Source organism: Condylostylus longicornis, unplaced genomic scaffold, assembly GCF_029603195.1.
Source record: "Condylostylus longicornis isolate FDR11 unplaced genomic scaffold, ASM2960319v2 ptg000055l, whole genome shotgun sequence".
Classification (NCBI taxonomy): Eukaryota; Metazoa; Arthropoda; class Insecta; order Diptera; family Dolichopodidae; genus Condylostylus; species Condylostylus longicornis.
The window spans coordinates 14368491-14429438 of NW_026578024.1; the positions used below are offsets into that span (position 1 = coordinate 14368491).

Below are 60948 nucleotides of genomic sequence, written 5' to 3' on the forward strand. Positions count from 1 at the left end.
ACAAGAGTGCGCATTCTACGATATGAATAAAACTTTTGCAAATATTCGATATTGCATACCTACACAGCACTACAAGATATTTCGAGAATTATTTTGACACACTGTATATTATAGAATATTGTATTATCTATCAATTCACATGAATGAATATTACAGTTGTTAAACGTAGATCATTACTTTTCAAAAACTTCATAATGATGATGATGATAATAATGATGATGATACTCGTAACAATTATGGTAATGACATTAAAAAAAGCAAATTACATACTTGTATGTGGCGCATATATACATGTATTACATGTATATATACAAATATGTTACCACATTATTAGCGTACACACATACGTGTTGGAACTTTACAAATGTTCGTTAAGTTTTGGTAGGCAGCTGACTAAAAATGTACGTACAAGTAAAATCTTATGTTGTTACTTAAATTAATAAACGTTTTTACGTATATAACTGAGCGTTTATACAAAAATATGCGTAAATATCCTTGTTATATTACATGTATTCATATGTCATATATAAATTGTACATGTACAATCTATATGTATATTTATTATAAACATGTTATGTGTATCTGCTCATAAACAACAAAACTTTGTACAACTTTATTCGAAAAGAAAAATATTTTATACTAGTACCTATAGCTACTTGCTTTAAATTTAAAAATCATCCCATAACGACCCTACCATACATTCTGCAAAAAATATATATATCAATATATTATTTGAAAATAAAAGAGGGTAAAAAATGTATTGTTTACCTTTAAGACGTCTTATTTTGTTACCTTGATTTATATACTAATTGACTGTACATAGGAAAGTTTTCTATTTGTTTTGAACAAATTTTTATTAATATAAAAAAAATTTCAAGTGGATGATATGTAAGATATTTTATTTATCATATATTAAATTACAAAATTTTTGTACTATAAATAAGTAAAAAACCTGAAGAATAATCATTGTATGTAACCAAGTTACATAAAAACGTGTCGTTCATTTTTACATATATTTATAAACACACATTCTGAAGCTAAACAAATTGAAGATTAGATCACGGAACGGACATTTAAAAACATTGAAATAGAAAGTAAGTTTTTATTACATTAGGAAACAATGGTATTTTTAGCGATTTTCTAACTTTTTCAACTTTAAGACAGAAAATATCGATTTTCATTCATAACTCTTTATTGTTGAATTATTAAAAAGAAAAATATAATTAAAATTCTACAAGAACTACATTTATATCATTTAACATTGATTTGCATACTTCACGGAGCAAACATTGAATGTATAAATGAAATATTAAAAAGTTTTCTTATGTAGGAAAACTAATTTTTACTGTAATACATTATTATCGCTGTTATTAATTAATTAATAAAAAAAATGCAGAGTCGCATTTATTCAATAAAGAGTCGTTTTTGTTTAACTCCGACTAAGAAATAAATCCAAATGAATGAAAAATGTGTCAAAGAAACGCAGTTGCTTCAAAATGTTCTAAAGCAATGCAATAATTTGTAAAAATACTTGTAATTAATTGCAATATTGAAAAAAAATTATATAAATGAATAAAAAAAAAAAACAAATTTCTTCTTTTTTTCAGTTACATGGTATCGCAATAATGAATTGGTAAATTACTTTCGGCGAAATGAATTCCAAATATATCAGAATGGCTCTTTAAGACTTCCACCAAATGAAAAATCTAATGGAATATATCGTTGTTTAGTTAATGGCACTAAATTAGATTTGGGAGCAATATTCTCAAATTTAACGACAGTTGAATATCCAGGTTAGTAATTTTTTATCATCTTAGAATTTTTTAAATGATATTTAAAATATTTTTTCTATTTTATAGTATTAAAACGAAGAAATGATGCACCAACAAATTTTACAGTCGCTATTGGAGAAACTTTTAAATTTGATTGTCCGATTATAAGTATTCCTAGTGCAAGCATATCATGGTTTTTTAGTAATACATCTACATCATCTTTTCTTCCTATAAATGATGAGAACAGGCGAGTAAAGATCTTAAAATGAAAAATCGAGAAAAGTCATATCAATTTAATATTATTTTAATTTAAAAAATTTTTTTTTTTAATTTTATCATTACAATATCAACAAATAATTTAAATTTTTTTAGGAATTAATTGCAACTTTAAGAGAATAGCTTAAGAGAACAACAATATTCCCTTGCTTAAATTTTTTGACTTAAAATTTGACATCACATTTGCAATATAAGACTTACTCATAGACGCGACCCAACAATATACAATAAACATTTCATATTGCGCATAATAATTGCACCCCTGTTTTCCGGCGCTCATTGCATGCGCTCACTTTGCATATATGGTAGATCCGGCGATACTCATAGATCATATTCCAAAATATGAAACTCTAATTTATTATAAACCTGCTTCATATCCTATATTAAATAAAATTGTTTCGTTAAAAGTTTCTAACATGTATTTAGTATAAATTTATTATGATTAACTTCTGTTGTGAAGTCAATAAATTAAAAAACAATATACTTGATTCAGAATAATTGATTTTAAAATTCAAATATATTTTTATAGTGAAATTAACACATTTTCTAAATTTAAACAAACAAGCCATCAATCAAAGTTAATTTAGTTACAAGGCAGTTACAAAAAAAAATATTATAATAAATGAATAGTTATTTTTCTAAAGTTCCTAAAATAAATTGATCACGATTAACTTATTCGGAATTTATACTCGTATAAATAGTTAAATAATAACCATTAAACATAACTATTAATATGGAATAAATTAAATATTAAATAATTTTTTTCTATAAATCGTGACATAATTTTTCCTCTGAGAAAATGGATATTAGATGAAAAAAAAAACTGACGAAGAATTGAAATAACTCAATTATTAAAGATTTGAAAATAAAAAAAAATTACAAACAAAAAATATTAAAAATTCAATTTAAACATTTTTGAAAAATTTTCTAAAGAATTTTTTATAAAAAAATTCCAGGTGTGTTGAATTCATTTTTACATTTTTCAGCACGCAATTTAACCATGTTAGAAAATGCATACCTATACTATAATTAAAAAAATAATTAAATAAAATTAATTCAAATATGAGTAAAAATTCTATACTATTTCTAAAATATTCTTAATGCATTCAATTTAAATCAGATTAAATTTGTTAGAATGACATTATGTATGTATGTACCTACAATATATTAAGACAAGTTTATGTAGAGTTGCCGCCAAGCTCTAAAATATCGAAATTTATAATCGAATGATTACCCTATCAGTTCAGGAACATCAAATAATTGTCAATTATCATAAAATTAGAATTAATTTTCAAATTAATTTATTTATTATTACATCTTATTAAATTAAGAATATTTTTAAAAATTTCAGCTATATTATATTAAAAAATGGAAGCTTAATAATAAAGTCAGTTGAAGAATCGAATAAAGGTCGATATAAGTAAGTAATATAGGTTAATTACATACAATATGCAAAAAAATTATTAAAATTAATTATTTTTAACTAAATTTTAAATTTTTATATTCCAATTATAAAAGTAATAATTTTTAATACGTCATATTTTTAATATATTTTTATATAGATGTACTGCTCGGAATAAATATGCATTAAAAACCCATCGCCAAAGTATTCTTAATTTAACAATAATAACAACAAAATTCTCAAGTAAATCAACGACGACGACGACGAAAACGACGACAACAAATTTAGAAAAAAATTCCAATAAAAATTCTGAAAAATTAATAAGAATTTTACAAGAAAACACTTATTATGTTCGATCTGGTGATAACTTAATATTATACTGTGATACATATAAACAAGACATTAAAATTGCGTGGACATTTTTACCAACATGGAGTAATAAAACTTATGAAATAGCAAATCATACAAAAACAATAGAAATTGTAAATGCATCTGTTGATAATTATGAAGGAATTTATAATTGTTCAACAAGATCAGATTTCCAAGTAAGTATATTTATAGTAACTAGAATTAAGTAGTTAGTAACTAGAAGATGTTCAAATAATAGCGTCTAATTACTTATATATTAACCCATTCGAAAATGATATAGATATATCTACATTGGTAATGAACGTCTTCATTCAAACCTTCATAGTCCATTGCTTTATTTGCTCGCTCTATATTATTACATACATATTATATCTCGGTAATTTTTATTCTTAAATCTATACGAAAACTACATTATTTATAAAGCAAAAATAGCAATACAAAACAAATTTGTTTTTTCTTCAATAAATTACAATTCACTTACATGTGTTAATTGATTAAAATTACAAGAATTTGCATGAGATCCACAGCAGTTTTTTTCGTTTTTTTTATCATTATTCACTTGCAACTAAAAAAATATACATGAACAAAAATTAGATATTCAATTTTAGAATAATGTTAAAATTTTTTGCGATACTTACATAGTTTCATCTAATTTTAATTAAAATATAATTAACAAGTCTATCAGCATTCAGCATTCTGTTTTAATTTTAATTTATGTATACATGTATACTACACCAATTCCACGGTCTTTATGAACAAATTTGCAGAAATTACTGTGTGAAAGAAAAAAAATTGCTACATATTTTATTCATTTATTTATTCTATATTTATTTATTTATGGACTTCTATTACAGTTCCTTCTATTCGTAACAGCTTTAAAAATGTATTAATATTTTCGATTTATATTTTGTACATCCATTACAGCAAATTTAAAATATGTTCTACTACATATTGTACTACCATACACGTAGATTTGACATTTTGGATTTACCCGATTGAATAGACAAACAAATTCAAAAATTTACGTTAGACTTCCAAAATTGTTTAATTTAAGCATTTTAAAAATTAAAATTCATCAACTAAATTTATTAACATTAATCCGACATTAAGCGAAATTTCGTTACTATTAGCTGCAACATTCGTAATTACAACTTATCGCGATATAATACGAGTATTATATTTTTTTTGCTTATAAAAATTTTGTTTCTTGAAATATGAAACTAAAAATTTTCTTCTCTAGTTTTAAATGAACCTATATCTGTATTTTGCAAACAGACTGCATATTAATTGTATACGTCATTAATAAATTAAGAAAACAAAAAAGGCAATTTTCATACATACTTTACATATATATTACGTTAATAAAATATATATGTATGTATGTAACTATGTAAGGCATATAACATATAAAAATATATGTATATTGCCAACATAATTGTAGAAAAAAAATTATTTGCATACCCAGTTGCAAATTTTTCTTGCATACATGTTCTGTCATAGTATAATAAATTTCCAATTCCATTTAACATTTATCACATATAGCACTTAATTAAAATATATAAAATAAAAGCATTTTCACATATTTTACTTAACAGATTCCAATTTGAATGGCAATAGTCATCTCACAATTTTACAAAATATAGAATAAACAATCTAATATAATAAATGAATTGCACAAACTAACCTTAATTGAATTCGATTTATTTATAAATCCGATATATATCAAGCATGCATTTTTCCTATGCATGCTTGATATATATCGGATGAACTTTACCGTGAATAAGCACATGTAAAACTAGAACAATAAAGGTTTTAAATAAAAATATTTCCAAGTCACTATTAAATATCAGTTGCTCTTGTCGAATAATGTCATAAATAAACTTCGAATTTCTCATTCGACTGGTAAGACTATTTATTATTAAATTTCATTATTAATGCGAATATCCTACAATAAGCTTTCTAGCCTATTTGCAATTTATTTGGTTTTTCTTAAATTAATGTTATGTTCAATTTTATTACATTTGACTAGAATTTCCATTTTAGTTTAAATTCAAACGATTTTAGCATATAACAAAAATTTTTTAATTTTCAATACAAATTTTTAATAAGTTGTTTAATTTGATCAATAATCACAAAAATTTACATTTTAAATTCTTGTAATATTTCGAAATCATAGAGTAGTATAATACGCATATCTTTAGTAGTTTAATTAATTGTTTATAAAATATAAGAAAATACAGCAGATCCACAGTTATATAAACGTGCGCACAGATATTGACCAATGGATCTGACCAATCAATGTTGCAGTGATTATGGCACCTGACTCAAGCTTAAATCCTGGTCATGTCATTATAATAATTGTACTTAATATTATGTAAAATATACAATATTATAAAATAAAATGTTGATGTAGAAGTAATTACCCATATATCTATAACGTTCGATATTTTATACTGAATACAAACTAAAGTAAATAATAAATGTCAATTACCTTCAATATTTAATAATAAGAAGAGAACTAGAGCGGGTTGGTCTTCTTAACTTAATGACCTGTAAAACTGTTGCTTGACTCTATATAATCCAATTGAAGGTCCTAATGCGCCCAAGTGTAAAAATAAAGGAAATAAAACAAAAATACGTATCGACATTTATTTCTGTAAAAATAAAATTATGTTGTACTGACTGCTCTTGTTATATGAGTATATTAACAAACATTTTTTGTGTTAGGCCAATATGTGTGATTTTTGTAATGCCTTAATCAATCTAAATCAAAACCTCTCAATTATTAACACCCGTCTCGCTCATGTCAATATTAGGTTATCTGAACACCTTGTGACATTTGTTAGTCCTCGTAAGTGAGAATAAAATTATAGAGAAAATTAATTGAAATAAATTGTGAATTATTTTCAATTACCAAAAAATTCACATGAAATGAAAACTAAAATTGAACTATATAACTGTGAATATGAGTGCAGCATGCTTGATTATCAAACTATTATTGAATATAGAAAATATAACATACTACTCCAATTTCCTCTCTATTACTTTTATTTGTTTATAAATCTGCATTAACATTTTTAATTGATAGTTTAAACATAATATAAATAAAAAATTCAAATTCAGATACAAAAAATAATTTACTGAAAAGTAAAAATTTACTCGCTAAAACGACCTTTTGTAAAAACTATTTACGATTATAAAAAATATATTAAATAATAAAAAAAAAACAGAATGATTTTTATTCAAATTTCAATATAAAAATTTTCTTTGATCTTAAGCCATAAAAATTTAAAAACATTTTTATCACCAGTTTTAAATACAAACAATATTAATTTATTAATTAAATTAAATGTTTGTAATAAAATATAAAATCTCAGATTTATGTAGGTGCACGCATTATTAATAATTAATAAATAAAACATAATGTTAATAATTTTATGATTCTAAAAATTTAATTGAAAAAATTCAGATTTTATAGAAAAAAAATTTAGAATTAATTTTTATTAAAAAATTAGTCATTAGAATATTTAAGCTTGCTTACATTTTACACTTTTGTCGCGCATACCATGTTGATCAACAATTCACATAACATTTAAAATTCAATGAACAGCTAAAATATTTAAAAAAAAATTGTTACAAGTACGAGTAATATTTCGTTCTATCGTAATGAACTAAAAATATTTTCGTAAACGTGAATTTACTTTTGTGCACACAAATTATATAAGCACTTTAAAAATGGAAGACCCAGATTGAAGTTGGTAATTGATATTTTTCATGTATCGAAACAATAATTTATTCAATAAACAAACCGAATTTTTGTTCTCCATTTAATTTAATTTTAAAACATAATTAAGTAATTTCCATTCAAAAAAGGCCCCAAAATGCGTACGCATTATGCATTTAAGCTCTAGAGTATACAAAAATTTTTGTTATAATCTAAAGCTTTGCAATAAAAAAATTGCATTCAAATGCATACACCTACATACCTTAAGTAAATAATTTAAAAATTATATGACGTATTTGTAAATATTAGTATATTTGACAGTTTATGTTTATGACAGGAAATTGATTTTTAATGACTTTGAAAATTTTTCAATAAACATAAATTATATTTTAATGTCTTAACGTTTTACATAATAAAAAAGTGTGAATAGAGACAAAAGTATGGAAACATAATTGCTAATACGTATTCAAATGAAACTTTTAATAGACTCTTGATATTGTGTAAATTAATCAATAGCTTATGTTCGTGATGTGAGCTGTTCCATTCTTTTGTATAAATTTTTTTTTTTTAAAGTGAATTCTTCTTAAACGTCACTATAATGAGATGACGATGAATTTTCTATTTGAATATTTTTAAAAAAAAAAAAACTTTAAATATTACTATTACATATTTATATTAATTTCTTTTTTTTAGATATTTAATGTTATAGTTACAATTCCTCCAGTGATTGATAACCCTTTAGTTTCGTATGAAAAACAAATAGCTAATAAAGTATCTTTAAACTGTACGGCAACCGGAAAGCCAGAACCTGAAATAATTTGGTGAATTTCTTAAAAAATCACTTAAGAATAATTTTTAATATTGTAATTCTATATTTTAATTTAAAGGTATCGTAATGGTATCAAATTAGAAAATAATTATACTATTCATATAAATTCATCCAATCTGAAAATAAATTCTTTCGATGATAAAGATGTCGGAGTTTATCAATGTTTTGCGCGTAATATAGCTGGAGAAACAAGTTCAACATCATATTTAGAATTAAAACAAAAAGATATTGAAATGTTACCAGATCGTCCTCGTAATGTTAAATGTTATCCAATTAATTATCGTTTAATGAATGTAACATTCGAAAGTAATCATCATATTGAAACTATTAATATTAATATGGCTAGAAAAAATCCACCAGAATGGTTTGCTCAATTTCCTCTCGATACAACACAAAAACAATTTTTACTTATTCAAGATAGAATTATATTTGAACCCTTTATGCTATATTTAAGGACAATTGTATTAACAGGTTATAAAAAATTTAATAGTGGAAAAGAAGAAAAACATGTTGAACCATCATTAATGTCTGAGGGTGTATCGTGTGCAACACAAGGGTGTAAGTAAAATTTAAATAGTATTCTTTAAATTTATTATAAAATTTAAATTTAAATTTCAATTTTATGTTTTTTTTTAGTGGAAATTCATCCAGTATTTTTTCCTAATGGAATATACATTTGGTGGTACTATGAAAATTCGAAAAATAAACAAAATATTATAATTGAATATTTTGTAATACAATTTCTCAATGATGGAAAGAATTCAAAAGAGGAATCAACAAAATTTGGTAAAGAAATCATTGGAACAACACGACCATTAAAATCAATTGAGCGAAAAAATATTGAACAGATGTTAGAAAAAATTCCTGTTTTAACAAAATTACCAAATTCTGAGAATTTTTATCTGAACGAAGCTGATGACACCGAAATAACAAATTTAATTGTAGCAGGGAATATAACTGGAATACTTATTCCTAATACAACAAAATTAATTGTCCGCATTATTGCAATTACGGAGGCTAATAAAAATTTTAAACAAGATTTTCGATATATGGAATGGAAAAATGTAATTTTAAACAAATACACATAAAAATTTACTCATAAATTTTATATAAAAATATTATACATTATTTCTTTTTTGTAATTTTAAGATTAAACGACAAGAAAAACAATTTGCTGTACCAATGATACAAGCAATCAATTCACGAAGTATTAATTTTCAATGGGATGAACAGTTAATAGCGAATATTTCATGCGTTCGTGTGTGTTATCAAAGTACTAACCTTAATGAGAGGTGGATAAATGGTAAAGGAGCCTGTCAAAACATGTGAGTCGGTATTTAAAGTGAAAATGTACCACATATACGGAGATGACAAAGCACTAATAAACTAAAATTTTTCGTTAATTGAAAAAATAATAATTCAAATAAAATTCTTTTTTTTTTTAGACAAACCAAAAATCCTATATTCACAATTGAAAAATTGAAACCTAAATGGTCACTAGAGTTTACATTCAGTGATTGTGAAACGAGACATACATATGGCAGTATTAGTGAAATTGTTACCTTAGCAGATCGTAAGCCGAACTTCATTAAATGAAAAGAGTTTTTTGTTTTATAAATATTTTCTTCTTTTATTTAAGCTCCTGGTCCAATATCAAATTTTAGAATATTTAAAAATGATGGTTATAAATTAACATGGGATCAACCAACAAACCCCAACGGTAAAATTGTAGCTTATCTTATAGAATGGACTGTGAATAACTCCACAACGTATCAAGCTAATGTAACAGCTAACGAAAAATATTTTCAAGTAATTCACTAAAATTTATTTTGTTATTGCAACTATAAATAATTCTTTACTTATTTCTTTTTAGTTACCCAACATAACAGAAAATATTAATATATCCGTGCGAGCATACAGTGAAAATTCGCTTGGCTTACCAATTTATGTGGATTTAAGCAAAAACATTGAAAGTATTGAAACTGAAAAAAATGATTATTTTGATCCTGTTATTGGAATAGCAATCGGGCTATTTTTATCAATAATATGCGTAATATTCTTTATTTTTTTATATATTAATCAAAAGAAAAATTTTAAAACACGCTTGGCTTCGCCGTCGTCAACAACTATCGCACCGTTTCCACCTATTTCAACTGGAAATATATCTATAACAGGAATAAATGGTTCTGAAATTGGAACTCGACACAATCGTATTTCACCTACTAAATCCTTAAATATTAATCCAACTTTAATTAATCGAAATTTAAATGCTGGAATTGAAGCAAACAAATTATCTAGTGAACAGGATTGTAACGAATATCATGAAATGCAAACTTTAATACCCCACCAATCAAATTTAAATGTTATTAGCTCGAATGATAGAACCACTATACTAACACCATTAAGTGATATTTTTCCAGTTCCACATAATGGCGATGCAATTGCATATTATTATCGAAATGGTAATAGAAATGATGATGAACTTGAAAACGATGCCTGTCCTGTAGCGTTATGCAGTTCAACACCCTTACCACAACGTAGTAAATCATCGAATTTCAATACGAATAAATTTTTAGAACGAAATAAAACTCCTTCAATAATTCCAATATCTTTCAAAAATAAAAATAAACAGAAAATTAAACTTAAAAATCACAAAATTAATAAAACAAGTTCCTCACCAGATTTCAATACAAGTGAAACGTACTTCGAACGGAAATCATTAGACAAAAATTATGTAGATATGGACATCAATGTCACACAACCCATAAATAAACCAATAGCAATATCAAAACAAAATGGTTCCATTAAAAATACCTTACCTTCATCAATACCTAAAAATAAACATTCCAAAACATCATCTGATGTAGCGTTATGTAATTATAAGGATTCGAAACATCCTTGTAATAAAAATTCAGATGTAGAGGTAAAATAAATAATATGACGAATAACATTTTCTTATTTTAAAAATAAATTTTTTTTTATTTTTACTTTTAGAAAATACATTCTATAGTAGATTCCAATTACAATACAACTCCTATGGAGAACAATAGCCAATATAATAAATTAATAGAAGATAATAATAGTTCTTGTGATAAAAATTTTAGCCAAAATTCTACAAATAACGATAGTAGTAATATAAGTAATTGTACAGCAACAACAATATTAAATTCAGAAGATATTAGTAACGATGGTGGAGGTGGTGATAACAATGGTGTTAAAGAAACAAAAAAAGATATTTTAGGAATCGTTAATAGTGATACTTGTAGTAGTAAAGTTTCTATTTACTTAAAAGAAGATGGAAACGGTATAAGTAAAGCTGGATTTAACAAAACAAATTTAAGTGTAAAAGAAATAGAAAATAATTTAATAAGAGTTAATCGGAATTACAGACGGCCTATTATTGACCCAAACGGTTAGCTAACAATTTTTCATTTTGGAAAAAATTGGAAATTTTTATAAAAGGTTGTTATTAAACAAAAAAAAGAAAATTATTTTGATTTGATTTTTTTTTTTTTTTGATTTTTTAATCAATTAAAGAAAGATTCATTTTGTTTTTAAGAAAAGCATTAGAATTTATAATTTTTTAAAAACTAAATTTAACTATATATAAGTATATAGGAATATATAATAATATATAAACTCTTTTTTAATAAATTTAAGAAAAAAAAATGAGGCTCTCTCGAAAAAAAAGTCGTTTATGTAAAAATGACTTTATTTTAAAATTATGTTAATAACGAATATAACGTTTAACACGCACGAACTATTCTTTTGTAAAATACTACAAACTCTTGAATATTTAAAATCGAAAATTTTTTTGTGCTTAAATGTAATGCTATTAATTTCTTTTTTTTTTTTACAAATCTTAAATACAAATACTATAAGGATTGAAGTTATTTCAAAAAAAAAAATTTAATTATGTTTATTATTTAAGCCAAGGTGAAAATTTTTCAACAATGTAGCTATTCAAACTATAATTTAAAATGTGTAAAAAGTTATTAAACAAAACCATTCCAAATATTAAAAATTAAAAAAATTAAACAATGTAAGGGATGAACTTTAAAAAATACTTAAATTTTCTATTATCTAATTTTCAGTCTAAATTCTTACTGAATAATAATTACATTTACTTGTTACAAAATATTTAATATCATGTTATTAAAATATATTATTATAAAAAATAAGTTCAAATTTATGCATTGTATTGTTTTCACCTTATTTTTTTTGCGGCTTGGGAAGAAAACAAAGAATAAAATCTAAATTTAATTTTAAAATATGTGTAATTATATAAAAAAAAATATTATTTTTTTTTTGTAAAATTTAAATCTTCTTTATATTTTTTTCATTTTTTATAAAAAAAAAATTATTTAATTACACGCTTTTTTTTTTATTTTATTAAATTTCTAATATAAAGTATATTTTTTTAAAATAATTTATAATAAAATTTCAAAATTAAACAACCAATTAATTCTTAGAAGAATACACAGAAAATTAAAAATATTATAAGAAAAAAAAAATTCCTTGCATTTTATTAAGAAGTGAAGTAAAAAAAGTTGAGTTTTAAATTGTTACTGTACCTGACTATTAAATAATTTATTATAAAGTAATAAAACAATAAAATATTTTCAATTGATTTCTATACAAATAATTTCATTAGAAGCACACAAATAATTTACACAAAATACAAAAAAAAAAAAAACATAAAATGTTAAAATAATCGAAACAACTTAAAAATCCAACATTAAAAATATTTCAGTTTAGCATTTTATAATTTGTACAAAATTTTATTAGAAATTTACTAAGAATTATAATGTACGAAAAATAAAAGAAAAAAACAAAGTTTTTTAAAAATTAAAAGTAAAATAAAAAAATTTGTAAAACCTTAATTGGTTACTTTAAATTTCAATTAAAAAAAAATCACAAATGAAAGTAATGACCGTAAATATAAAACATGAATTAAAAGAAGAAAATAATATGACCCTCAAAAATATTTAAAATAAACCTTTTCATAATTAATATAAAAATTTGATACTGTTTATATATATATTATATAAAAGAGTAAAGTTATAAATAGTGATTGCAAATTTAAAACATTATATTTATAAAAAAAAACATAAAAATGGTATAAAATCTTATTCAAAGTAGAAAATTTAATTTAATCATTAACTAATTGTTGTTTATTATTTTATAAAAAACTAATTCATTACTAATTGAAATTAATTATCGAAATAATTATTTTAGGCAATTACTTAAAATTTCCTATTTAATTTCATACCTCCTTACTAAAAGCAAATTTTAATACATAAAAAATAGACATTCAAAATTACAATTTGCAAGTAAAAATATAAAAAGATGTAAGAAATGTTTTTTTAATAATTTAACAAAAATTAAATTTTCAATTTTAACTAAATAAATTGAATTAACACAAAATGCTTATTACAACACAAGTATGTTTTCTGTTTTTTGAAAATCGAATAAAATAAATAAGAATTTTCATTTTAATATTAAAAAATTCAGACTTAAAACTAAAAACTTCTAATTTAAACACCTTTCAGTACAAAAGAAAAAAAACGCATTGCATAAATGTTATAATGTAAATATTTGATAACTTTCTGCAATGCAATTAATAATCCAGTAAAACGAAAGAAAAATAATGTAAAAAAAAAAAACCTGAGTATTAAAAAAAAAACCTGAATTACCTGAAATTACCTTGAGAAAATAAAATTTTTATAGAACGGTTTTTCCTGTTAAATTGTAAAATTGAAAAAAAAAAATATGAATGTTGTTTAAAGAATTAATTTTGTTTTCTCCAATTTAAATATTTTGATAGAAGTGAAAAAAAAGCAATATAACTATACAAAAATGTCCTTACATACAAAATACGAATTGAACAAAATTTAAATGAAATAAATCAGTATCAAAAAAAGGATAAAAAAAAATGTTAATTCTTGTTTATTTAATAATATTTCAATTAATTTCAAAATATTTAATTAATTTCAATAGATTCGTTTTAATTACATTCATTACGATTAAATTAATGGTTTTACTATTGAATAAGATTCAAATTTGTTAGAAAAAAAAAAAGCACAATTAATATACAAAAAAAAAAACTTTAAAAAAAAAATAATTCCGCTTTTTTTTTTAATTTTGATTTCTCTTTAAAAAATGTTGATGTAACAAGAATGAAAAAAAATAACAAAACGTTGAAAAATAAATTGTATATAATGTAATTTTAATTCAACAAGAAATTAAATAAAAAAAAAAAAATTGTTAAAATTCCAATTTTTTTCGCAATAATAAATAATATTGTTTTCCTAAAAAATACATTTCATTTACCTATTAATTTGTAAGCTGTATTAAGCTGTAATCTAACATGTTATATTAGATTGGATCAAATTTAATAGGCAACAGATTAATGTATCGTAAAACTAAATAAAAGGAAAATTATTAGATCATATTATTAGATCATATAATTTGAAAACAAAGCAATTTTACCCTTGTTTCTTGCTTTTGTTTAAAAATAGTTTCTTATTACAGAATAACTTATATTCAAATATTATTAAAATGTTATTAATTAAATAAATGTTAATAATACACTTAAACTTTTTAGTTAGAGAAAAAAAAATTATATTATATAAATTTATTTTATTAACGTTCTAATTTTTTTTTCGCCTTAACATCAACTTGTAAAATTTTTATGTGAAATACTAATAATATTATTATTATTGTAACAAAACAAAATACAAATGAAACTACATACTAAAATTATAAAATAAGTTATAAATTTGAAATGTTTTATAATTGAGTGCATAAAATATATGTGTATTTATATAAAGAAAGAAAAAAAAAACATGATTATGTAAAATGTAAAATTGATTTATAATCTAACTTTTTGTTTTTTTTTTTTTTATTATTTATTGAGAGAATGATAAAAAAATATGTGTTTAAGAGTAACTATAGAATAATGTTAAATAGGTTAAAAAAAAAAATTGAATTTTATTTTAATTTATTTCTTTTCAATTTCTTTGTAATGATTTAATTTCTTTGTTAATTTGTTTTTTTTTTTTTTTTTATGTTTCTATTCACTCAGATCATTTATATTTCAATAGCAAAATAATAGCCAAAGAAAATCAATAGACCATATTCTACAAATCCGAGAATTGATACATAGATTATATTAACAATATTTTCTCACAATTTCCGATAAATATAAAAAAACAAAAGTAAAGTAAATTAATGAGATTAAGTTTTTTGACAGCTCATATTTAATATAATTTCAAATTTTTCCAGTAAATTCAATAAGGTAATCAATAAATTTTTTCAAAATGAAAATCATTTTTAAATAGATATTCATAAAATTGTATTATTTCAAATGAAAAATAATATATTCAACAATATTCACTGAGACGCATCACTTGAAGTGAAAACTTAAAAGCGATAGTTGTTGCATCAACATAGATGTGATTAATTTTAATGATTTTTATTTCAATTTAATTTTTTGATACGGATCTTTAAATTATACAAATATCATGAATATATTATGCATTATATAAAATTTTCCTCTAAATTTCAATAGTAATTAATTTAAATATAAAATAAATTTTATAATTAAAATCAATTTGGAAAAAAAAAATATAAATCTCTTTAATTTGCTGAAAATAATTAAAATATTTTACGAAAAAAAAAAAAATAAATAAACTGCCAATAGTACCATAAAACATGTGCAACAAATAATAAGTGTTCAATAGATAAAAAATAAAATAGTAATTTAAATTCACCAAATCATTCTTATTTATGCTTTCTATATAATAAATATTTTTAACATTCCTAAAATTATTCATTACATTTCACTTTTTTTTTTATTTTTTAATATGTATAAACATTATTTTTTTTTTTTTTATTCAATATATTATATATAATATATGTTTACCGTTATGTATGTTTAAATATATGTTTCAAAACGTTGAAATTTATTATCTGTGAAACTAAAATAACAAAGAAAAAATTAAGTACATTTATACGAATAAGAAAAAGAAAAATTTTTCATTTTAGAAATTAAAAGAATAATAATAATAAAAAAAAAAAAAAAATTATATTGTAATATTATTTGAAAAATTTAAACGAATACAAAATTTTGAAATTGAATATTTTGCAACTTATAAATAAATAAAAAGTAGCATTTTTTTTCGAATCGAATTTATTTTTAAAATTAAAAAATATTATGTGTTTTCAAAAATATATTGAATTTCTTTATTATAATATTGTATTTTTGTCCTACCCTTTATACTGATATAGATGAACCATAAACTCTTCAAAAAAACTTCATTTACCATTAATTTTTTAACCAACATATTTTTTTCCTTTAATTTTTTTTTTTCATCAAATAAATATAATTATACAAATTTTAATTTAAATATTAATTAAATATTTATTAAATGAAGAACGTACTGAAATTAAAGAAAAAGCACATCATATCAGTATAAAGGTTAAACTGATTTTTGTTAGTTATAAAATATTTCAAAGTTATTGTTAAAATAGAATTATAATACGTATTTAAAAAAAAAATAAAAATTTCTTAGATTTATAATGCTACTTTAAATATTTTTAAAATCTCTTTTATTTATATATTTGTGTTTGGAACTATTTTATAATTATTTACAATATAAATTTTCTCAGATTAAAAAAAAAAAAAAACCATTTCCTACTTTGTTTTTCACGTTAAAATTAATTGTTATACACTTTTTGTAAGAACATATAATTTTTAATAAGAATTATTTTTTATATGAAAAGAAAAAACGAAAAAAATAAAGTAAAAATAAAACGTTTGTTTTTTATAAAATTTCAATTTCTTATTATTTATAAAACTTTTTTAACAGATTTAAAATTTTCTCAATTTTCCAAAAATTAATTAATAAATCATTTTCAGCTTATTGAACTTTGAGAAATCCTTGTACATATATATAGTCTTTATTAACTATATGTTATTCCCAAGTATTCTTTAATTTAATTAAGCAAAAGCTAGTATCCTTAAATTTACAACTTTAAATTCTTAGCTATGGTACTATGAAAGTATGTAAATGCACTCTTTGAATAAAATAAAATAAAGATTTTAGCTGGGAAAAGCAAATTATATTTGCATCTCATGTTTGCGTGGGGTACGAGTTTCAATTTCTAGAAACTTTAAAAAATAATAATTAAATACAACAAATTCATTATAAAGAAGAGATCAGACTTCATAATGTACAGTTCTTTAATGAAAAGAAATTATATTAAAGATTTAAAATATAACGCAGCCTTTAAAATGAATTTTTCTTTTTTATATTATTACCAGTTTAACTGAAAACATTTAGTAGTTTTGTAAAAATTGAACATGCATTTAAAATTCTAATGTAGTTACTTCTATACTTAACACCTCTACTTAAAAATTTTTAGTTACTTACCATTTATAGTATATGCTTCACATCTATTTACAATATAATATTGCTAATAAAAATGTATTTGTTAAATAATAATTGCAATGTTAAATTGTGTTCAAAAATTAACTACAAATTGTTATAGGTATATACGAACATTTCATTCTTACAAAATTGTTACAATGGATTTATGTAATTTTACAAGATTATGTAAATTTAAATAAGTTTATAATACTTTAGTTTTTACTCTACGCTTTCAGACATATTGCAAGATATATTTCACTCTTAAGTTAGGCTTTCATTAACAAATATGTTCAACTAATCAATTTACTGCCATTGACCATTTGCTAAACTTACTAAAGAAAAGCAAGGAGATAAGTACTCGTATTTAACCAAAGCACAAATTTATAGGCAATACGTCTAATTGTTCAAGAACTTAGAATAAAATTTTGTTTTGGTTTGGTTAGGTTGACGTTTTCTCTTATATATATTCAATTTAAAATTTTATAAGAAAATTACAAATCAATTAATATTTAAAATTTAATTTTAAATCATATAATTTGAAATTTCTTGAATTTTAACCTAATTTTGGAAAATTCATAATTTAAACGCATGTTTTTCTACGTTTACCCTACATCTATCATGAAAATTTTAAAAAGTTTTATTAAACATGCTTAACAAAATTTTGAAATTATATTATTTCAATAATATAATTTTAACTGATTAATTTTTTACTAATCATTAATATATTTATAGATATAAGTTTTTGAAAAAAAAAAAAATTTCAGAAAATTGTTAAAAACGTACAAGCTTGCTCCCTTTTAAGAAGACATTGAAATAATTTATTTGATTACGTAAAGTATCGATTTTTGTTACAATCCATCCACAAAATTTTTTAAGGAATATTTATGGTAGTGTTGAATCTGAATAGCAAGATGATTAGGCTTATCATGTATCTCGCTTTTTAATCTCACTTTTTATTTACATTCAAATCAGAATTCTCCGCTTTTCTTATGGATATTTCATATCCATTCATATTTTCCAATAACATTGCTTCAATTTTTTCAAATTGATTTTTTCATTCTTTCTCAAATTATCTACTGAACCTATCACTTTCAAAAAAAGTGAATAAATAATTATTAAATTTTGTATACATTTTAGAAAAAACGAGATACGCAATACGGTAAAATTCTTTTCACTTGAAAATTACATTATACAAAATGTATGATATTTCATTCACCTTCTAGTCACTTGGAGAGTAGAATAGCGAGATACACGATCACTCCCCGATATTTTTTTAAAATCAAAATGATTATTTGATAAAAGAACAATTTAAGATAAGAAAAAAAAAATTCGAAAGTTTTATTTATGGTGAAATTAGCAATTTTTTTCTAAATAAATAAATTAAATGTTGAATATAAAAAAAAAAATTGATGGAAAATATTTTTTTTATTTAATATATTTTTTTTTTTTATACAAAAAAGAATGTATTACAAATTTCCTTATATCTAAAAAAATTTATGATGTGTGGCTGATTTTGTTTTATTAAGAGATTTTGTTATTACTGCTTTGTCATGTCTTATATAATAAAAAAATTGCATCTTTCATGTTAAAATAAAAATTTATTTGTACTGTTTTCAAATATTATAAGTTTTTTATATAACATTCGAAATATATTGTATATTTTATTGTTTGTTATCTACACAAATTATTTAAGGTTAAAATTTTTTCTTTTTTTTTTTTTTTGAAAGAAATTGGTGTTTTATTGGTTTTATTAATATTTATATTTACTTTTGCTAAGTTGGGTAAAATATTTGTTAAAACTACAAATTTTAAAGTTTTTAAAAAGTTTCAATTATCAACTCTTTTATATTTTCCTCCCAGTTTTACATGAACATATGAAAAAATTAAAAAAAAAAATTATTGTTTTTACGTTTTGAGATTCTTTTTTTTTTTTTGTTTTTATTAATGTTTTTAAAATGGAAGAGAAAAATCACTCGTAACAGGAGATCGCACATACACACCGCAATAAGTAAAAAAATATATTATTATATTGTAGGCAAGATAATTTTTACTTTAATTTCCATTTATACTATACATACACATTAATTTTAAGGATAAAAACGTGCTTAAGAACGTTTCTTTTGTCTTAAAATAAACGAAAAAAATATATGTAATTATTTTCAATAGGATCGGTTAATATGATCCTTGATAGGATCCTTGATTTTTTTTTTACGGTTAAAGTGTATGTATTATATACAATAAAGAATGGGAGTGAATTTTGTTTACCTTAATAGGGTAACTTCATTCTAAAATGTTTTTCATTTTTTACTAGAATTTTATTATATATAAAGTGTTTCTCTTATTGAAATTTTATTATGTACATATAAATATAATATGACCGAAGAGTAAATGTATGTTTAGATTTAATTTTTTAAGCTTTCATTACATGATAATATTAAAATATAATATAAAATATTATATTTGGGTAATCAAAAATGGATTTGTTCTGTGTACATATATTTTGAAAAAAAAAATTTCTCAAAAACAAATGTGAAAATTTTATTTCAACCATGACCCATCATTTAATTATTTTTTGTTTTTATTTTAAAAAAAAAATATTACAAATTAAAATAAAAAATTAAAATAAAAATAAAATGAAATATTTTAGATTACCGTCCTTTGTTTTATAATAAAGCCATAGATTCGGAATTACATATATATATCCCGCTTTATTATTGCGTTATAAAAACTTTTTTATATACAAAATATTATACATATTAGTATTACAAAAAAATAATTTATATTCCACATCTTTTTATAGTTCTGTAATTTGCCAAAGTGGTTAATTTCCGAGAATATGATAGAAAAATTTAATACACATACTATTTGAAAATTAAAATATCAATTAAAATTACAAAATCTTCAATTCGATTACATTAGAAAGATGAACAAATAATAAAAATCTGAAAAAGTAAGCACCTGCTGATAGTAATGAGTAATAGAAATAGTTAGCACCTGTAGATCTGTAATGATGCAAAAAACTATTTTTAAAATGTTAGAAATTTTATTGCATATCCGAATTACCGAAAATACCTTCTCTAACTCTAAATATATAAATTAATTGGAAAAATTTAGTTGCCAACGTTTCGTTACATTTTTGAATAGTTAAAAATTAGTTTATCTTACAAAGTAACAAAAAAAATTAGTCTATCATATTCTTCAATAGATTTCTGCATAGTGTTATGTAAACACAAAACAATCATAAAATTTGCTTACAAAATTATTTAATTTACAAAAATTTTTGGATTTTTTTGTGTTACTAAGTCATAAAAATACTTAAGAAACTAAATTCTTAATATTTTTATTTAAATGCATTTATATATTTACAAATTAAATTGAACATAATTTAATTTATCGCAAAAATTTCATTTGAAATTTTTACGAAGTGAACCACTTGACAAAAAACAATATGGTATACATACAATTCTTCTGCATATTATATATTTTGTATTAATATATAAATGTACCAATTATTAAAATTAAGCGAATTTTTTTAATCTGAAAATTCGGTCAAATTTAATAGTTTGTACAAGCAACTAATTAACTGATTGAATTTGTTATTAGTATAGTATTATGGCTACAATTATCTTTAACTGACTAAATATATAGTAATGTTATTGTGACTTTTTTTTTTTAAACTTTTTAAAGCAATTCAAAAATTGCAAATACTGTTTTATTTGACTTGTTAATACTAAAATAAAATATTTTAGCTTCCAATTAGGCTTTATTAATGTCGAAATATTAATAAACAGAAAATTCATAAAAGTTATTTTAGTGTATAATCACGTAATTTAATTTTGTTTTATTTGCAAATTATACGTATTTTTAATTAAAAAAAATTATTAAAATTATTATAAAACCAGAAAAAATTTTAATTAAATGCTTAAGAAATCTAAATACAACCAAAAGCAATAAATGCAAAATGGCTCTAAATAGTTTCATAAAATTATTATTTCCATAATTTTAAATTGACAAAAAATGTTATTTGTACATATTTCATTTATATTATTTTAATAATTTATTTCAAGTAGGGTACGTATAAATGCAATATTGATTATTGTTAAAAGTTATACTTTGTAAAATGATTTTCTACTGGCCTATATCTAAAAATTAAAAGTTACACCTTTTTAAATTATATACAATAATTGCATTTTGTATTATAATTTTTATGGCTTTAACTTTTTATTTTAGAAGGAAAACTATATACAATTGAAACATTTTCATATAATATTTGCTTCAATATAATGATTTAATATAATTAACATATTGCAAACATTCAGCGAAAAACTCACATTTACGGATTTAAATATAATTTTATTAATAATTAATAATTTCTGTAAAGATGAACTATAAGAATAATTTTAAAAAAATTTAATTTATTATAGCCATAAATTGCATTTGATATCTCGGATATAATGTGATTATTTTGGAAACTTTTTAATTTGCGAATATTATATTCTACAGAACAGACCTCTACACGGGGTAAAATAAGTTTAAGATTAAACAATCTAAACAACAAACTTTTTCATTTACTGTTTAAAAAAATAAAGTGCAATGAACATTACTCTTAATAGAATATAAGTAGTCTTTTTAATACATAATTGAAATCAATTTTAAACCAGAAAAGATATTCGCAAATTGGATTTGAATATATGTACGTAAATACAAATTGTTTATTTGATCTGAAACGGAAAAAGTTACGGGAATCGTATTTGATTCATAGTCAAGGTTAGGCATTGTCCGTAAAGTGAGAAATCACTAATTTTTTTTTATAATTTTTTTTTTTATTTTTCTTAAATCGTAGAGCGAAACATTCGCTGATATGCGTACAACTAGAGTGACCATTTTAAAAAAAAAAAACTGATATTTTTTTAGTTTAAAACAATAATCGAAATAATCTTAATTGCATTTTTGCTTCTACCACATGGGCTGAAATCACTAACTTATAAAATTATTCTAGCAAATAAGAACTTTCGGCTGTAAATTCCTTTGATCTTAAATTTTCATGTCCACTATCAAACAAAAAAATTAATACAGAAACAATATAAAATTTAGAAATTTATACATACACACTTGTTCGAAACCTATAAATTATTGAAAAATATAACAAAAAAACGTCCCAGATACAACCAAGAACTATCTATATTTTTTAATAAAGTTTAGCAAAGCACTCACTGTATAGAATTAAATTCCAAGGTGAACCTTGGATGACCATACATTTCCATACTTCAACGAAAAATTTACCGAAAACCAGCTAATTAAAAAATACTTTTTTTACAGGAAAGCTCTAAGAATCAGTAAATTTTAATAATTTAAAAAAAACTATATTTTGCAACGATGGTCACCCTACTTATAGCACACCAAAAAAAAAATATGTACAAATTAAAAATTAATTTATTGACAAAATTACAACGAATTACATTTTTTGTACTTTATAAATCACTTGTTAAAATTAAGTGAATTTTTTTAGATTAAAATAAAACTAAACATAATCTAAAGTTTTTTTTTTATTTTTGGAATTTTATAAATACTTAAAATAAAAAGTATGAACTTGAATGAAAATTTTTAGCAGCCCTCGTATTTAACTTAAAAAACTGAATTTCAGTTTCAAAATAAGTTTTTTTGTCTAATTATATGAATTTTTCAAAAACAAAGTCTAAGAAAAATCGTATAACATTATGAACTTAAAATGCTGCTAAAAAAGAAGACTTTCCATATGCAATCGAATTTTTTTCGGCTATCTTAAATAATAATGAATTACTTATATCTATATTTATTGAATATTTTAAAGTACTACGTATGTATTTTTTTTATTAAAATTAAATATATTAAGTTAAAATCTATTATATATATTTTAAATATTTTTAAATATTTGCATGTTCAATTTTAATACTATGCTACTCTGTTTATGAGTTGAGTTTTTCGCCTATTATGCTGTACACTTAAATGCTGTTGAGTGGTAATTATTTGTTGATGATTTCGCGAGGATGGTGACGAAGATATAGTTTTAATTGAATCAATATTTTGCACAGTATAATTTACATCAACTTTGGTTCTCTTCGGTGATGGATATTCATTTGTGGTATACTCAAGCAAATCATTTTGCCGTAAGGTTAAGTGAAGCGATTCCTTATCATCTTCCAAATCTATAGCATCATAAATATCTTGCACCTACAATAAAGTATAATAAAATACATATTCATATTTAAGTATGAAAAACAACAAAAAAAAAACTGGATGCAAAAATGTACCTCAATATCAAAATCTCTATCATGTAACTGAATGTGTTGCTGGTTTTGTTCATCATCTTCCTCTTCCATGGATTCTGGTGTTTCTATCAAAACATCATCAATGTCATTTTCGGCTTCCATATCACTTCCTTCGTCGACATCTGATTGGCCGTCGTTTTCAACATCGCTATCTCCAGTGCTGCCGTGTTTCATTTCGCCTCGTTCTAGAGCTTCCAAATTTTCGGGATATACCATTGCTTTACGTATGGCCATTGGATCTTTACGCGACCATTTTTGCACTTCCTCGTCCATTTTTGTGATTTTTGAGGGATTCATGGCCCATAAACATCCTTTGCGCTGGCCACCATTTGTAGCTGGTTTCTCAATTTTTTCAAAACATTTATTTAAGGATAAATTGTGTCTGACACTGTTTTTCCAACCATTTGGTGCTGTTTTAAAATATGGAAAATGTTCACACATGAAACTATAGATTTCTGATACGGGTAATGATCCACTTCTGGAATTTTTCAATGCCATAGCAATCAAACAAGAATATGAGTACGCTGGTTTTGGAAATTCGCTCACAACAACTGGCTGCTTGGATTTGCTGCTTTTGTTTGTTGATGTGTTATTATTTACTTGATTAGTTGCTTGTGGTGATCCAACTGGAGAGCTTACATAATTACTGTTACTATTTATAGCTGATAAATTTTTACTTTGGACTAATATATTTCTTGATATAATTTTTCCACTTTGTTGAATATGAATTTGCTGCTGGTTATTAGATGTTGTGTAATTACCATTCGTAATCGTGTTAAAATTCTGGCTTTGCAGAGGACTAGATGTTTCACGATCACGTTTTATATTATTTGTATTAAGTGATGTTATCGATTGAGAACTATTTAGCTTAATTTGAGTATTATTGCTACTATTTATATTTTGCTGCTTCAGTTTTGTATAAGCGAAATTGCTGGCAAAAGTTAAACCTCCTATTCCGGGTGCCAATTTGATAGTATTGCCTAAAACATTGCATAAAGTTTGTATATAAGAATTTCGACTTAAACAGAACATATTAATAAAAAAAAACTTACCGGCACCTGGTAGTATAGAATTTGTGTTAATATGATGATTTGTTAATCTAGTGTTATTATTATTGTTATTATTACTATTATTATTAATGTTATTATTTATGTTATTGTTAATATTATTATTCATATTATTACTACTATAAGTTTTCCCTATTGTAATGTTATTGCCATTATTCATTTTATTTTCTGTTTTCAATATACTTTTTCCATCGCTTTCATTTCCATTTAAATTGCGTAGATCCTTTTTTACTGAATCCAATTCATTCGGTAAAGCAAGTGATGATGGCTTACGAATAATATCATGAGCTGAAGAAGGTACCTTTATTTGATTTGGTGAAAATGTTAAATGACTCTTGTTTTCCTTGGGACTTGGTGGTGGTGATGTTAAATTTTGTTTATAATTATTCGTATTCAAATTTATTTGACATTTTTGTGAATTTAATATTGAAGATGTTATTATGGGCATAACTGAATTCGGATTTACACATGCTCCAACATCTGCATAATAATCATTTGGAGCTGACCATTTTGGCCCGCCAAGCCACGATGCTTCTCCATCATGTGAATTTGAATCCAGCTCTAATGATGGCAGATCATTTACTAACGAACTAAACTCGTTTGTGCCTCCCACTACAGTTGCTACTTCTGATCTAATGTCAATATCCAACATGTCTTGCATAGAATCGGATATATACAAATCAAGTATGGGACCCGATGAATCCTATTCAAAACAAAATAATAATATTAAAAAGGTTAAAAATAATATAAAAATTACATAATGAAAGTAAAAGCATATAAGTATGTAATATAAAAATATGTTGAAAATAATGTTTACAAAATTACATTGTTATGTACACTTACTTATATACATATTAAATATTTGGCTAATCTTTGGATTTTTCTCTCCTGATATTTTCCATAACTTAACTATTTATATTCATATACATATGTACATACATATATCACTAACATATATGTTTATATACATATAAGAATATGTCATGTAAGAATATGAAACTAAAAATTCAAAAAACACATGTTGAAAAGATTGGAGAATTGATATTTCTTTACATATTTTGGTTTAGCGATCTTATTGCATTTTATTTTGTCTTTTGTCTATCTGTTTAATAAACTCACGGATTTCTACGGACATGATGTACATATATTTATACAGACATAAATGTATGAATTGTATTGAATACATGTGAAAGAACTATAAAAAAAAAAATACATTGGGCAACTTGAATTTACTTCGTGGTGCCTACTTTAGTATTTTGTAGTTACTTTTTTTGGATTTTGAGTGGATTGTATAAGTAGGTATGTATATACATATAAAATATGAAGGTGATATTGATAACATATTATTCAAGTACTATATTTATTTTTTGATAGATATGCACCCATATATATTTTGATAATATATATAATACATATTTATATAACTTCATTCATCGATTTTTTCCCGCTCAAGCTTATCAACATAATATTATGTACAGATTATGGGACTCTTATTACAAAATCTAAAGAAACAAGAGAATAAAAATGTTGACGAACAAAAAAAAACTTTTTTAAAGGAAGTTGCAAGAAACAAAATAAATATGTATTTTATTTTTCATTTTTAAATATTTCTCCATATGGTGAATAACTTCTTTCCAAGTATTGATTTTTTTCTTCCATCTCTCCTTCCCTCAAATAATATACATTTTTTTCATTTAATTTTACCACATATATACCCTTCTTTAAAATAAAAAAAAAACGCATGCGCATGAGTTGGTTTAGTGCCATTGCTACAATATTTTAACAGAAAATTCCCCCCTGCTTCATGAGAAATAATTTATTCTGTTCTGTTATATGCCGTTTTTAATATAATTATAACAAGGGGTAAAAAAATTGTTCTTTATGTCGGCTCTCTGCTTTTTCTTCAATATTTTTAATATATTAATCCTGAGTAATGCATAAAACGATTAGAGTGTAAAATAAAAAATATTTCTTTTCTAAGTTAACCACTTTTTATTTATTCATTTTGTTTTTTGTTTTGGGTTATTCTCTAGGCAGCCCTATAATTTTAAAGATTTATTTTAAAGATAAATTCGAAAATAGAAGTATTGTATGTAGAAACATATGCAATGTTTTTACGCATTTATAGGCTATATAGAAATATATAGAAATTTAATCTATTCGACCGATTGTACAATGGCTTGACCTTTTACCGAGAGGCTCAAATTCAATACGAAAATATAATTAGTAAACAAATTTAAGTACGTAGTTCTAAAAATTTTCTTGCCAATATTTTATCTATTGAACAAATACCACAGAAAAAGAAAATAAAATTTAACATAATTTTTTCGTGAAGCTTGTAATAAAATAAATGCAAAATTGGCAAAAAAAAAATATGGAAAATCGAACAAAATCAGCCATTGCAAATTTTTTGAAATATTGTTTTTTTTTAATCATTCATCTACATAAAAAATTGCTGTTCATTTATTTTTCTCTCCCACAGTAAGTACCCACATAACGAAAAAAAAAAACTGGATTTTAAAAATAAAATGAATTCTCTCTACTAATAACAATACAAACATAAATTTACAACGAATTTTCTTTTATTTTTATTTCTAAAATTGCTTTTATATTTTTAGGTATACGATTTAGGTTTTTTTTATGTATGCATACATTCATACATATGTATTTTTTTCTTCTTCTAAAGATACGACTAAACTCAACACAAAAATTATGTACACCTAATTTTGAATTTCTCTAAATTCACCATTCTTAATAGCAAAAGAACAATGAATATAATATGTTTTCACACACAAACCCATACATATGCAATTTAGAAATATAAATACAAAAATCATAAAAAAAAAAAAAGATAAAAAGGTACAGTCGCGCCAAAATGTAAAAATTCGATGTTTTTCTAAAAGGATAATTAAAGCAACCATATTTCTTTTTTATTTTTGTATGTACTAATTTACTAATGAATTTTTAAAAATTAATTTAAAAGGATATTAATTCTTAATTTTTAATGTAATTTTATTTTTATTCATACTTTGAAATATTTAAGAGGTTGTTACATAATAAAAAGTTACAATTTAAACATTTTAATTTTATTTTTAGAAAGAAATTTTTACAATAAGAACTTCGAGATATTTTCCATTTTACATTTATTGTACATACATACCTACATTATGTATATAAGTATGTATATGCATTAATGTATGTACATACACATGTCCATATACTTTTACTTATAAGATTATATAAATTCAAAAATATTTTAAATATTATGATGTACATATTTACACAATATGCATATGTATGTATGTATGCATATAAAATATTAATCTAATAATAAAGCTGCATTTATCATAAATATGTACATATGTATGTATAAAATATGTGTATATGCTTTGATATTGCACTGAAATTTAATGTGTAGGTAATAAGTTTGTAATATTTACATTACAATATTACTTGAGTCGATAATACTATACAATATGAACATACATACATACATAAATATATAAGTACATATATTCATATGTAGCTTTTGTTCTAATCGTATCAAAAAAAATATACATACATTCATATACATATATACATACATATTCATAACATCATAACCAAGTTGAATTTATATACTTACATATGTACATATTTATTAAAATGAAAAGCGATGTGAAATGTTGGTAGCTGAATCTGATTGTATCGATTTCTTTTCTCTCCACGATTATTATTATTTTGAGAAATTTCAAATGTACATATGTATACATAAAAGCTTTACACATATGCATATTTATAAATACTTATGTAGGAAGATAATAATGTATTCAAATATTTAATTCAAATGTTACATACATATATCATAAATATTCATAAATATATACATATTATATGTATGTATGGATGTAAGTTCATACAAAAATAAATACTCGTTATGTTTTGATAGATGAAAAAAGTAACAATATTATAAGTTTAATTTAGTTACTCATACAAAATGATGAAAAATCAATTATAATTAATAAAATTACAAAAAGTACTTAAGTAAATATTTTTGTTACTTTTTATTTAGCATTCATATGTTTAAAAATTTATATGTATATTTCTTTTTAAATGAAATTTTTTAATTTGTTTGGTAATATTAATAATATTCGCGGATTTTTATAACAGTATAAAATTAAAAGTAAGAAGTACCGTTAAAATTCTTTACCATTTTCTCCTTCTAAATGGAATGGAAAAAAACTGTCAAAATTCTAACAAAAAATCAAAATTCTTGTTTCTAAAAAAATCAAATTCTTGTCAAATCTATTAAATTTCTTCTAAATCAACTAAGTAAATAGTCCGTAAGCAGAAATATGTAGAATTTTAAATTTTGGAAAAATTATCTTCTATTTGTTTTATATTTTGTTTTCTGTTTAATGTTTTGAATTAGGGACCGCTCAATAAATTTATTGATTTTTTCAAATAAATATTTTGATCGTTTAGCGAGCAGCACAAAAAGGTCTCATTATGTTTTTAAATTATTTGGAATTTTCTAATTTTTCAAAAAGTAAAAAACAAAAAAAAAATCCAAAAGTACTTTTAATTTAAAATTTCCGATTTTCGTAAAATGCATACCTACATATTATTCACTTGAATAACATCTCCGATTCTATTTTCTATATTTCTGAAATATCAAAGTAATTTAAAATGTTTAAAACGATTGAAGTACAAATTGTGATCTGTAATGTATGTAACTAAATGAAAAATCTGTTTGAGTAAATTACTCGATAAAATACTCGAAAGTAACGATATTTAATAAGAATGATATGTAAATATTTTTTTCATCTTTACACAGTTACTTATAAAAAAGCAAATTCTTACGAACTTTTGATCATAAAAACTAAAAATATACAATATGTATTTTTGTATTACCTATAGTTGCTCAGTATAATAAAAAAAAAAAGCCGGTAAATTTTAGTTTAAATCCAAATGTATTTTGTAAAGCTCTTTGTTTTATATAACAGATATGTATATTTACACAAATGTATGTATATATTTAAAGTAAAATTCTGCATGAATATTATGTTTATTGTGTATGTACATATATTAGGTATATGAGAAATTTAATTAAAAACAAAATTTATATGCGAACAATTTCTAATCTATGCGAAACTAGAAAAAAAATTTTTAAATTTTCTTTTTTCAAATAATGAAATTCTTATGTACATACATATAAATGAATGATGATGTTCTCAAAATGAAGAAGAGTTTCTTTGTTACTATTCTTTAATTTTAATTTTCGTGTTTTTTATTTATATATGCATACATACATATGTATGTATATATACAGAAAATTATTATTATTTTTTTTATCTGTTTAACCAACCTTAGAAAAATAATTTTCATTGAAAGTTGAATGACTTTTAACATCAAGTTCAAGGAAAATTAATAAGAAAATAATGAAAAACAAAAAATAAAGATACAATATAAACGTACAAATAGAAAAATTTATACATACTTATTATGTACATACATAGGTACATAAATACATACTTTTATATTTTAGAATAATTTTTCACCTCACGTGTAAAATATTTATTAATATAACAGTCAAGTCTGCCAACTTACCATTAGAAAAATTAAATATAAAATAAAAAAAATAAAAAAGAAGAAGAGGAAAAATTATGATGATAAATAGTGGAAATTATTCTGTTACCTACCAATGTTTTTTTTTTGCCTACCAAGTAAAAAATGTTTCTTTTTATTTTTATTCAAAGGGTAACAAAAAATATAATAAAAATAAACAGGGGAAAATGCTAAAAATATTTTAAAAAATAAAAAGCACCTGGATGGAACTTAAGCTTCAAAAATGAAATACAATAACAAAAAATCGTGTTTTAAAAATTATTTAATATTTTCTTTTTTAATTTGAATGTTTACAAATGTACAGTTAGTTGATTTTAATAATGCAAAAATAATTATGTGCATACACAACGTATGTACATGCACACATAAATAAATTTTCAAAATCCAATAGGTATGAAAACTTTTCTTATGATCGTAAAATTACAAAAGCGCCAAAATAAAAATATTTTCTACATTTGTGATTACATACATACATACGTACATATCCAGTAGTTTATAGAGAAATTAGATTTTCTTTGATTTAATGAAAAAAAAAACATAAAATGGGTAATAGCCTAGTAGATACTCCAGAAAATTAAAAGAGAAAACATAGAGCGAATATGTTTCTTTGAAGAATAGCAACAAAATTTTTGATGTTCTCTAAGGCAAGAACATCAAAGTGAATTCTTAATTTGGAAGCTTTCTTTTGTTTCTTTTGTAATTGCATTGTTAATAGAAAAAGATTCACAAAAGTTCAAAAACTTAAATTAAATCCTTGAATATAAAAGTCTCATACAATATATTCTATTTATCATATTGTAACTAGAAAGTTTCTAAATTAAAGTTCTCACATTTTTGATTGGATTTTCAATTCTTTTCTTTTTAGTTTTTATATTTCCATTCACAGATTTGAATTTAAAATTTTGGATAAAACAGAATGGTGATATTTAACCCATAAGACATTTCAAGTACCTTTGCAATCCGTTAAAATATTCCCTTAAAAGTCTTACTATCGACTAATGTATTCAATTTTTGAAAGAAAGTTGGTAATACAAGCGGTATTCGAATTCAAGTTATAAAAGAAAAGGAAATATAAAATTTACCCTTGTTTTACCAATACATTATCTATCAAAATTGCACTTACATCATAAGATCCAAATTTTCAATTTTAAACTGTATTTGAACCTTAAAAAAAAAAGTTCATTTCTTTTTATACGTTTTTTATTCAATTGAAACAAAAACAAATGAATAATTTCGTCCGGAACAATTTCAATCTACTGGAACTTTTGAAAATCGTAATCTTGTAGTCATCATAAATATGGTTTGTAAATTAAGTGTTTTTTTTTTTGGGATTTATAACCGAATTATTAATAATTCTGTCTCCTTAACATTATTCTATTAAAATTCAAAATTTGAAATATTTAAACATAATATATTTTGCGGGTAATAAATTTTTTCACATTTTAAAATATTGGCAAATTTATACCTAAATAAAATAAAGATTTTTTTTTATCCCTTGAGGCCAGGCCATAAAATATAGCCAGGCCAGCCACTTTTATAAGTACACTGCCATAAAATAAGCACCAAGTAATTATCCTTTTATTTTATTTTTTTTACAAAACAGGCATACTGTGGTGAATCTTCTAAGAATTTCTTGAGTTTTTGGTATTTTGAAAGAAAGTAAAATTATTCTTTTGTTTTAATTATTTCACGTGAAAATTTTCTACACATTGAGACTCTAACATATGTGGCGCTAATTTTGTCATTAAGAAACGAAATTTAATCTTCCATTGGTAAATTTTTCATTCCCGAGAAAGTGTTTTTGATTTTACATGCACTTTTTAATTGAAATGCATTCAAAATATTAAAGAACGTATGTATGTATGTAAGAATAATGTGCATATGAGTTTCATAAATAATTAAAAATTCATTACCCATTACACAAAAATTAATATTTACATTTTATGGAACAAAAAAAAATATAATAACAAGTAGGTACCTATAGCCATAAGTATGTAGGCATGTGATTTCTGCTCATATTATGCCTACAATTTAATTATATATCTGATGATGATTTCGCTTTCATTAAACGGAATCCAGAACTGACAATAATAAATATGTGTATTTATATACATAAACAACAACAGCTATGTTTTTGAATTGACAAAGAATAAAAACAAAAATAAACAAAAAATGTACTGTTTATAAACAAACTAAAAAATAAATAAATAACAAAAAAAAAAATAAGAAAAATCTGTCGCAACCTTGAATAAAAAAAAACATAATAAATAAAATAACAAAATAAAAAGTGCAATGTCTTGCAGTCATCGCCACATTTTTTCTAAAATTAAATTTGACAAAAATGATTTTTTTTTTCTGTACTTAAAGAATTAAAATTAAAAATTTTTAAAATTTAATAAAAAAAATTTCTTTTGTAAATTTTCCGATATTATTTTTGTTTCCTATTTTTAAACCATATATTTATTTACATCGACATAAGTACATACGTATGTATATACACATGTATATAGGATTCAAACAGGCAATATTAAAAATATTCTTATACATTATTACCTACCTATTAGATTTTTACTATTTTGAGATCTAATTTTAGAAACAAACAATAAAAAAAAAAACAACGAAAAAAAAATGTCATGTTTTATATATAATTTTCGCGCAATTATGGTAAATAAAAAAAAAAAAAGTAACACAATAATAAAAGCAAAAATAAAAACAAACTACTAAAATTTATGTAAGAAATGTCAAAGACCTACAAAATTTTTGTACATAATCCATTTCTTTCGTTTTATATACATACATACATACACTTATAAGGTGCCTCTCTCTTTGCACTTCTTTTTGTTTTGTTTTCTTATCTTTTCTATACTTTTTTTTTATATACAATAATATTTATTATTTTACTAAAAATTATATAGTATGTATGCGTATATAGATACATATTATACATATATTATAAGTATATAACACAATATACATACATCCATGAACATAACAAAATAATATATGTGGGTATTGGATATTTTTGCGCAAATTCAAAATTTTTAAAATAAAACAAAAAAAAAAAAAAACTATACTAAAAAGAAAAATTAAAGTATTACATACAATCATACATAAATATGTACATAATATTCTTATATATATGTTTTGTATCTGCAATAAATATTTTAATATGTATATAATAGAAATATGGTTAAACATATTTATATATACATATGTGTATACATGAAATTTTTACAAAGAGCCATTTCCTAAAGTTCCGTTCGTATATTTCTAGCAAATGTTTATAAATATAGTATGTGGCTATGGCTATATGCATTAAATTTAAGAATTTGAGATACAATACATACATTCATATTTTACATTGAATTATTTTCCGATCTGTTACATTTAGTTTTAGTTACATTTTAAAATGTAAATTTCGTGTCTCATATTTGAATCGAAAAATATCAAAAGTTCTTTAAAAAAAGACAAAAAAAATTACAAGAACTAAAGAAATTAAATAATTACATAAATATATGTATATACATATGTATATAATGTTGTACATTTAAAAAGTAGGTAAAAATAACATATAAATTACTTTTAAAATATTATTACCCAGTGCCGTACACCATCCATTCTTTTTAAATTACATTCGTGGACTTAATTGTCGAATTCTAAGTACCTTTAGTAAGTATGTAGTAGATAGAAAAAATTTATGTTATTATTTCAGAACATACATACCATACTTAGGTGGGGAACTACTTAATTATACAATATAATAATCAAATTTTTATGATACACTACGGCAATGTAACATTATTGAAGGCGACATTTCTTGCAGACCAAAAGATGTAAAAAATTTCATAAGAATAATTTTGTAGTTCAACTTTCTAACAAATTTGGAATGTATAAGTTTCAAGTCGATATCATAAAATGACATAAGTAATATATACCAATAAATATCTATGTATCTTCATACAGAAAATAGTTGTCCCAAAAATTCATTATTATCTAATCTTTTGCAACAAATCTGAACAGATTTATTTATTTATGGTCATGAATAAATATTATTTACATTTATACTCGTACCATTGCAGAAAAATTCCTTGTTAAAAATTTACAAATTATTTTTGACATAAAAAATATGTTCAAAACACAGTTTCCCCTTTACCTCGAATAGTCAGTATTTAGCTACTAGCTAAATAATAATATCGTGTGAAACCTTCTTAAATAGAAGTAAAAAATAAGAAAATAAAATTTAAAAAGCGGGAATTTTCCACTGTATATTTTTTTACATTCTATTGAAATGGTGTGTACATATACATATTATGTATATTTGTACATACATTTCGTATAAATGTGTATATGGCATGGATACCTTTTTAAGTTCCAAATCTAATATCTAAGCTATGCAATCATTATATTTAATTCAATTTTCTATTAGTTTGAAATTCTATTTACGAATGTAAGTTTATATGGACATAGCTACATACATACATACATAAATATATAAAATTATTTTGAATAAAATAAAAATATAAAACTATATATGTATGTATGTATATAGAAAATATTCTTTGCAAAAAATTTAATATTACCCGGCAAAAATTTCACTATTTTGTTTTAATATGTACACTACAAAACATCACCATATTTAATTTTTTTTTAATATATAGTATGTACACACACACATATTATTTTCATGCATGTATACATATTTTCAGTTTATTTTACATATTTTTTTCCGTAATGTACTCAGGGAGACCCCTAGATACATAATTATTATGAAAAATAAATTTTTTTTTTGGCGCACTTACCGCATACTTGCTAAGAAAAACATCATGAAAACCAGTGCTCATATCTTCAAATTCAAACATATTTTAATAATTTACACCTTATTTTAAATCTTTTGTTTAGAAAAACTTTTGGTTTATTTAATTAATTATTTTAATAAAATTTTTTTTTTGTTTTTTTCCTTTTAATATTGCCATTCACTAAATATAGTTTACTCTAGCAGACGGAACACACCTCATACACAGAAAAGTACACAATCTATACTAAATTTTTCAAAATCTTGATTTCTCTTTCTACCGTTAGTGGTGAATATTTTTAATATAAAATATTTTATATAGATGTATTAGTTTAGTGTATATACAATACATATAGTGTGTATCTATTTCCAACCGTTCCAATTAAAAAAAAAAATTATTTTCACCACGTATAAAACTTTATGCACACTTAAAAACAAATTTTTAAACCGGCATTTGTATGTATTTTTATATTATTGTATACATAGTTTAGTAAACAAAAAAGCGGGAGCCATATAATTTTTTTTTTATATAAAACCACGTGAAATTGCATTAGTGTGCAAATGTTTATACACACTAAGAAGGTTTTATTGTTTTATTTACACAACGAAAAATTCAAAATGTCAAAATGAACAAAGAACAATTTTTTTTTTTGATTCTCAACAAAAATACGATTTAAAAATTTCTAAAATCTAAACCAATTTTCACAAAAATTGTTAGCATATCTATTAAAATATAATAATACAAATTTTTGAAGTAGTTCTGTAATTAATATTTACAATTTACAAAAATGCGGCAGTATAGAAAATAATGGCGCAATTTTTTTCTATTACAATTTTTGATATTTTCCACTATTGCAAAGTAAAATAATTTATTTAAAATATATTAGATAAGTTTCACTTTAAATGTATTTTTATGTATTTCTTGTAAGTTTTAAAAATTAATATTTAATATTTCTAAAAATGAAATCCGTAAAATGTATTATAATAATATAGGATTTAAGAGTACTCGGATTTAATGGTTGCGGTTGATCTCGCTCCCGACGATTTCAATCAATTGAATCTTGAACTTATAATTTCTGATCAAGATATTCACATTCATAAAAATTATTTCAAATTCACAATAATCAAAATGATTGTACATACATAGAAATAAAAGTTTTGTCACCCATCAATCAATCAATATATACTCACTTTTACATAACATAAATTCCTATCATTAAACTAAAATTTGTAGAAATTATTCTTGTTCCGTACAATTTAACAGTAGTGAAATATTATATTTCGTACAAGCTCATTTATGTACATATGTATTTCAAAATTTTCACTCGAGAATGGTAAATAATAATAAGTAAAGAGTTCTGCTCGATAAGTCATTTTTTTTAGTTTGTAAATAATCAGTTTGTTGAGCAAACATATAAAATTGCTAAATTGTAATTAATAAAACTCAGGTAAATCTTCGAAAGTTTATGAAAAATAAAATGGTTCTTGTTTTAGAATGGATTTGAATCTTATTTAAAGAGTTATTCAAAAAAGAAAAAATGAGTGCCGTTTTTAAAAAATTAATAAATAAAACTTTACTTTCCGCAAAAACATGTTGAAAACGTGTTGAACAAAAACAGTTGACTTAGTTATTTTAATAGCAATTTAAACCTCGAACGGCATAAATCTCTTCTTTAACTTTTCATTTCTGAATTATGTGAAACAGTGTGGAATCAGAATATTTTATAAAAAATATCAACTTTTCGGTAAAACTGACAGCGGCTCCTCTCATTGTGCTACGAAAAAAGAACTTTTTAAAATAAGGCAACACTATTAGAGAATGAATTTAAACGTCAATAAAACTTACCAATAGTACATTTAGTATTTACAAACGAAGGTGTTATTTAAATTAAATTGGGAAATTATTATGTGTGTATAAAATTTTTTTAAATTGGACTAAACGAGAAAATTAAATGAATTGATATAGTTATACTGTTTGTTATAGCTATAAAACTAAAAAATATTAAATATGTCAGAATACAACCCGCAAGGGAGTGCTACAAAGGCATTTCTCAAGTATATTGAAATGGAAAATTTCAAATCTTATAAAGGACATGTAGTTGTAGGTCCTTTAAAGCAATTTACTGCAGTAATTGGACCCAATGGCTCAGGTAAATCTTTTTTCTGATTTTAAATTAATTTGATTATAAAATTGCTGCAGGAAAATCAAACTTCATGGATGCAATAAGTTTTGTTATGGGAGAGAGGACTTCAAGTCTTCGTGTTAAACGCCTCAACGACCTAATCCACGGAGCTTCTGTTGGGAAACCTGTATCCAGATCCTGCTATGTTACAGCCAAATTTATTGTTGAAGAAGATAGACAAAAAGATTTCCAACGTTGCGTTTATGGTTCTTCTTCTGAATATAGAATTAATGGAGAGGTGTTTTTAAAATCTTTATAAATTTTTAATTATGTATATATTTATATATGAATTTTTAGTCAGTATCTAACACAACGTATTTGGCTGAATTGGAAAAACTAGGAATTAACGTTAAAGCAAAAAACTTTCTTGTTTTCCAAGGAGCTGTGGAAAGCATCGCCATGAAAAGTGCAAAAGAAAGAACTGCTCTTTTCGAAGAAATCAGTGGGTAAGTTGATGTAAAAATTTGAGTTTGTAAATGCTTATTTTTAAACTTGATTTAATTTCAGATCCGGCCTTTTAAAAGACGACTACAATAGATTGAAGCAAGAAATGAACCAAGCTGAAGAAGAAACTCAATTTACATATCAAAAAAAGAAAGGTATTGCTGCAGAAAGAAAAGAAGCTAAGCATGAAAAAATGGAGGCTGATAGATATGCCCGTCTCAAAAAAGAATATGTACGTGGACTTGATACAATTTTTTTTCACCAAATAAAATTTTATTAACATTTCAGAATGAACAACAAATTGAATACCAACTATTTCGACTATTCCATGTAGAAAAAGACATTCAAAAATTGAACGATGATTTAGTCGTAAAGCAAACTGAAGTTCAAAATGTTGAAAAGAAAAAAGAAATTGCAGACGAGGTTTTGAAAGATAAAAAAAAAGAAGCTGGAAAATTAAATAGAGATCTTGCGAAAACTGAACAGGAAATAAGGGAAATCGTAAGCACTTTTTTTTTTTTCAAAAATTCGTTTTTTTTTTTCAAAATAGGGAACTGTAACTTTTAATACTTTAGGAATCTGAAATGAGTAAAACGCATCCACTTTTTATCAAAACTAAGGAAAAAGTATCCCATTGTGAAAAAAAGTTACAATCTGTAATGAAAACACTTGCTCAAGCAAAAAAAGCAGATGACGCACATCAAGCAGATATACGAGCTTTAGAGAAAGAGTTAGCTGACGTTGAAAATTTAAAACGACAATATGAAGAAGATTTAGAGAACGAATCACAAAAACGAGGTAGCAATGTTCACATGGAGGAAGGTTTAGTTCAAGAATATGATCGTTTAAAGCAAGAAGCAGAATCTACTGCAACACAGTACAGATCAAATTTAGATTCAGTTAATCGAGAGCAAAAATCTGATCAAGATTTATTAGACAGCGAAATAAATCGAAAAGCTTCCGTACAAGAGCAACTTAAAAAATGTACTTCCCAAATGGAAGAAGCTAAGAAACGAAAAGAAAAGCTTTTAGACCATATAAGATCTAGTGAAGCTGCTTTAGAGGAACAAAATCGCATCAAAGACGAACTAAAAACTGATGTAGGTTCTTCAAAGGAGAAAATATCTGAGAAGCAAAGAGAACTAGAAAACGTTCGTGATCAATTAGGAGATGCAAAAATTGACAAACATGAAGATTCACGAAGAAAAAAGAAGCAAGAAGTTGTGGAGTTATTTAAAAAACAAGTACCAGGAGTGGTAATCAGAGGCATTATTTCAAGTAAAAACAATATAAAAATGTTTTTTTTTTTTTGTTTTTAGTATGACCGCATGATAAATATGTGTCAACCAACGCATAAAAGATACAATGTGGCTGTAACAAAAGTTCTTGGAAAATATATGGAAGCAATCATTGTAGATACTGAAAAAACAGCACGCAGGTGCATTCAAATATTAAAAGAGCAAATGTTAGAAGTTGAAACATTTTTACCCTTAGATTATCTTCAAACAAAACCACTCAAAGAGCGATTGAGGTAAACTTCCGCACTTTTAAATTGTAATTTTAAAGTAAAATATTTTTTGTTAGGAATATCACTGATCCAAAAAATGTCAAACTTGTTTTTGATGTGTTGAAATTTGAACCACCAGAAATTGAACCGGCTGTTTTATTTGCAACAAATAATGCACTAGTTTGCGAAACACCAGAAGATGCTATGAAGGTAGCTTATGAATACGATCGCAGTCGCTATGATGCACTGGCATTGGATGGTACATTTTATCAGAAATCTGGAATTATATCAGGAGGCAGTCATGACCTAGCCCGTAAGGCAAAACGATGGGATGAAAAACACATGGCTCAACTAAAAATGCAAAAAGATCAATTAAATGAAGAACTTAAGGAACTGATAAAAAAATCTAGGAAGCAAAGTGAATTGGCAACAGTAGAAAGTCAAATTAAAGTGGGTAAAAATTTATAAAAATAGAAAATATGACTTAAATTTTGTATCTTTACTTTCCAGGGTCTAGAAAATAGACTCAAATATAGCAAAGTGGATTTAGAATCCTCTGAAAAATCTATTAAACAGTACAAGAATCAAGTAACGGACTTGGAGAAGCAACTTGATAGCTTCGGGGTAAAATATTTGTTCATATTCTATTACATTAATTTAATTTTAAATTTCATTAAGCCAAAAATAAGTGAAATTGAAAGGCGCATGGAAAGACGGGATCAAAAAATACAAGAAATAAAAGAAAATATGAATAACGTTGAAGACAAGGTGTTCGCTAAATTCTGTCGTAGAATTGGGGTAAAAAATATACGCGAATATGAAGAACGGGAATTAGTAATGCAACAAGAAAGAGCCAAGAAACGTGCTGAATTTGAACAACAAATTGATACAATAAATACCCGACTTGATTTCGAAAGACAAAAGGATACTAAAAGTATAGCTTTATCTATCGAAATTCTTAAAATACAACCTTTTAATTTAATAATTATTTAGAAAATGTTGAACGTTGGGAAAGGGCGGTTCAAGATGAAGAAGATGCTTTGGAAGGACATAAATTAGCTGAAGCACGTTTTCGAAAGGAAATTGATGTTGACAAAGAAAAAATTGAACAACTAAAACAAACGAAAAATGTAAAAAAACAAGCTGTTGATGAAATGGAAGAAGAAATAGCAAAAGCTCGTCGGGATGTAGCAAATTTGGCAAAAGAAATTCATTCGATTGGTAGCCAAATATCAGCTATTGAAGCCAAAATTGAAACAAAAAAAAATGAAAGGCATAATTTATTAATGCAATCAAAGGTTTGTCAAAATAATAAAAACGTGGAATATTATTTTTTAATTTTTAAATAATTATAGATTGATTGCATAGAAATCCCTTTGATAAAAGGCAGTCTTGATGATGTAGTCAGACAAGGCGATTCAGAATCAGCAACAAATACAACTACGACTTCGGTCATATTAGATCGCGAAAATTTGTAACGATCACAAAAATTTTAACATGTAAAAAAAAATTAAATTTTTTTTTGTATTTTGTTTTTTTTAGAATTGAAATCGATTATAGCTCACTTTCTAGAGATTTAACAAAATTAAAGGATGACTCCGCATTTAAAAAGATGAACGATAATTTACAAAAGGAGTTACAAAATAAATTGGATACATTAGATAGAATACAAACTCCAAATTTAAAGGCAATGCAAAAATTGGATAGGGTAACTGAAAAAATAGCGTCCACAAATGAAGAATTTGAAAATGCTCGAAGAAAGGCAAAAAAAGCTAAAGCAGCATTTGAAAAGGTTAAAAATGAAAGAGCAGACAAATTTAATAGGTGTTGTACGCATATTGCGGAAGCTATTGACGGTATTTACAAATCGTTGGCTCGAAATGAAGCTGCCCAAGCCTATTTGGGGCCAGACAACCCTGAAGAACCTTATTTAGATGGAATAAATTATAATTGTGTGGCACCTGGAAAACGTTTTCAACCAATGAATAATTTAAGCGGTGGGGAAAAAACGATAGCAGCTTTGGCGTTGCTTTTTGCAATCCACAGGTCTCGATATAAATTAAATATTAACTTAAATTTTATATTAAAATTTTTTTAACTTTTGCTTCTCTTTGATTATAATTTCGAAATTAGTTATCAACCAGCACCGTTCTTCGTTCTCGATGAAATTGATGCTGCTTTGGATAATACAAATATTGGGAAAGTTGCTTCATTTATAAGAGAAGATACTACAAATTTACAAACTATTGTAATTTCTCTAAAAGAAGAATTTTACGGACATGCAGATGCTCTAGTTGGAATCTCACCAGCGGTAAATGTTTAAAATTTAAGAAATATGCATCTGAATTCTAGATATATTTTAATTCTAGATTGGCGATTGTTTAATATCGAATGTCTACTTATTTGACTTAACACAATTTGGAGTATAAACTCAGCATTAAAAAAAGAGACGGTTAATGAATTTTAAAATTTTACGTACATATTAGATTAACGTTTCTAGAAAAAAAGATAATACATACAAAATTTAAATAGCCTCTAAATTGAAAGTTTTAATTAAAATATTTGAATGTTTTTATTTTGGATTCCAATTTTTACATAAATAGTAGCAGAATTTTTAAAATTTACTTTTCTACTGAGTTGTTGATTATTGCTTTATTTCAGCTTTTCAGTGTATTTTTAGACCTGAAATTTTATTGTGCATTAGATACTAGAAAAATTCTATGTACTTGCAACTAAATCTTTCAAAAATTTTCTATCGTTTTACTTACATTGCTACATATTTCAGGCTATCACAGTGAGTTTTATACTCCATTGGAGTATTAAGAGGTAGGTTTAATATCCGTCTTAACGTATCTCTTATACGATTAGTACTAACCTGATCTGTGGCTGTACGATTCCAAATAGATAAGCTGTCCTCCTATAATTTTCAAATTTTATTAACGGTTTTTAAAAAGTCAATCTAAAACAAACTATGCTTTTGGAGCAGCACTTTTATCTTACAGGATATTTTGTTGTTAATACAACTCCACAAATTTCTTGACCAACTAAGAATTGTTCCCCTAACATAGCCATACAAACATTTTCCCAAGCTCGATCTATTTTGTTTTTTCGTAAGCGAATAACCCACTGACCACCTTTAGCGTTCGCTGGGTCCTCCCACATTGGCTTTATACCATGTTTAAAAAGACTTAACTCTCTATATGTCTGTAAAACAAAAATGTTTATAATTCTACACAAGATTAGGAAAAATACCTTTAGCGCTGTTGGCCGTACTAAATGACAATATAAGGACCACCACTGTTCAACCGTTGCGCATCTTCCAACACTATATAAATGATTAGGAAAGCTTAAATTTCAACAATTATTTTAAGAAAGTTTTACTTACAAATGTAAACTTTTGCTGTAATCCGTCGCACGGTGAGTTCCTTTCTTGGCAAACCACAAACAATAGCTATATTGCAATTTATTTTCATGTGGCCCAATTTCGAGTGGAGCTAATTTGTCAACATCGATTTCATCTACATCACTATCATCACTATCATCAATTGGAAGCCAACTTTTTCTAAACAAATCAAACAAATTTTGCATTTATATGTATACAATATTCTTCTACACGTTTTCAAATGAGATTTTTCAGTTTGTAATGTGTGTGTTATAAGTATATCGTGTATAAAATAGAGTAGATAGGGCTCTTAACCTTCCCTTTTATTTACTTACTGTTCATACTGTTTAACTGGTGCTTTTTCCATTCTTAAGTTCAACTTTTTTTTTGTTTTTAATAATATAAAAAATTAGTCTATTTAACAATTATATTTTATTTACTATCACAATAAATATTTCCTCAATTTTTCACTAATATTTGCTTTTCGCTAACTCAATTTGACTTTTTACAACATAAAAATGACAGTCGTAACAAATGCATTCCCATACAAAAATTCTTAACCCCTGTGTTGACCTTCTTTATACCTGACTTTTATTGATACCCTATGCAAAATTGCTGAAACAGCATAATATAGACAGAGTGAAATAGACATGGGTTTTATACTTGAAATATGTACTGTCAATTTTCATTCTAGGGAAGAGATTTCTAGTTCAAGTACTACATTTACTATTTTTTTTTAAATTATCAACCAAAAATTTAAATTAACCTAACCTAAATTTAAGTTAAAGAATACTCGGAATGGCTCCTTAACAAAAATTGAATAAACTAAACCACTGCTTTCTTCACAACTTTGGAAATATTATACCTCGAATAAAATTAGGGGAAATTAAAAAAAATATTTGTTCATTGGTTTTGCAAAGAGATCATATATTTCGTATGACAATTTGAGTTTTTGACATTCTTCGTTTTTAGTAAAGCTAAACTTTTTATAATTTTTTTTAAAAAAGATGAGTCAAATAAAGCTTAAATGCGAGGTTTTTTTAAATTTTGTTAAAAAACCCTCGTCTTGGGTTCGTTGTTATTTTGAATCCTATAATATTACCATTACATACTATTCATGTAGAAAAATATAAAATAGTGTATCAAATAAAAAAAAGCTTTCCAGATTAACCAATGAACCATCCATCAACACAAAAATTAGCTCAATTTAAAACCAGCTACCCAATGAATACTCCTCTATCACGAGATTTTCTAGGTTTCAAAACTGTTAAAAACTTCATATCAGCTGTATATTAATATAATTCACAAAATAAAAATTAAAAAATGACTCACAATACCGACAACGATGGATGATTTTCTTTATTAACCCCGAACAATAGCGGAATGGAAACAGATGATGTAAAAAAAGTCGGTAGCGGTAAAATAGAAATTCAGGCTATTTTGTCGCCTGCGGTTAAAGTCGCAGGGTAATTTCACTTCATTCTGGGAAGTTCTATTTAAATATATGTATTCTATGAAATGTACATATCGCCGCGGAAAATCGCCCTTCCTCTGTTTTAAACTCTAACTTAGTAAAAAATAATAACCTTGTCTCCTGAACGATTTTTTTTTGCACCAGAATTATTATTAAATTTTTAATTTTAGCATATAGAAACATTTCAGTTCAGCATATAGACTTCAGTTTGAGGAACGGTGCCATAACCATTGCACCATTGCTCAGATCTGAACATAATTAGTCTAATTCAGATTTTTATTATAATTTTTCCCCCTCGTAGACCCCTTGTCGTGTTTTTGAATTTTTCTAAGACCCGTAACAGGTCTTCATGGACCCCTGGGGGTCTATATAGAGCAAGTAAATTAAAAAAGAAAGAGCCATTTTAATTAAATTTCCAAATGAGCTCTAATGAACGAAAGTGGCAGCACTATGGAGTCAATGTGCTATGGCCAATGTTTCCATATTACCAGATTTATCTGGTTTTCCAGATTTTTTAAAGGTCTTACCCAAAATACCAAATTTTTTTAACTTTGCCAGATTTTTTACTTGGCAAAAATCTGACGAACCACATAAAGTGTCCTGTTTTGATATTAGACTTGAAATTTATATTAAAAGAATTGACACCTAGATGACGCTGAAGCTGTATAATAATTACATTGTGAATTCCGACAGACAGCGACTGCCTTCTTGAATAATTGAATAATGATTTTGATATTTTAATAGTAAGGTTGATCGGATATACAAGTTTCATTTTAAATTCAATTTTGTGCCAACAGTGAAATGAAGAACTGGTTAAAAAAATCAAGTAATTAACGAAATTTAAAAATAGTTAACGAACAAAATAATTAATTTTTTTTTACTTACAGTATCAACAGAAAGAAAATACAAATCAGTAAAAATTATACTTTTAAAAATAATTAGATTCAAGCTCTTTTTTTTAATTTAAACTCGAATAAGAATAGCTTTTGACAAACATAAGCTTAAACATGCTTTTATAATATTGATAAAAATATGCTTAAATTATATATAATAGCTGATCTTTTATCAGTTTCTATTTTTTCCAGATTTTCTGTGGAATCGATATGGTAATGCTGGCTGAGGCTTGTCGCTATATATTTGAAGCTTAAAGAGATTAAAATGTCAATTTGTATTTGATTACTTTTTATTGCGCTTGTGAGATCACACGTGTTGTAACGTATTTGTTAGAAATTCAAAAAATTTATGTTTAATAGTTATTTGTGATGGAATCAAGTGCAAGAGGTTTGTTAATTGTTATAATATGTTTTAAATTAATTACGACAGCAATAACAAAAAATCGGTAATTTTTTTTTAAATCCAGTAACTAGATCTTTGAGACGCCGCCTTAATTCAATTGATGTGGATATAAATAGTGGCTCTTCCCAAACATCAGAAATTCAATTTTTAAAAGAAGGTGTTTTTACAACATCAAATACATACATATGAATGTATGTACATATAGCTTATTTAACTAACTGTTTAACTTTTCTAGATATCCTTAAAACTCCAACTCGTAAGAATTTACTGAGTGAAGAAATTAAATCCGAAACTCCCGTTACGGAGAAAACATCCGTTACACGCTCTGGACGTCGCAGATCAATTGATGTAAACTCATCACCAGCTTTAACGGGAACTCCTCTTAGAAGAACTCGCAGAAATAGTACATCTTACACCGATGAGCAAAATGAAAATATTAGTTCAGCAAAAAAAAACCTTCAAAGAAGTTTAATACCAGATATAGCCGAAGAAAATGAGCAGCTCGCTATAGATAATGGCAAAGATAATGAAACGAAACAAAAATTAAAAAAGGTTCTTATTAAAGTAGAAAAATTAAAGAATCTAAAAAGCAAATCTACAAATAACTACGATCAGGATGAAACTTTATCTAAAACGAGTGAAGAGGAGCTTTCTATGTCTGAAAAAAATATGTCATCACCTAAAATATCAGAAGAAAATAATGTTAATTACAATAAAGACTTTATAACCAATGAAATGAATAATACAAAAGAACTGGAAACAACTTCAAATGAAACAAAAACTGGTGAGAAAAATGAAGAAAATGATGATTTAATGAATAAAACAACTTTCGAAAACAAAGAATCTGTTGATGTTGAGACTTCTATATCAAATTCAAACTCTTCAATAAAATTGCAGCAAAACATGTCAATTTGTGAAAGCCCTGGAACAAAAAGTAGAGATTTTGCATCGAATACTGCGAGTAAAAAGGTTTCGTTAAATAAAGAAAATTCGTTTTCAAGCAAAGGAACTGCAGACTTATCTTATGAGAGCGAAGAAGTAGTTCCATCGTCACAGCTCGGTCAAAAGAAGCATGATAAATTTTCAACTGAAAGCAATTTTAATGTCGAAAACAATGGTAAAGGAATTCATTACATCACAAATAAGTTAAATATTTATTAAATTTTAGATTATTCTAAAGAGAATGAAGAAAACGGGGAGCAGACTAATAACTTCAACAAAAGTTCAACTCTAAAAGATATAACTCTTACAAACCGTTTAGATAAGAATACAAGTAGTACTACAGATATTACGGAAAATAATATAAGCAAAAGTTTTGCATTTAAACTTTCATCTCCCGAATTTGGAGATAAATCTGTAAACTCTAATCAACACAACGAAAAGATACTTGTAAGTGAACAGAATCAGGTAAAAGATAAAAATGAAACAGATATTAAAATGAAAAGTGTCACATTTAATGATAGTGGCTCAAATTCTGAAAGAGATAATAGTAAATTTCGCAAGACACCAATAGCATGCAGAAATAAAAATATAGTTCTAGATAGAAGTACAAACTCTGAAAATAATGATAGCCCTACAAAATTAAATACTCTTGAAAATTATAAGATAACCAGCAACCATGAGAAATTACAAAGCTTGTTTGATAATATGAACACCTCAAAAACAATACCAGAAAGCCCAAACAACGTGAAAAAAAGTTCAATTGCAAGTAGTACACCTTTAAATACCTTAATTAGTGTTAACTCAAAAAAGAAAACTAACCTTTTATCAGAATATAAAATTGAGAATATACAGGAAACCAACAAACTTTCTAAATCATGGTCACAGTCTGTAAAAGGTACTTCAAAAGACAAAATTGATAAATTCTGTATTAGCCTAGAAGAAAAACTAATTGTTCCTAATAATTCAAAAATTGGAAAAAAATCATGGAAACAAAAGAGCACTGAATTTGATGATGAAAATGAAAATTCCAAAGGTAATTAAAATATAAAACAAACAAATTTTAAATTATAATATGTAAATATGTATTTAGATACAGAAAAGGATGACAAAAATGTTTTCATAGATGATGAAGCTGTTGAAAGTAGTAATGAAGGTTCTTTAAGTGATGAAGAACGTCAATATTTAGAAGAAAATGAAATTCAAGAGAGGGGTATAAGTTTAGGAAGTGAAGATACAACACAATCAAGTAGTGAAGATTCGGCTGAGGAGGACGATTCTTTTATTGATAATGAAGAAAATAATGAATTATTATCCACAGATCCAGAAGAATATTTATTAAATTCACCTTCCAAAGGCAAGTTATACAGAAAAAATAAATTCAAAAATTTTGGAAAAAGTAATGAAAGTTCTGAGAGTGAGGAAATCTTACCTCATATTGAAAAATCTTTAAATAAATCGAATAACGACATTCAAAATCGTACAAATAGTGCGAAAAAAGATAAAACTTCTGGAAAGTGGAATGACAGTAGTAGTAAAAATTCAGAAAATAAAGATTGTTTTGATGAGAATAATATTAAAACAGGGGAAGAGGTAAAAGAAGTTGAACTTGGAAAAAATTCTCGAAAATCTAGCAATGTTAACATTACAGAAGAAAGTTTTAAAGAAAATTTGAACGCAAAAGGTATTTCATAATTTATTATTTTAATATTAACTTGATTGAGCCTAAAAGTTATTTTTGTTTCGCAAACTTAATGCACAAAAAAGTTTTATTCTTTTACTGAATTCGGATATAGAACTTAAAACTTGAAAAAAATTATTTTAACTGTTTCCATTTATTAGTTTTGAGCCATAAATATTGAAAACCATTAGAAAATTGAATTTTTTTTTATCACCTATTTACATAATTATTTACATATTAATTTGTAATTTTTTTCAAAACATAGATCGCAAAACTCCTTCAAAGTCCCCAAAAACAACAAATGATTCCAAACTAAATAAGTTTAATGAATCTTTGAATAATAATGAGGGATTGACAGGATTGACATTAGATGTTACTAAATTTGCAGATCAATCTTCAAGTGAAAGTGAAGAAGAAAATATAAATTTTTGTGATAAGGATAATAAGTTAAACAAATCGAAAAATACTTCTACCCTTAAAAAAATTGATATTAGTATGGAAAATGAAATTGATAAGAAAAAAGAAGTTAGCTCTGAAACTGAATTTCATAGCGAAAAGGAAAGTAGCAGGGATTCGATTTTAACAACCAATTTCAAAGAACAGAAGGAAGTAAATGAGATCAAAAATAGTTCTTTAAATTTAAATTTTAAATCACATGATTTAAATGTAAGAGAAGCAACCGAAAATAACACTAATTCTGAAAAATCTAATTTAAACAACGCAAAAGAAAGCCCCGATGAAGATATTGATTTGCATTCTTCATATATGGAGGAGCTGAAAATTACAAATGAGACTTTATCGGTTTCAAACATTTGCAGAAATTCTGAATCTGACAATAAAATTGAACAGAAGTTAACGAAAAAATTATCTAATACAGAAAGAAATGATGACCAAAAAGAAAGTAAACAGGCTTCTTTTCTCGAAGAAAATAATATTAAAAAAACTGAGGAAATGGACAATTCAAAAAGCGCAAATATATCTCATATTCTTAAACGATGCAACGATATTTTACATGCCGCTTATGAGGCAAAATTACAAAGTAAAAAAAAAAAGAAGGTTAATAATTTTTTATTCTTGTTTTTATTTCTAGAATGTATTATTTTTTTGTATGCTTTTAGAATGAATTGAAAAGTAAAGCAAAAACAAACAGAAAATTAGAGGAAACAAAAGAGAACGAAAAAGGTATATTAACAGATGGCGATAAAATCAAAATTGAAAATAAAAAAGGTAAATTTCAGTTAGTCTTAAGAAGATGCTAAATAAAAGAAATATATTCAATAATTTAGCTATTTCCAAAGGAATACAGCACGCAGCTGTTCTTTTGAATAAAGCTCGTGTTTCTAACGAGAATATTAAAAAGGAAAAAATGCTTCCTATGGAGGTTATAGATGCCATTTCAAAGAAAGAAATCGTAACAGCAGTAAAGAGTAAGTTTTGATTAAAAATATTCATTTTAAATAACTGATGCTACTTTCATTTATTAGCACAAAAAAGAATGAAAAATGAATTAAAAAGAAAGTATGAAACGGACCAAGAAGATGAAAATAATAAAATTAATATTAAAAAATATAAAGTAAACAGTTCTCAAAAATCTAAGTTGATTCCCACACCATCTGGAATATTCGTGGAAGAACCGATAACTCCCAGAAAAAGAAAAATTTCTAAGATAGAATTGCCTACGGGTACAGTTTATGAAGAACCTGTAACACCTACCGCTTCAAAACAAAAAAGTGGATTCATTGAAAGCCCTATTACACCTTTAGGATTTAAAGTCCGTAATATTCTTTCTGCGGGTCAAAAAGAAATTCCTGAATTAAAATTGAATAAAAAGTCGAAGCGTAAAATTATTGATGAGCCAGTTAATGTTTTACCAAAAACTGTATGGTCCAGTTCCGGTGAATTTATTGAAGAAACCTATAATCCAATAAAAAACCAAAATGAGACGGTTTTCACAGAATTTTATGCCGTTCCTATTAAAACTAAAAAAATTAAAACTACCCCATTTGGGTATGGGATTATAAATGAAAAAGTTATACAATTTAAACAACAGGCATTATCCTCAACAAATAATTGCAGGGAAACATCAAAACAATTATTGCAGCGAAAAGAGCGTTCTAAATTTTATTATAAATAAAATGTTTTTGTATTTTTAAATGTTTAAGAATGAAATTAAGTTTTTATCATTATTTATGTATTTTATCGAAACTTATAATTTTGTAACAAAGTTTTTGTTTTCAGAGAAATGATATAAAATATAAAATGTTCAATTAAAAATATTTTGATTGAGTTATAAAATTTATTAAATTAAAATATTTTAAATAAATGCCTAAATTGTCGTCATTGAGGCGGCCAAAATTAAGCTATAGAATATAAAGGTGAGACCATTTTTTTAAAACTTGGTAGGTTAGATTTTTTTAAATAGTAGATAAGTATTACGTTCTCTACTGTTCATCACTTTTTCAGTCACTGAGTGTTTAAGAAAGTTTACATAAGTGTACCTATAAATACATAAGTAATGTAGCTATACAAATTAGGGGAATTAACAAATTTTTAAGGAAATGAATTAGATGATAACAAAATGATACTTTCTGTAAGAAGAAGAATTGATAGGTGACGTAAATTTTCGGAATTTAGTGAAAAGGTTTCATGGAATTATTGTTTGTCAAAAATGTTGGTCATAAAATTTTAATTTTATGAATTTGTTAAATTCTTTTTTCGTATTTTATTATATTAGTTCTTTAGAAAATGTAGTTCTTTATAAATGTAATATTTTTTAATTAAAAACAAGGAAAAAGAAAAGCATATTTCTTGTTTAAACTACTATATGCATATAATAAAAGCTAAATTTAAAAAAGTTTTTGGAAAAATAGACATTTTAATTTTGGGTAAAAATGACCCTAAAATACCATCTAGATTCTAGGTGAATTACAGTTAAGAGTAAGCAGAAAATAGTTTTTCTGCGGCCAGTGAATTGACAATGAAAATTTGATTGGTGGCAATAATGTCAAATCAAATTATAAAATATGTACATACATATGTATAACCCAAACCTAACCATAAATACACATATTACACACTTTCATAGCTCATTATTTGGAATTTTGAATTACATTTTGTATATATATACACACATATAAGTATTTTGTTTGTTTTATGTTTTGAAATTTCCGATCGGCTTCTTTACGTATTAATCAAAAATGAACATCCTTTATTTAATATTTTTATTTAGCTTACCTATAACAGTGCATCTAGATTGTGGTTGCAATAATTTGCAAAGAGATCCAAAAATTTATGGAAATGCGAGAAAAATCGAAAGTAAAATTAGCACGAACGAAGTTGAGGAACCTGTTTATGAGGGCATGTCACTTATTCCGGGTAAGTAACTTTTCAAATATTTTATTAGGATAAAACAAAATAATATCATTTCACTTTTAGGAGGCGTGTATACAATAGGGTGTAAAAAGGAAGATGCAATATTTGTGGAAGATAATGAGTACCCGCAAAAGACTGTTAAATTAAGTGACTTTTATTTAGATAAGTACGAAGTATCTAACAGTATGGTAAGCTAGAAATAAAAAGCAACGCTATCATAAGTTTTTTAAAGTTTCAAAAATTTGTTGATAAAACTTCATATACAACTGAGGCTGAAAAATTCGGCGATAGCTTCATATTTCAAGAACACTTATCTGAAAATGTGAAAAAGCTGTACAAAGACTTTAGAGTTGCTAATGCTTTATGGTGGTATAAAATAAATGGAACGAGCTGGAAACATCCCTTTGGGCCAGAATCAAATTTGAACGGTATGTGTACTTAATAAGTTTTTTAGTGTGTAGGTTCTTGCATAAAATATAAAATATTTTCATTAAAATACATATATTAATTGCAGGATCTGAAGAATATCCAGTAGTCCATGTTTCATGGAATGATGCAAACGCTTATTGTAATAACAGATGTAGAATTAATGTAGTTTAACAGCGTAACTTTATTTTTATTAGGTAATTGGTTAGGGAAAAGATTGCCAACCGAAGCAGAATGGGAAGTAGCTTGTAGAGGTGGAAAAGAAAATAGACTGTTTCCATGGGGAAATAAGCTCATGCCCAATAATCAGCATAAGTATAAAATATATGCAGGAATGTATTTTAGACTTTTTCATGTTTCCTTTTAGAATGAATATTTGGCAAGGAAAATTTCCAGAAGAAAATATCGGGGAAGATGGTTTTGTTGGTTTATGTCCTACTAAGGAATTCTCCCAAAATATTTATGATTTACACAACATAATAGGTAATGTTTGGGAATGGACACAAGATAATTGGAATTCTGGTGATAAATCAGACCCTCAAAGCAGAGTTAAAAAAGGTGGATCTTATTTGTGTCATAAATCTTATTGCTATAGGTATCGATGTGGTGCCAGATCTCAGAACACAGAAGACAGCTCTGCTGGAAATCTGGGATTTCGATGTGCTAAAAGTTTGTGATAATATCAAAATGAGCAGTTATTAAAACGTTTTTTCCAAAAATAAGTTATTCAATATTCAAATAACATGTGGTTTTTTTTATTTACGACATTTTCACAATGTTTAATTTACAAATCTAAGTTTAATTTAAACGAAATTTGTTCATTCTACTTTGTTTAGATCATTGATTTAAACAAAATAGATTTATTTTTAAATAGTTGTCTCAAAAGTTAAACAATCGTCTTCTCAACATGAAATTTTTACAGTATAATGTATAAGTAATATAAGTATTACAGTAAATAATTTATTGTTACATATTTACATTTTCAATAATATGTGATGTGGAATATGCCCGCCTTAGTTTTGGAAAGCGGCCTTACATTAGAAATATTTAACCAATTTCGGACGAGCAAATTTATATATTCCATAAGCAAAACAACATATAAAACCATATTTAATGGTATATTTAAAAATTCTTGTACTTAATTTAGCTGGAGGAATCTTTAATATATCTGGTATTGCGTTAGGATCAACCTGTTCCCAGTTTCGTGCAATACCAGCCGCGTGTCCAATGCCAACAACTCCAACAACTTTGACTGGCCTTGGTACACCATTAGTAAGTTGGGGTGAAGCGGCTACTTGTAGGGAATGACATAAATACAAATCACGTTCTTTAACAAACACATCGCTAAACGCCGGGAATTCGCCAGCCATTTCTTGCATGAGTTTTTCAAGCAAATCACGTTGCTTACATTCTTCAACCTCTTCAATACTTATATTTTCAGTAGATGTTAAACGCCAAACTAATTTTATTGTTTGCCATAAAGAAAGTGCTCGCAGGGCTCTTTGAAGTGTTATGTTAATTGGACGGTCACCTAAATGTAACATACATCCAGGAATTTTCACTACTTCGTCAAAAGCGCGCCTAAACTCACCTCCGGGTGCCATTCCCAGTTCCTTGGCCAATTGTGCACTCATATGAAGCAATAATATGAAAAATATGCCATTTACGACACCATTCGTGTTAATAATACTGCGTATCTAAAATTTATTAAATTTATTTATTTAATAGAAAATATGACAGATTTAATTTATTACCGTTGCCATATTAAAATTTTTTGCTTCTTCTAAAAGTGTCTTCTCATCGTGCTTTAAAATGTGGATTCGAGAGGGACACAATTCAACCATAACAATATCAGGCCGGACATTTCGAATTACCTATAATAAAATAAAAATTAGCACAGCACAAGGAATCAAATAGGTCTTTACAAATGAAACATCGTCTTGTGATTCTTCACTAAAATGTGCCGTTCCAACCAAATATACTTTACTTCCACATTGTGTAGTCAAAACTGTTACCGTTTGAGGCAAATTTTTTTCGAATTCCTCAATTGTTTCATATATTTTAATTTGCCTTTGTGATGCAGGATTTCTCGTTATTTCTTCGATATTTTTTTGTTTTACTAACTTTGGACCAACATTACTACTATTTGTAGCTTTTATTTCACTTTTTTTACTTGAATTAGAATTTTCACTAGATATATTCAATTTCTGTTTACTGGAATGTAGTAAAGCATTAACCTTTTTTATATGTTCATCATCACCATCAGATTCAATAAGATATACAGAATTCTCTTCCTCTTTTGTAGATGTATCACTTATTTCAATAATTGACAAATTCGGATTATCAGTTTTAAATATTGTCTTATTAGCTAATTGCGACTTTGGATCCACCTCTAAACAGTCAGAACTATCAGATAATTGCAATGAATTTGTTGTTGAGCTTGTATTCAAATCCATAGTATTATCATCATCATTTCCATTCAAAGTTAAGTCAGCAAAATCGGTGGTTAAACCATTGGTGGTATTATTATTCGTATATTCTACAATTACATATTTTTTCAAAGAAAATTATTAAAATAAAATTTATATTATTATATCACCTTCAGTATCAATAGAAGATAATGTAAAGTTTTCTAGAGCACTATTATAAAGGCTTATATCTTCTGTAGGTAATGGCGAGTCCATGGCTCGTCAATCTAGCTAAAATAAGGTGTTTTTATAAAATTAATTGCTAAAAAACACAATATTTAATTATCAATATTGAAATCTTATTTTATATCAATAATTAAAAATTTCAAACTATAAAAAATTTACTCACTTATAAAGCAAATAGTAAAAAACAAAAAAATTTTCAAAAATAAAATTAAAATTATTTTTCTGTATTTAGAAAAACAGTATTATTTCACATTTGACAGTTGTATACGTACTCAATTTTTCAATTTTAAATGTCGTAAATTACGACTTTTTATTAAGTTAGGTTTACAGACAAGTAAAAAAGATTTTTAAATTATGTCATTTTTGAATAAAATCAAAGTTATTTAAAAATTTTTGAATTTTATTAATAAGATAAACTTATCATTTATTAAGCTTTTATTCAGCAAATGATTTCTTTTAGTAAGTATGCATTAAACTAATTTTTTTTAATTTTAAGCGTTTAAATGTTAAATTTCATTTAAAATTTTGAATGATCTTTTATTGTTTATTTCTACCTTCTTTTCCTTTTAAAAGTTATAAATATGGAATTATAATACAAAACATGAAAATCATATCGCAAACAATTCAACATTATTTTGGAATTGCTTTTATACAAAAATGTCACAAAATATGAACAAAATAAAATCCAATTAATTTGCTGCTGACAATTTCAGTACATTTGTATTTTGCGGTTTGTATTTTTGTAAAATGCTTTAAATTGGCATCATCTGGTAAGTGACACAAATAATAAAGTCAAAAGAATCAAAACAAAAACAAATTTATTTGTATAAACAAGCAAAATTTTAACTAATATTTTTATAAACAATATCCAAAAGTTAGGACTACTGAATGTGTTTGGCATTTTTCAGCTTCTCAAAATGTGTTAAGAATTTTTGCTTGAGAAATTCCAAGCCTATATAGAAATATGATAAAACAATAAACTTAAAATAGGAATATAAAAATGCAAATAGATGACCTCCACGCGGCCAACATTTTCCCCAACTTTTTGACTCTACCATTCTGCGATTGTGATTTTCCGCGAAACATTGATGTGCTTAATAGTAAGAATATACATGAATTATGCAAATGCAAATGTGTTGAGGATGGATATTTAAAAGGGAGTAAAGAATGGGTTTGGCATAAAGAATCAGCTCACCCAGATTCTTATGTCAATAAAGGTGATATAACGTTTCACCCAATTTACAGTCAAGGGACAGCATTTGTCAGAGGTGAGAAGAAATTGGAACTAAAAATGATACATTATTGGGAAATTCAAATAATTACTAGTCCATCTGGAACTGATCAAATGTTTGGAATTGGAACTGATAAATTAAAATTTGATGAATATAGATACAAGTTTGTTAGCGGGCTTGGGCGTAATAAACAATCGTGGGGATTTTCGTATCGTGGTGTAAAAACTCATAACGGAATAGCTGTAAACTATGGAAAACGAATAACACAAGGTTGTGTGGTAGGAGTTTATTTGGATCTTTTCCATGGATATTTGGAATTTTATTTAAACAGAAAGCCCCTTGGTATTGCATTTAAAAACATACCATTGGATCCTAGCACAAATATATATCCAATAGTTTGTTCAACATCTTCTCGATGTGCAATAAGGCTACTAAATTCAACTTCACAACCTGTCTCACTTCAATTTCAAACAATGCGCATTATTTCGAAACAACCTGATTCTCTTAGCGAAATCAAAAAATTTCCGGGTTTAAAACCATTATTGAACAAATATTGGTTTTTGATTTCCTCAACTAAGTATTCGCATCGATCAAGGAAAAATGAATTGCCCTTAGATGATGAAGTAGTTTTATCAAAGCGGGCGAGGAAATCAAAACCCAAAAGTGTTGAAGATGATTTTAACATTGGTATTTATGAAAATATACATAGAGTTCCCTTGATAACATCGGAAGATGATGATGATTCTTCTGATAACGGGATGTTTTTATTACTTTAACAGTTTAAGTATCCTATCCAATAAGTTTTTTTGAATAAAAATAAGTGAAACCTTAAAAAACTGTCTTTTTTTCCTTACGAGATAAATAATAAAGCTCAAATTATTCGACAGGAACTATTCGTATTCCTTAAAAGTTATAAAAAAGAATCAAAAAATAATATAGGTGCATACAACATTAAAAATTAAATTTACAATATTGACTAGAATTATTTATTTCCATTAAAATTTTTATAAAAGTTACTCTTTTTTTTCGTGTTCTTCGGTTTCTTCTGGTGCATCTAAACAATCCCCACAAAATATTGAATATAAAATGAGAGATAAAAATCCTAGAGGAAGTCCAAAAAGAACTAATGTTAGGACTGGATTACCCATCCACATATCAATTAAAGCCTTTTTAGCTTCAAAAAATGCGCGGTATAGTCGAACTTTATATGTATTACCTCCTAAAACTGGAGCACTTTGGTTATAAATTGATTCTAAGAACCTATGTATTGAATGCGGAGATGATTGAAGAGGGTCCTCTTCAAAAATATGATGCTCATGTGTTGTGGAATTTATTACAATCAAATGGGGTGTCGGCATAATGTCCATAACAATTGAATGGGCAATGTTTGGATCGCCTATCCATCCAAATTGAAAGTGTTTATGATACCTTTTTTTGTATTTTCTTATAGTGTTTTCAATTAAATTTCTAAATTCTAATTCATGTGTCGTTATTTGATTAAGCTTATCTTCTTCAACAACAGCAATTACAATCCATTTTTTTGTCTGCATTAAATGATTAAAATTGAATCTCGTAATTTTAGGGAATGTTAAAAATCGTTCACAGTTTACCCAATCATAAAGCGTTTCATTTACTATAATTGGATCCATTTCATGTGCTGTATTAGCATGAGGATAATGATCGTGATTTTCTTCTTTATAAACAATAATTGACGGTATTTTGTCAATACTAAAATGATTATTTATCAAATTTTCTGAAACAGCATAAAAAAAACCATGAGGCTGAAATTCTTCCGATGTGGAGTGATATATTTTCCAGAGAATTCCTTCTTGAGGACCAATGTAAAGAAAAAATAAATTATGGGCAGCTTTTAACATGTCAATACTTTCGGGTCTTGTAATTAATTGCACTGGTGGTCCCGTTAACCTTAAAGCAAAATCTATTAAGTCTTCTTTTGTTCTATCACCTTGGTAGATGAATTCTTGATTTCCTTTGATAAATAGTATCGTTGGAAGTTGTCTACATCTATCTACTGAGGGAAATCTAGTACAATCTAACCGTCCAACACGAATATTTGATGTATGAACTGCTTGTCCAACTTGGTTAAAAACTGGTTCAGCTCTTTTACAGTGAGCGCACCATGGGGCATAAAACATGACCAACCATTGTTGTCCTTCATTTTTAATTTCAAGAAATTTATCACTCAGTTCTAATACTTTTGATGAAGCACATTTTTGTATAATTAAATATATTATCAAGAGTATTGAAATTCGGAAACCATACATAATTTTTTGATAACTCTTGAAATTTCCAGTATTAGCTGACCACTTTTTCACATTAAATTTTTAATTATAAAAAATTTTAATGCAGCTCCCATATACATAAAAATATTCTGCTAAAACCTTTTCTTCTTTGCTTTCTGTTGCTTAATCACGTTCTGTAATTCATATTAAAAATATGTATTTAAATTTTAATTCTAATCCAATTTGTTTAGGTGTTTTTTTTTCAAAGGAATTGATTTAGCAGCAACACATTAGCATCAACTTCTAGAATATGAAACATTATAATATACATATGTATAATGGTAAAGTTTATTCACTCATTTGTTCACATGTAATTTACACTCAAAGACTCAAACTATAAGAAACGTTACCAGCGTTTAAGTGACTTAAGCACCTTAAAATTATTTAATTTAATTAATATTTTTATTTATTAGTTATCTATGAATTAAAGTAAAATTTGACCGATTTCAAATTATATTTAATTTGTAATATGTTGAAAAAAAAATTATTCTGATATAATATGTCAGGATACCCTTTCTTGTACACCTTTTAGACGACAGAATTACCCAACATGTTGAGTTGATTGCTTACTTTTATAAAAAAATATAACCCAATCGTGATAAACACGATAATGTAAGCCACGGAGAATTTTTTTATATTATTATGTATTAAAATTTTTCATTTAAAAAAAATATTTTTTTTTTCACTAATATAATTTGTGATATAAAAAAGTCTTTTGTTTCTGCTGGAGAAAATAAGTTATAGAAAAGAATTTGATCTTTAATTCAACCGCAAATCACCTTGTAAAAACCAATTTAAATTATGAAATTTTGCTAATTTTATCATTCCCCTTACATCAAAATATATATTTTGCAATTGCATGCTAAATTAAACACACTATTTTTGCAATAACAGTCGTCTAAAAATCGCGAATTGAAAAATAAATGAATTGTTTGAAAAAATTATGAATTAATAAAATTAGTATTAAAATCAAACCAGTTTTTAAATCTTCTTCAACCCAGACAGGATTCGCTGAATTCAGCTTAAACATAAATTTTTGAATTAAGTTTGAAGACTGTATTACACTCATGGTATCACATATTTCCACAAAAGAAAGTTTAAAGTTTAAAACAGTATTTTTTTAATTCATTAATTGCTTAGTGAAAAATGTAAGCAGTAATAATGATAAAAGCATTGAATCCAGATTATTTTATAAAGTTGTATCGCATAACAAAAATAACTTATGAGTTGTAATTTAAAGTATCACAACACAACCCTACTAAATGATTTGTTGAACACATGGTTTGATTTTGTTATTGTATTTTTATTAATTTTGTTTTTGGCACGATTTTTAGTAAACAATCAAACAAAATCAAAGACAATATATGAAAATGGAAGATATAGAAGAATTTTTGAGAAAAAACAGTAATGATTATGAAAAGTTAGAGATTTCAATTATAAATAATTCGTTTGACATATCAGAGGATGATGAAGTATATTTTTTTCAATGTCCGAAAGATTTTGATATAACGACTTTGAAAAATACTAGAATAAAAGTTCCTGGAAAAACAATTTTAAATTCATCGGAATTAATTACAGAAAATTGTTCACCAATCAAATCAACATTTGTAATTCCAGATCAGCAGAGCAATTTAAAGTTGAAATGTATTAATATCCAAGGAAAAATGGTGCTAAGAAAGCGAATAGAAATAAAAAAAAGTGAAGAAGATATTGGTGGACGCAAACAAAAATTTCGGGTTCCTTTTCCTCAAGATATTAAAGAAAGGCATCCATTGCATGGAGTGTGCTATAAAGAAAAGATCAATTTAGCAAAACACATTAAAGATCGTCTGAAAGAGGCTGAAAAATCGAGAGTTTATGATAAATCGGATATGAAAATTACGCCTAGTGCTAAGAAAAAAAAACAAAAAAGTGAAGTAAATGAATCTAATTTTGAAAAGAACGAAGATGTGCACAAAAAAATTAAAATTGAATTTGACGATAATGATGAATCATTAAATTGGTTAAGAAATATTTAACTTCGAATGTAAATTAATAAGAAGTTATATACTTAAATACACACATACATAAATGCTTTTTATTTTTTTTAACTCGAAAAGTTTGTTTTTCTATTAAAGATTTTGTAAAAATGAAATATGTTCATGCACATAAGATAGCTAGGACGCCCACTAGTAACAGTGAGACCATTGGTGCGAATACTGCAAGAATAGAAAATTTTATTTAACTTCTTGATTTCTGATTCGTTCTTTTGTTACTGCCATCTAACTTGTCTTTCCCTGACATTAAATTCTTATAGGTTAAAAGTTCTTTAAATAAAAAGAATAGCGGAGTATCTATTACTTTATGTACTTTTGCCTCTAGCAGGCAAATAGGTACGGGTATGTCAATATGTAATAACGGGTTGAAACAAATTCAATCAGTTAGTATCATTGAGACGTCATCTATTGTACAAATAAGTATGTAATACATTTTTTT

At 25.0% G+C, this 60948-nt stretch overlaps 10 protein-coding genes across 16 annotated transcripts in view; 6 read left to right on the top strand and 4 right to left on the bottom strand.

Moving 5' to 3' along the window:
• The window catches only part of LOC129611775 (uncharacterized), a 13510-nt gene extending 914 nt beyond the window's left edge, over nucleotides 1-12596 (top strand). The window contains exons 2-13 of the mRNA XM_055525082.1: nucleotides 1608-1793; nucleotides 1860-2019; nucleotides 3400-3468; nucleotides 3611-3995; nucleotides 8237-8364; nucleotides 8431-8930; nucleotides 9009-9436; nucleotides 9522-9697; nucleotides 9818-9945; nucleotides 10012-10181; nucleotides 10246-11295; nucleotides 11367-12596. Of these exons, the coding sequence (XP_055381057.1) occupies nucleotides 1608-1793; nucleotides 1860-2019; nucleotides 3400-3468; nucleotides 3611-3995; nucleotides 8237-8364; nucleotides 8431-8930; nucleotides 9009-9436; nucleotides 9522-9697; nucleotides 9818-9945; nucleotides 10012-10181; nucleotides 10246-11295; nucleotides 11367-11789 (3803 nt within the window). The 3' untranslated portion in view covers nucleotides 11790-12596. The remainder of the gene's footprint in view (nucleotides 1-1607; nucleotides 1794-1859; nucleotides 2020-3399; nucleotides 3469-3610; nucleotides 3996-8236; nucleotides 8365-8430; nucleotides 8931-9008; nucleotides 9437-9521; nucleotides 9698-9817; nucleotides 9946-10011; nucleotides 10182-10245; nucleotides 11296-11366) is intronic.
• Nucleotides 12597-23221: 10625 nt separating this feature from the next.
• LOC129611740 (serine/threonine-protein kinase pakE) lies at nucleotides 23222-36039 on the bottom strand. 2 transcript variants are annotated; one of them, XM_055525032.1, is made up of 4 exons: nucleotides 35588-36039; nucleotides 25365-25884; nucleotides 24097-25094; nucleotides 23222-24016 (listed from the first exon to the last, which is right to left on the bottom strand). In XM_055525032.1, the coding sequence occupies exons 1-4, from the start codon at nucleotides 35645-35647 to the stop codon at nucleotides 23738-23740; spliced, it is 1857 nt and encodes a 618-aa protein (XP_055381007.1). In that variant the 5' UTR covers nucleotides 35648-36039; the 3' UTR covers nucleotides 23222-23737. The 2 variants fall into 2 exon arrangements, with proteins under 2 accessions (XP_055381007.1, XP_055381006.1); XM_055525031.1 differs by having other exon boundaries at nucleotides 25167-25884; nucleotides 35588-36038.
• A 1358-nt stretch (nucleotides 36040-37397) lies between these two features.
• LOC129611645 (structural maintenance of chromosomes protein 1A) lies at nucleotides 37398-42248 on the top strand. The gene is made up of 15 exons (XM_055524869.1): nucleotides 37398-37730; nucleotides 37781-38001; nucleotides 38061-38209; nucleotides 38271-38439; nucleotides 38496-38708; nucleotides 38783-39463; nucleotides 39527-39738; nucleotides 39792-40164; nucleotides 40225-40338; nucleotides 40393-40648; nucleotides 40708-41012; nucleotides 41070-41188; nucleotides 41257-41760; nucleotides 41848-42025; nucleotides 42084-42248. Exons 1-15 carry the CDS (start codon nucleotides 37589-37591, stop codon nucleotides 42141-42143), a joined length of 3696 nt encoding a protein of 1231 aa, XP_055380844.1. The 5' UTR covers nucleotides 37398-37588; the 3' UTR covers nucleotides 42144-42248.
• Nucleotides 42249-42254: 6 nt separating this feature from the next.
• LOC129611646 (eukaryotic translation initiation factor 4E type 2) lies at nucleotides 42255-43612 on the bottom strand. Its single transcript, XM_055524870.1, has 6 exons — nucleotides 43432-43612; nucleotides 43100-43276; nucleotides 42967-43039; nucleotides 42715-42918; nucleotides 42483-42631; nucleotides 42255-42396 (listed from the first exon to the last, which is right to left on the bottom strand). The coding sequence occupies exons 1-6, from the start codon at nucleotides 43461-43463 to the stop codon at nucleotides 42372-42374; spliced, it is 660 nt and encodes a 219-aa protein (XP_055380845.1). The 5' UTR covers nucleotides 43464-43612; the 3' UTR covers nucleotides 42255-42371.
• A 2111-nt stretch (nucleotides 43613-45723) lies between these two features.
• LOC129611718 (protein PF3D7_1417600-like) lies at nucleotides 45724-50777 on the top strand. Of its 4 annotated transcripts, none has more exons than XM_055525007.1 (9): nucleotides 45724-45851; nucleotides 45931-46023; nucleotides 46102-46983; nucleotides 47047-47841; nucleotides 47899-48489; nucleotides 48752-49542; nucleotides 49605-49668; nucleotides 49725-49913; nucleotides 49971-50777. In XM_055525007.1, exons 1-9 carry the CDS (start codon nucleotides 45833-45835, stop codon nucleotides 50618-50620), a joined length of 4074 nt encoding a protein of 1357 aa, XP_055380982.1. In that variant the 5' UTR covers nucleotides 45724-45832; the 3' UTR covers nucleotides 50621-50777. The 4 variants fall into 4 exon arrangements, with proteins under 4 accessions (XP_055380982.1, XP_055380981.1, XP_055380983.1 ...); XM_055525006.1 differs by having other exon boundaries at nucleotides 47035-47841; nucleotides 49605-49713; nucleotides 49773-49913; nucleotides 49971-50776; XM_055525008.1 differs by having other exon boundaries at nucleotides 47035-47841; nucleotides 49605-49713; nucleotides 49785-49913; nucleotides 49971-50776.
• A 503-nt stretch (nucleotides 50778-51280) lies between these two features.
• On the top strand, nucleotides 51281-53020 carry LOC129611749 (formylglycine-generating enzyme). 3 transcript variants are annotated; one of them, XM_055525046.1, is made up of 7 exons: nucleotides 51281-51406; nucleotides 51716-51861; nucleotides 51922-52046; nucleotides 52091-52286; nucleotides 52373-52426; nucleotides 52482-52599; nucleotides 52652-53020. In XM_055525046.1, the coding sequence occupies exons 1-7, from the start codon at nucleotides 51378-51380 to the stop codon at nucleotides 52959-52961; spliced, it is 978 nt and encodes a 325-aa protein (XP_055381021.1). In that variant the 5' UTR covers nucleotides 51281-51377; the 3' UTR covers nucleotides 52962-53020. The 3 variants fall into 3 exon arrangements, with proteins under 3 accessions (XP_055381021.1, XP_055381022.1, XP_055381020.1); XM_055525047.1 differs by lacking the exon at nucleotides 51281-51406 and adding an exon at nucleotides 51591-51623; XM_055525045.1 differs by lacking the exon at nucleotides 51281-51406 and having other exon boundaries at nucleotides 51632-51861.
• LOC129611748 (traB domain-containing protein) lies at nucleotides 53018-55203 on the bottom strand. Its single transcript, XM_055525043.1, has 5 exons — nucleotides 55102-55203; nucleotides 54884-54983; nucleotides 54210-54823; nucleotides 54039-54158; nucleotides 53018-53981 (listed from the first exon to the last, which is right to left on the bottom strand). Exons 2-5 carry the CDS (start codon nucleotides 54966-54968, stop codon nucleotides 53322-53324), a joined length of 1479 nt encoding a protein of 492 aa, XP_055381018.1. The 5' UTR covers nucleotides 54969-54983; nucleotides 55102-55203; the 3' UTR covers nucleotides 53018-53321.
• A 548-nt stretch (nucleotides 55204-55751) lies between these two features.
• Nucleotides 55752-56991, top strand: LOC129612043 (SPRY domain-containing SOCS box protein 3-like). The gene has a single exon (XM_055525485.1). The coding sequence runs from the start codon at nucleotides 55939-55941 to the stop codon at nucleotides 56944-56946; it is 1008 nt and encodes a 335-aa protein (XP_055381460.1). The 5' UTR covers nucleotides 55752-55938; the 3' UTR covers nucleotides 56947-56991.
• Nucleotides 56992-57133: 142 nt separating this feature from the next.
• On the bottom strand, nucleotides 57134-58700 carry LOC129611869 (protein disulfide-isomerase TMX3). Its single transcript, XM_055525273.1, has one exon. The coding sequence runs from the start codon at nucleotides 58453-58455 to the stop codon at nucleotides 57184-57186; it is 1272 nt and encodes a 423-aa protein (XP_055381248.1). The 5' UTR covers nucleotides 58456-58700; the 3' UTR covers nucleotides 57134-57183.
• Nucleotides 58701-59799: 1099 nt separating this feature from the next.
• On the top strand, nucleotides 59800-60711 carry LOC129612059 (uncharacterized). Its single transcript, XM_055525509.1, has one exon. It carries the CDS (start codon nucleotides 59838-59840, stop codon nucleotides 60489-60491), a length of 654 nt encoding a protein of 217 aa, XP_055381484.1. The 5' UTR covers nucleotides 59800-59837; the 3' UTR covers nucleotides 60492-60711.
• Nucleotides 60712-60948: the final 237 nt, after the last annotated feature.

Excerpts from the sequence above, each read along its gene's own strand:
- LOC129611645 (XM_055524869.1), top strand. The coding sequence starts at position 37,589 with ATGTCAGAATACAACCCGCAAGGGAGTGCTACAAAGGCATTTCTCAAG. Across the intron at positions 38,709-38,782 it reads AACAGGAAATAAGGGAAATC|GAATCTGAAATGAGTAAAAC; the intron begins GTAAGCACTTTT and ends TTAATACTTTAG. Across the intron at positions 40,339-40,392 it reads AGCAACTTGATAGCTTCGGG|CCAAAAATAAGTGAAATTGA; the intron begins GTAAAATATTTG and ends AATTTCATTAAG.
- LOC129611748 (XM_055525043.1), bottom strand. The coding sequence starts at position 54,968 with ATGGACTCGCCATTACCTACAGAAGATATAAGCCTTTATAATAGTGCT. Across the intron at positions 54,159-54,209 it reads CACAAGACGATGTTTCATTT|GTAATTCGAAATGTCCGGCC; the intron begins GTAAAGACCTAT and ends ATTTTATTATAG. Across the intron at positions 53,982-54,038 it reads AAAATTTTAATATGGCAACG|ATACGCAGTATTATTAACAC; the intron begins GTAATAAATTAA and ends AATAAATTTTAG.
- LOC129612059 (XM_055525509.1), top strand. The coding sequence starts at position 59,838 with ATGAAAATGGAAGATATAGAAGAATTTTTGAGAAAAAACAGTAATGAT.
- LOC129612043 (XM_055525485.1), top strand. The coding sequence starts at position 55,939 with ATGCAAATAGATGACCTCCACGCGGCCAACATTTTCCCCAACTTTTTG.
- LOC129611718 (XM_055525005.1), top strand. Across the intron at positions 46,024-46,101 it reads AATTCAATTTTTAAAAGAAG|ATATCCTTAAAACTCCAACT; the intron begins GTGTTTTTACAA and ends TAACTTTTCTAG. Across the intron at positions 49,669-49,724 it reads AACAAAAGAGAACGAAAAAG|TTAGTCTTAAGAAGATGCTA; the intron begins GTATATTAACAG and ends GGTAAATTTCAG.
- LOC129611749 (XM_055525045.1), top strand. The coding sequence starts at position 51,684 with ATGAACATCCTTTATTTAATATTTTTATTTAGCTTACCTATAACAGTG. Across the intron at positions 52,287-52,372 it reads GCCAGAATCAAATTTGAACG|GATCTGAAGAATATCCAGTA; the intron begins GTATGTGTACTT and ends TATTAATTGCAG. Across the intron at positions 52,427-52,481 it reads GAATGATGCAAACGCTTATT|GTAATTGGTTAGGGAAAAGA; the intron begins GTAATAACAGAT and ends TATTTTTATTAG.
- LOC129611646 (XM_055524870.1), bottom strand. The coding sequence starts at position 43,463 with ATGGAAAAAGCACCAGTTAAACAGTATGAACA. Across the intron at positions 43,277-43,431 it reads CCAGTTAAACAGTATGAACA|AAAAAGTTGGCTTCCAATTG; the intron begins GTAAGTAAATAA and ends TGATTTGTTTAG. Across the intron at positions 42,397-42,482 it reads AGCCTGAAATATGTAGCAAT|GTCTAAAAATACACTGAAAA; the intron begins GTAAGTAAAACG and ends ATAAAATTTCAG.
- LOC129611869 (XM_055525273.1), bottom strand. The coding sequence starts at position 58,455 with ATGTATGGTTTCCGAATTTCAATACTCTTGATAATATATTTAATTATA.
- LOC129611740 (XM_055525031.1), bottom strand. The coding sequence starts at position 35,647 with ATGTTTGAATTTGAAGATATGAGCACTGGTTTTCATGATGTTTTTCTT. Across the intron at positions 25,885-35,587 it reads TTTTTCTTAGCAAGTATGCG|GATTCATCGGGTCCCATACT; the intron begins GTAAGTGCGCCA and ends TGTTTTGAATAG. Across the intron at positions 25,095-25,166 it reads TTCTATACTACCAGGTGCCG|GCAATACTATCAAATTGGCA; the intron begins GTAAGTTTTTTT and ends GCAATGTTTTAG.